This window comes from Microcaecilia unicolor, chromosome 3 (assembly GCF_901765095.1).
Source record: "Microcaecilia unicolor chromosome 3, aMicUni1.1, whole genome shotgun sequence".
In the NCBI taxonomy this organism is placed as follows: domain Eukaryota; kingdom Metazoa; phylum Chordata; class Amphibia; order Gymnophiona; family Siphonopidae; genus Microcaecilia; species Microcaecilia unicolor.
In genome coordinates, this window is record NC_044033.1 from 235,505,481 (window position 1) to 235,577,569 (window position 72,089).

General features: G+C 43.0%; 1 protein-coding gene and 1 long non-coding RNA gene across 2 annotated transcripts; both read right to left on the reverse strand.

Annotated features, from left to right (window-relative positions):
* Positions 1–2,300: 2,300 nt before the first annotated feature.
* On the reverse strand, positions 2,301–59,013 carry LOC115466383 (vomeronasal type-2 receptor 26-like). Its single transcript, XM_030197578.1, has 5 exons — positions 58,855–59,013; positions 53,761–54,549; positions 28,839–29,066; positions 6,443–6,569; positions 2,301–3,196 (listed from the first exon to the last, which is right to left on the reverse strand). The coding sequence occupies exons 1-5, from the start codon at positions 59,011–59,013 to the stop codon at positions 2,301–2,303; spliced, it is 2,199 nt and encodes a 732-aa protein (XP_030053438.1).
* On the reverse strand, positions 8,122–22,941 carry LOC115466385. Its single transcript, XR_003941542.1, has 3 exons — positions 22,598–22,941; positions 11,371–11,375; positions 8,122–8,132 (listed from the first exon to the last, which is right to left on the reverse strand). It is a non-coding gene; the product is annotated as an uncharacterized LOC115466385 (long non-coding RNA).
* Positions 59,014–72,089: the final 13,076 nt, after the last annotated feature.

Sequence of the window (72,089 nt, forward strand, 5' to 3'; positions counted from 1 at the left end):
TAAAAGAGGGCATTGTACAGCATTCTGCCAGCTCTGACCTACTGCTAATCTCAGTACCAGGGAGACTCATTGCCAGTGGGGCACAGCCTCTGATCTGCAGTGAACTGTGAGTAAACGTGCTTATTCCAATAAAGGACGTTTTCGGAGAGATTAGTCTTCAGGTGTAAACTGGTGTGGCAATGTTATGCAGCAGCAACAAGTCCTAGAGGCCTGCATGTATGCAGGTCCCTGGAGCACTTTTAGTGGGTATCACAGTGCACTTCAGGCAGGTGGACCCAGGCCCATTCCCCCCCCCCTACCTGTAACACTTGTGCTGGTAAATGGGAGGCCTCCAAAACCCACTGTACCCACATGTAGATGCCCCCCTTTACCTTTAAGAGCTATGGTAATGGTGTAGAGTTGTGGGCAGTGGGTTTTGGGGGGGATTTAGGGGGCTCAGCACCAAAGGGAAGGGAGCTATGCACCTGGGAGGTAATTTAATGATTATTTCTATTTTTTACAATTGCCCCCTAGGGTGCCAATTGGTGTCCTGGCATGTGAGGGGGACCAGTGCACTACGAATCCTGGCCCCTCCCATGACCCAAAGCCTTGGATTTGTTCATTTTTGAGCTGGGCCGCTTCGGTTTTGAAAAACGAAAACGCCCAGCTCAAAAAACGCCCATATCCAATGCATTTGCCTGGCACAAACCGTATTTTCGAAACTAAAGATAGACGTCCATCCTTTTTGAAAATACGGTTCGGTCCGCCCCTTCACGGACCCGTTCTCGGAGATAAATGCCCATGGAGATAGGCGTTTGCGTTTGATTATGCCCCTCCTCATCATTTTTGAGATGCGGTGACCAGAATTGAACACAGTATTTGAGGTGCTGTCACACTATGGAACAATACAAAAGCATTAAAACATCCTCATTTTTGTTTTCCATTCCTTTCCTAATAATACCTAACATTCTATTTGCTTTCTTAGCTGCCGCCGCACACTGAGCAGAGGTTTTCAACCTATCATTAACGATGACGCCTAGGTCTGAGACTCCTATTGTGGAACCTTGAATTATATAGCTATAGTTTGGGTTCCTCTTTCCCACACGCATCACTTTGCACTTGCTCACATTAAACATCATCTGCCATTTGGATGCCCAGTCTCCCAGTCTTGTAAGGTCCACTTGTAATTTTTCACAATCCTCTTTCGATTTAACAACTTTGAATAAATTTTTGTCATCAGCAAATGTAATTACCTTACTAGTTATTCCCATTTCTAGATCATTTATAAATATAAAAAACAGCTGTTCCAACACAGACCCCTACTCTATTTTTTCTATCTTTTAACTACTTTTTAATCCACAATAGAACACTACCTCCTATCCCATGACACTCCAATTTCCTCTGGAGTCTTTCATGAGGTACTTTGTCAAATGCCTTCTGGAAATCCAGATACACAATATCGATTTGCTCACCTTTATCCACATGTTTGTTCACCCCTTCAAAGAAAAGTAATAGATTGATGAGGCAAGATTTATCTTCACTAAATCCATTTTGGATTTGTCTCATTAATCCATGCATTTGAATATGCTCTGTAATTTTGTTCTTTATAATAGTCTGTACCATTTTGCCCCACACTGATGTCAGGCTCAGAACACCGTCATATCCAGTATGTGTGTACACAACGATAATTTCAAGCAGTGCCACACGCTGCCCGGTTACCATTGGGTTTGCGTAGGAGCCCTTACTGCCACTTCAATGGGTGGTAGTAAGGGCCCCCCCAAAATGACCATGCGGCAAGTTCTTCATTTGTCGCACCGCCATTTCTTTAAAAAAAGAAAGACTTCCCTTTTACCCACTGCAGTAAAAGAGGGTTAAAAACATGCACCAAAGTCAGTGCAGGCCCTCTTTTGCTGCATCTCAGTAAAAGGGACCCTTAACTCTCCATTGCCCAAGATACAAAATAAGTACCTGTATGTATAATGAATAAACTGCTTGGATTGTAACCACAGAAAGGCAGAATATCAAATCCCATCCCCTTTCTAACTAACCCCAAGTGTTACTGCACTGTTTCCCTGATGTGTGGAGGATGGCTCAGAAATCTATTTATTACAATAAAAAGATATCACCAACAACTTTATTATTGACCACTATATCTTCTTAATTTTATATTCAAACTGTGTATAATATCTAATTTTAGCTATAATATAAAATATATGAAATTTAGGATGACCCCAACCAATGATGCAGTTTCTGGTTGGACTTGCCCAACAACTGATAACAATATTTAAATGAATCGATCCTGTACACCAATATTGATAATTCTAGTTTTTTGATAAGCATTTTCTGCTGTTCCTTTTAGGTCTCAGCAGAATAACATAGCACTTAGGGAAAAAGATACAGCCCAGAAGTCCAGCACTGGAGGCCAGAATAGCAAATATCTCCACTGCCACCATGTATTTGCCCTTGGTACTCAGGTATGTTGGGATGAAGGAGACCCAGACACTGCAGAACACCAGCATGCTGAAGGTGATGTACTTGGCCTCATTGAACCTGTCAGGCAGATTTCTTGCTAAGAAAGCTACGATGAAGCTGAGACCAGCCAAAAATCCCAGGTAACCCAAAACACAGTAAAATGCAACTATTGATCCTTCATTACATTCAGTAAGTATAGTTCCAGTTTCTGAATTCTTATTAAGATATGGGAATGGGGGAGCAGTGAACAACCAGACAAGACACAGAACAGTTTGAATAAGGGAACAGGAAATTACTATAGAAAATGAAACCCTGGAACCCATCCATTTCCGGAGCTTACTTCCAGGCTTGGTGGCATGAAAGGCTGTGACCACAGTGATGGTTTTGGCCAATACTGCGGAGAGAGCAATGGAAAAACTGATCCCAAAGGCAGTCTGTCGGAGAAAACAGGTCACTTTGTCAGGATGGCCTATGAAGACCAAGGAGCAGATGAAGCAGAGCATGAGGGAGATGAGGAGAACATAACTAAGTTCTCGGTTGTTCGCTTTCACTATGGGAGTATCTTTGTAATGAATAAAGATCCCCAAGATGGCTGTATTAATGAGAATTAAGAAAATGCAAATGAAAGTCAAAGTTATCCCCAAAGGTTCTTCATAGGTCAGGAAGATTATCACTTTCGGGATGCAGGCATCTTTCTTCTGATTGGGCCATTGGTCCTCTAGGCATTTCATACAAGCATCCATATCTAACAATGAAAAATATTGTCCCAATATCTCACAGATAGCATCAGTTATAGGACATTAGCTTTTCCTTATAATAAGGCTTGTTTCAAAATGACAGACAGTATCAAACATTAAAGAGTAATGAACAATGAGCTTACTGGAAATGTAATCATGTATTATCTTTTAGAAGAGCAAAAGAGGAGCAGACCCACATAGAAAAATGAAATAATATTTATTTAACGGAGATACATAAAAACAGCATACAATTTTCCTCTAACTGCCCAACATGGCCATGTTTCACCCTAAAAAGAGCTGAGACAGGGGGTTAAAAGGGCGCCTTAAGTTGTGTGCACTAATTTGGTTAATTGATTAACAAACCAATCAGTGCTGATATTTGGTAGTTAACAACCAATTAACAGTTAATTAGAATTTATACATACAACTTTCTAGGTGTATTCTACAATATAGGCCCAGATGCATCAACCAAACGTAAAAGAATGTAAAACGTAAAAGTTCTTACCGAATTTGAAAAAACAATGCACTAAAAAAACACCTCAGAAATGTTCGGTGCAGTATTCCAAAGTCGGATGCATTAAAGTATCGTTAATTTGGTCAAATCTCCGCCTGCGGTATAGGGAACGCATGCTCACAATTGCCAAGAAGAATAGCTGATCGGGTAAAAAGTGTGGGCAAATTGTGCCAAGCATGCGCTCAGCACAATCCTCCCGCACTTGTTTGACAGGTCTGGGCTGTCAAAAGCCCAAACCTGTCAAACACCCTGTCAAACTAGAAATACCCTGCCCCGAGGCCCAAGCAACGGGGGCTGGAGGTCCAGTGGTGGGCAACAACAAAATTTACTTTGTAACCTCTGTAAAGTGAATAAAATACTGCACCCACAAAACCAGGGTTATTCATAGAAATAAAAAAAATTGTTAGGTATACAGTCAGAAGAGGAAATACTGGCCGGCAACAAAACCCCCTCCCACTCACCGAGCAAAGGAAGTCTCCAGCCCCCCCCCCCCCAAACCCCTGAAATTGGTCCCTGGTGGTCTAGTGGCCGCCAACAAAACACCCACCCACCCAGCGAGCGGAGGGGGACTGGAGGTCCGGCGGACCTCTAGACCACCCCAACTCCCCCCCCAATGTTGTTCCAGCAAGTGCAGCCCCCCTACCTTAGTTGGAGGAGGGACGCAGCCTGCCTCCCTCCTCTTCTTTGGCTTGACGACATCAAAATCCTGGGATGCGCTGGGCGGGGCTACAGACCATGTAAGGGAATCGCCAAAGAAGAGGAGGGGGGGAGTTGGGGTGGTCTAGAGGTCCGCTGGACCTCCAGCCCCCCTCCGCTCGCTCGGTGGGTGGGTGGGTGTTTTGTTGGGGGGCTGTACTTGCTGGAACAACATTGGGGGGGGATTTGGGGTGGTCTAGAGGTCCGCCGGACCTCCAGTCCCCCTCCGCTCGCTGGGTGGGTGGGTGTTTTGTTGGCGGCCACTAGACCACCAGGGACCAATTTCAGGGGTTTGGGGGGGGGGGGGGGGCTGGATACTTCCTTTGCTCGGTGGGTGGGAGGGGGTTTTGTTGCCGGCCAGTATTTCCTCTTCTGACTGTATACCTAACAATTTTTTTTATTTCTATGTATAACCCTGGTTTTGTGGGTGCAGTGTTTTATTCACTTTACAGAGGTTACAAAGTATTTACGAGTCCACACAGCCACAAGGAGAGGTACAGACCTCTCGTTGTTTTTCCAGCGTTTTTCCTTCATTAAGGCATTCGGAAAAGGTTGGTGCATCTCGGTTCAATGGGGTTTGTACACGAATTGCTCATCTGCATTCCGTTTTCGTTAGCTGCTAGCTTCGTTGGTAAAAGCCCTTTGATGCATGCAACGGATCAAAATTTCCTCGTTGGAGGGTCGTTAAAGGGTCGTTAAAGTTTAGTGCATCTGCCTCATAGTGTGCAGCTAAAAAGGGAGCATGGCCATGGGCATGGAATGGGCAGGCTGTGGGTGTTTCAAAAAACTATGCACACTATTATGGAAAACATCCAAACTGTACCTAAGTTAGATGTAGATATTTAGGCATGGTTTTAGCAGTCCTAAATGGGTGTATCTAAATTTTAGTTGTAACAATGGTATGTGAGCATATTTTATAAACTACACTTAACTTTAGGCATAGTTTATAGAATCACACCCAGTGCATGGTTTTTCAGTGCCAATTTTTAAAGTGCCATTTGAGTTTTGCCCCCTAATGGCCAGATTCTATATTTCATGCCTTAATTTACATGTGGAAATTGAAGCATATTCTATTATATAACCTAACTGGTGAACTAGCTAATCAGCGCTGTCAATTGGATGTTAACAAGCAATTATCAGCACTAATTGACATAAATTAGAATTTCCATGCACTATTGTCAAAGCAAATTCTGTAACGTGATGCACTTGAATTCTAAGTCACATAGTTGAAAATTGGGTGTGGATATAGGTGCGGAATGGGTGAGTCATGGGCATTTCTATAAGATATGTGCATTGTTATAGAATACACCCGTTCAGGATATACACCAGGTTATAGTTAGTGTAACTGACCATTACTAAATTTAGTGGTGTGGACCCTCGCTCAGTATTCTATATACCACATGGAAATTGAAACCTATTCTTAAAATGTAGGTATACTTTAGAGAACACGCCTAGGTGTATTTTTTTTCTGCACAGAATTTTCAGGCACCAAATATAGAATCTATATATAGAGAGAATTTATGTTAAGCCCTTGATACAGTCCTTGTTAGGGCAAAATATGGCGGGTAGAAGAAAATTGTATGCTGTTTTTATGTATCTGCATTGGACAAATATTATTTCATTTTTCTTCGTGGTTATGCTCTTCTTTTGCTGTTCTAGATATTGCAAACCTCTTGCCTGTTTGCTTCTTGAGATTACCTAATAAAAATACTTCCATCAGAAATGGATGCTTTTAAAGGATTCCATACGTCTTATCCAATCAGGGTGTGTGATTAGTTTTGCTAGCAGTGTCCAGCTCATATTTTTGGATTAGGCATAAGGTATTCCACTAGGCCATGTGAAGACCCATTTTACATAGAATATTGAGATTGCAATTTAGACATCCAGATCAGGGTGTGGTCAATTATGGCAATGTTTTGGAAAAAGCAGGAATGGATACATATTTGCTGTCCCATGTTGGGTCTTCAATAAAGGCTGAATATGGGCCTGATAGTGACCAAACAGTGCCCATGAGCGTGGCACATTAAAACATGAATTCACTCACCAGTTTGGTTGGTGATCTCTCCCTCTGGACAGGGGATGCAGTCATAGCAGCAGACAGGCTTTCCTTCCCTGGTTAATTTCCTAAACCCAGCAGGGCAACTCTGGCTGCATCTGGACTCTGGAGGTGTCTGAGTATTGGGACAAAATCGGAATAACTTGACATAATACTGGATTATGACGTTGCAAATGCAGTGTTACTTTTCTGTTTAAACATGAGTCATTTTTTCCATTTAGATTTTGAGCTCATTACCAAGAAATTCTGTAGAATATAGAGATCAGTATGAGCTCTATTTTGATTGGAAATATAAATAATATGAAATATGTTTGGCCTGGAATCAGTCATTTAGGCTGATTGGGGAATGTTTTGAATAATGTTACTGTGCTGGTCATCTTTAAGTTTGAATAAAAGTATGAGAAAATACCTCTGCTTTCTCAAATAACTCTAAAGGTAATCAATAGAAATAGAACAAAGTAAAATATGGAAAAGAAAATAAGATGATACCTTTTTTTATTGAACATAGCAATATATTTTTCATTAGCTTTCGAAGGTAGTCCATCTTCGTCAGATCAGAAATAAGCAAATGTTGATAGATGACAGTATATATAAGTTAAACATCAAAGCATTTCAGTGACAGTCTAACAGGATAAGGGTGTGTTAGATAAGAGACAGGGAGAGCTGGGTGGATGAGGGACAGGGAGATATGCATGGTGATAACAGGGTGATAAAGCAGTACAATTGTATGGTTTATAATGGGCTAGAAAACCCAGATCTTTGTTAAGTCTTGTCTGGTGGGTGTCAAAATATTTAATCATTCTGACTTCAAAGGTCTTACGTTCCTGTATTGTTTTAAAGTTCCCTTTCAGTATTCTTACCATAAAATCATTGGTACAGTGTTCTGGTTTTGTAAAGTGCAGCCCCACAGAGGTGACATCCTGGTTGGTACTGGCATTTTTCATATGATGTCTATGTAAATTAAATCTCTTCTTTAGCATCTGACTTGTTTTTCCAATGTAGCACCTTTCATTGCATTTTTTTACACTGAATGATATATACCACATTGGAAGATGAGCATGTGAAGGATTCTTTAATGTTGAATATTTTTCCTTTGGGTAGCATGTAGAATATGCCCACAGAAGGATGGTTAGGTATGAGTTTCTTTTGTTTAAAACTGTATACCAGTCATTTCCACAACAAAGAAACTCTCAACAGACTGGTATACAGTTTTAAACAAAAGAACACATATTTCATCCCACAGGATGGACAAAACAACAAACTGAACAACTACATAGAAAGTTTCAGACATAGGGTAAAATCAAAACTTTCCAGCAAACAAAAGAAAATTCTGTACAATCTTACTCCACCAGAAAGAGTGGCCATAAGAACTCTACAAAATAACCAATGCATTATCATCAAACCCGCAGACAAAGGAGGCTCAGTGGTGATTATGGACACACAAAAATACATCGAAGAAGGACACAGACAGCTCTCAGATAGCACATACTACAGGAAACTACATGAGGACCCCACACAGGATTATGCAAAACAGCTGAAAGACCTTATCCCAAAACAAGTACAGCCGCATTTAAAGAAACTCATACCTAACCATCCTTCTGTGGACATATTCTACATGCTACCCAAAATCAACAAACCTGAAAATCCTGGTAGACCAATCATATCTGGTATTAGCACACTCACGGAGGAAATATCTGGACTTATAGAGGGGATTCTGAAACCTTTCTTGCACAAGACAAACAGCTTCATACAAGACACCATAGATTTTCTGAATAAATTGAAAAACATCAAGCAGTTACCACCAGGTATGCTTCTGGTCAAAATGGATGTAGAATCACTATACAGCAACATTCCCCATGCAGATCGCATAGCTGCATGTGAGAAACTCCTAAAAACATCCACACTGGACCATCAATACTCACCAGACACTATCACAGAATTAATCAAATTTATTCTAACTCACAACTATTTCCGCTTTAACAATGATATCTATCTACAAATCATGGGCACTGCGATGGGCACCATGACAGCATGCTCAATATGCCAACCTCTTTATGGTTGAGCTGGAAGAGACATTTCTGAATACATACCAGACCAAACCCCTAAAATACTACCGTTACATCGATGACATTTTTATGATTTGGACTGAGGGGGAAGAAACTCTGAAACAATTTTACAGTTCCTTCAATACATACCATCCTACAATCAGATTCAAAATTGACTACTCCCCAGAAAAAGTCAATATTTTGGACACCACAGTCTCAATCAGCGATAGCTATATAGAAACATCCATATACAAGAAACCCACAGACAAATGCAGCTACCTCCACAACTCCAGCTTCCACCCTTCACATACTAAAAGATCCATTCTCCGAGGACAAGCAGGCTACTTGTTCTCACATGTGGGTCAACATCTGCGTCGGCCCACGAACTGGCATTTTGAAAGCAAAATATTTAAAAAATTTTGCCAGCATCTTCTGGTGCGCTTGGATCGCACACCATGCATGCTCGGACTGATTTCCCTCCCGTCGCGCAAGCACGTCTCCTCAGTTTCTTTTTTCCTCAGTGAGGTGCCACAGATTTCTCCTGTGCTCCTCGCTTGGACCGGGACAAGAGTCTTCGTTTTTTAGGCGTCTCCTTCTTTGTTTTGTAAAAAAAAAAAAAAAAAAAGAGTTCCTTCCTTTGTTTTTTGGTTTTAGTCTTTTTTCCCCTAATTTTAAGTTTTATTTCTTTTTCGACGTGGCCGGCCTTTAGGATGCGCGATCGAGATTCTCCCTTTTTTGTGCTCTCTTCTTTTTGGCACAATCGCGTCGTTTGATTTTGCCGAAGCCATTTTCCCTTCCATGTCATCGAAGACACCCAGCGGCTTCAAACGTTGTACCCGGTGCAACCGGTCCATGTCAGGTACCGATACTCACTTGTGGTGTATCCAGTGCCTTGGGTCCAACCATAGCCCAGCTGCTTTTAGTCTATGTCTTCATATGAAGAAATGGACTCAAGTGTCTAGAGAAGCCCAAAGAGAAAAACTTTGTGGGGCTCGGTCTGGTCCTTTGACATCAACATCGGTACCGAGGTCGGCGGTGGTGACATTGAGGGAAGCATCGACATCAGGAGGAGAGGTAATGGCTGCTGAGAGACCAACTCGCGCTGGGAACAGTGAGGCATCGAGTGGGTCTCCACCAGCCTCAAGGCCTTCTGTTATGCAGGCCCCCTGGGAAAGACCTTCGTCGGACCTGGCACCAACGAGATGTGAGGATTCCATGTCCTCCTCATCAGTACCGAGGAGTCTCATTGACGGGCGTCGAGCAAAGGCTCAGAAGCACTGTCATCATTCTCTTTCGACACACAATGCTGGGAGCTCTGGGGTGTCGAGGGACTCGACATCCTAGAAGCGTCAGCGCCGACAGGACCACTCCCTCTCTATAAGGAGGTGCCGATGCGTCGGTCTCCTTGCAGCCCGGTACCTGCTCCCAAACCTCAGCAGATTCTACCACCGGTTGTTCCACCCACCCTGCAGCCATCTCCGATGGTGGCTCTCGACGAGCACATCCGGGCCTTGCTTCCAGAGCTTCTGGAAGGACTGCTGTGCCAGTCTGCTTCAAGGTCGGGTGTGCTTTCGCCTTCCATCTGCTGCAGCGATGTCTGGCCCTTAACCTGTGGTGAGGTCCCCGGCCTCGGTGCCACCTGCGGCATCGGTGTCAACTGCCACCCAGTTTGTCTCCCCTTCAACATCGGTGGAGGAAGCTTCTCCGCAGTCCAGGCGGGCGTCGGCCTCTCGACATCACCATCAAGGGCATCGTTCCTCGGCGTCAAGGCAGGCTCAGTCTCGGAGTGCCCTGAGGGAGGTTTAATCCGATACTGAAGAGGAGCGTTTGTGGGAGTCAGAGGAAGATCCCAGGTACTCTTCTTCTGACAAGTCCTATGGGATTCCCTCTGAACCTTCCCCTCCACCAGAAAGGAGACTGTCTCCACCGGAGAGTCTGTCCTTTACATCTTTTGTCCCGAAAATGGCTACGGCTATTCCTTTCCCTATGGAGGTTGATGATGAGCCCAGGGCTGAGATGCTCGAGGTCCTGGATTATCCTTCTCCACCTAGAGAGGCTGTGATGGCTCCTCTATATAAGGTACTGAAGGAAGTCCTTATGCGAAAGTGGTCGTCCCCTCTGTCTGGCCCTGTGGTCCCGAAGAAAGCTGAGTCCCAGTATCGGATCCACGGTGAACCTGGATTGATGAGGTCTCAGTTACCCGCCATGGTGGTGGACTCCACCCTCAAGAGAGCCAGGAGTACTAGAGACTATGCCTCAGCACCCCCAGGCGGAGAAGCTAGGACTTTGGACTCTTTTGGGAGGAATACATATCAGGCCCTATGCTCGCCTCCAGAATTCAGTCATACTAGCTCTTCACGAGCGTCCACGTGTGGAACTCGGTGAAGCAACTGTCAAGCTTGGTTGATGCCGTCCCTCTGGAGCAGGCCGAGCCTTTTCACTAGGTGGTCAGGCAGCACAAGCAGGTACTTGCAGAGCAACTCTCCGCCCTTCTAAAGGCCAATGAGGTCAAACCTGTTCTACCAGGGGAAGAAGGGCTGGGATTCTATTCCAGGTACTTTCTTGTGCAAAAGAAAACAGGAGGGATGCGTCCCATCCTAGACCTAAGGGCCCTGAACAAATTCCTAGTCCGAGAAAAGTTCAAGATGGTTTTCCTGGGCACCCTTCTTCACATGATTCAGGAAAACGATTGGCTATGTACTCTGGACTTAAAGGATGCTTACACACACGTCTTGAAACTTCCAGCTCACAGGAGGTATCTTTGATTTCAGTTGGTAACACAACCCTTTCAGTACTGTGTACTGCCTTTTGGTCTAGCGTCTGCGCCCAGAGTGTTTACAAAGTACCTTGCTGTAGTCGCAGCATCACTACACAGACTGGAAGTGCATGTGTTTCCTTATCTCAATGATTGGCTGGTGAAGAACACCTCGAAGGAAGGTGCTTGGGAGTCCATGCGAATGACTATTCAGGTGCTGGAGCTACTGGGGTATGTAGTGTTTTTAATTGACCTCTTTTAGACCCCTTCTGGACTTTTCCAAATGGGGAGGGGAACATCTTAAGTTCATCCAGAAGATTCTTTATAGTTTCCCTCCAATCCCAGGGTGGTTGGTTCTGGGGAGGCATCAGAAGGCGTAATTCAAAACTGATCCCCATGACCTCTGCTTTCTGTCTCTCTGGGTCTAGGTGTATTCTGGGCCATTTATGTTCCCACATATAGTCTATTAGAATCTATCAGTATTTTGTGCACAAAATGAGTGTCTGGTGTGGGTTTAGTTTAGTTTGTAAAATAAGTGACAGGTAAGGAATACTTGAAAATGAAGACAGAGATAGGTTTCAGATAGAAGGCATTTATTCTTACCAAAGTTTCAAATTAACACAGACATCGGATGGATTCTGGGTTCAATGGCACAGCGCTCTGCCGTCTGAGATGCGTTGGGGACGACTCCGAACTTAAGCCAAAATCACCCTTCTTTTATACTCTCATCTCTCTATTGAAGTCTATGGCAGCACCTATTTTGGGACCTGTTTTTTTCAAATATTTCTCAATTTCTGTGGTTAAACTGTCGTGTCCTGCCATCTGTTGTTCTGTACCCAACTCTTTCCGTTCCAGCTATTGCAAGTTATTTCGCAATTTCCTCTTTTGTCAACATGTTTTTCTCTTCTGCCAGAACATCTTATTCTTAGCATATCAGTTTCACTTCCCCTTTTTCTATTATCTTATGATCTAAGTTTCATCTTATAGAAAGACAAACTCCATTTTAATAAGTGCTACATTCAATTTGTACCTGATTTTGTTCTATAAGGCCATTAGTAGGTTATCAGGCCTAGGCAGTGCTTTTCAGCTGTACAAAGCTATGTAGTTTGGCCTGCCACTATTCCAGTGGATAGATCTTAGGGTAGAACACATATTAACTTGCAGGAAAAGCAAGTCCATGCTCAGCCAGTCATAGATTTTTAAACCTAGCTGGTATTTTTACAGCCTGAGTCCTAAAATCTGGCCTTCCACCCTTTCGGTGGGCATCCAGTGAGGGCCTCTTGCTGTAGTATAATTATACATTCCCCACTTGTCACCCCCTCTGGAGAGGGGTGACACAAAGCTCGTCAAGCTTGTCATCATCCATTCCAGAAGGTGGTAAGCTATCAAACGAGAGGGGGAGTTTTGGTCTTACAAATTGTTAGAAGGTATGGTGCAAGATAGGAAACTTCATTCTCAGGTGATATATTATTTGGGCATATGGAATTCCCTTTATATTACTCAATCCCTTGGGCCTTAATCTTGATGTTACCCCTCTTGAGGCTAACTCAAACCTGTAGTGAGAGAGGTTTTATGAATGGGACAAATCCATGAGTTCATCTGCAAAATCTCATGAAGTATAGGTATGTAGGTAATAGCAATTTCAGGTGGATCATACTAATAAACACTTTCAGGTCTTGCTATGACTTCTATTGCATCTGTTGCATAGTACATGGGGAGATAATCTAATGTATCTATCTCAGTGGTCCTCGGAAGGAACAGTGGTTTTGATTAAGCATTGTTATGGTGGCTCAACAAATATATGGTTAGTACTCAGATTGCAGGCTGTTTTAGGTTGTAGGTATTCAGAATCCTTAAACAAGTATGAGGTTGTCATATCCAGCAAAAAGGGTCAATCCTAGGAAAATTTATATTAACAAAGGTCATGCATGGATATTGACATATGCATAATGACCTGGAAGTATGGGAAGCATTTTATATATCCGTTACCCCACTTGGAGCTTAGTCAAACCTACAGAAAGACATGCAGCTTAAGTAAGCCTATACCAAAGTTAAACAATTGCATAACAGGTTGATACAAGCAGGGTTTACACCTGCATTACATAAACAGAAATAACGGGGAAACTCTTAGAAAAACAATTAGAACAATAAAGGAAATAATAGGAAAATAAAAATAAAACCTTTTCAATATATATAGACAGGATTGCTGCTAAACTGGAAAATAAAACAAAATATGAATCTATAATGTCCATAAACAGCAACAGTTAATCTCAAATGAAGTATCAGTTCTGAACTCTCTTTCATCGATCATGGTTGAGGCGGTGGAAGCGCTGAAGAATCTGGACGGAGATCTGGAAGATCTAACAGGGCTGGATTTTCATGGTTGGCCTGCTGAAGGAAGTGGCTGGTCTTGAGATGGTTAGGCTGGTAACATCAGGTTCTGCGACTGAGTAAACACGTATATCTTTCACATGGACCCAAGACTTGTGGTCCAGTAGTTTGCAAGGTGTAAAGATCATTGCCACAACCTTAGGGGATCTAACATCATTTGGGCCTGGATAGATCTTGAAGACGTATTTATGGTGTACAAACTTGGATCTTTCCATGTCTTTATTCTAGGCATATACCATCAAGTCCATCAAGAGTCAGAGGCTGGCAAAGGAATAAGCAAAATAACTGTATGCCTGAATGATACATTGCTATATCTTGGTGGGCATAATCAGTGTGAATTGAATAAGCAAAAATAATATATAAATGTCAAGAGAAATGAAAGACAATGTAAACATGGAGAAATCAGTGCTAATTAAGTGCAAAAACAAAAGGGAAACCATAAGGGTTAAATAATGAAAAGCCAATTTTCATAAATAGCAATAGTATATATAAAATTATATCTCCTGTTTGGTAGGGGTCAATTGCAACCCTCTTAATACTAGAAATTGGGATGTGCATAATATATCCCCACTTCTGGCTTGCATAACGTGCGAGACAGATTGGTAATTTTAACGAACACATGATCAAAATAACAATGGTTAAGTATATGGAACAAAAAAAGTACAAAAACTAACAATAAAAATTTAGAGATGATGGTAAATGTTCAAGTTATTGATGTATGGAGGGCAATGTGTTGCCATCTATCGCCAATAGATATGGAATCTTCACCTGCGATGACTAACATTCACCAAGGGTTGAGCCCTCAGCTGCAGGAGGCCAGCAGGACTTACGAGCTAGACGATTCAGAAAGAAGGGTAGAGGCCAAAGCTTCTTGCAACTCCAGTAAGTGGAGAGCCTATCTCTTTCGCTCATGGACCAATCGATGTATCTGTTGAAACCCACATTCAATAATGTCTCGTATCTCACACCGGGTAATGTTGGGGTCTGTGCATCTGTCCTTTAATGTAGCGATTCTTTGCTGCAACATAGCCTTCAGATCAGACACATTATCGGGTAGCTCTTGTTTGCTAGCAGTCGTCTCCTCGTTGAGGGACGTCAGCATCAGAGAGGAGGGCCGTGAGGTGTATCCCTACTATGGTGTGTCCCCAAAACAAAAAAGTATCGAAAATGAAAAATTAAAAAAAATGAAAAAATGAAAAAAAAAAACACTCTGAAGGGTGTAAGATAAAAATAGGCTTAATAAAAAAAAAATAAAAATAAAACCAAATATGATACATCTGAATTGCAGCAAGGCATATTCAGAAGGCAATGCCAGAAAAAGGTTCCTTGAAAAAGACAAATGAAAAAAAACATTCAAAAGTTATTGACCTTCACATAGAGTTTAAGTAACCCTTTTTCAATCAGACAAAGAAGTAGGAAGAAGCATATCGCTTCAAGACAAAATCACCACGTGGCAAGAGTTAGTTGAAGCAAGGTGTTAGTTAAATACACAAAGCATACTGTTTTAAATAGAAAGGAATCAGAAAGTTGAATGCATAATTTTCCTTATTTATGACTGAAAGCTTCACCAATTCTCAATTCAAGAATACTACAAAATCTATGATCAGCGCAAAATGTTCCCCCAAATGGCCAGTTCAAGGGAATATTTCTCGCATTTATTCCATATAACGAATAATGGTTATTAAATATTTCTTCTTTCTTAGACAAGGAAATAATGAAAAGCTTTCAGATATCACACATACCATAGAGAGATTTCAAAAACAAAGGCTTTATATTCATGGGAAAAAAATTAAAGAAGTGAATGTCACATCAATCTAAACAGCGCAACGGTTAAAGCAGTAAACATTTTAAAAATGAGCAATACATAGCTTTTATTTAAAAGGGATCCCGTATAAAGTAAAATGGCATAAATAAGTCAGTTCAGGTATATATAAAAAAAACATAAAATGAATATCCTCTGGGGATCGCTCATCCCTGCAGTTGATAAGAACTCCCCAGGGAAGGTATGCATAGAAACAAATAAATAACTTGCTGACTCAGTTAGGTCATTTGTATGGTACCATAAATATACACTTGCTATTAAACCTAGAGGAATATAAAATAAAGACATGTTACCTGTAATGGAAACAGAAACATCAAACCAACACATATACAGAGAAATGGTTACCGGATACTAAATGAGGAGCCGAGTAGTTTTGAGTAACTGAGAGCAACAAAATCAAATCGTGTTCGGATTACGCCTAGTCATTATGGGGTGGGTAATATTGATCCCTAAATCTTTGGTCACTGCGGACGGTGTTGATCCGGGTTCCATAAAGGGAATGACTGCCGTTCAGGGGGATTTTGACGGATCTGCGATTTTCTAAATCTATATGGCTGTGTCTGAAGACATTCAGCAGCATAATGACCGTATTGTTGGCAGCGATAACAGAGCACATCAGGATAGCGATCAGGGCTAGGCCAGGAACGATAGTCTCGTTGTCGCCTAGTATCTCCAAGAGGGCCCCTTGGGGGACCTCGCTGGGGTTGAGAGCGACGACCTCTTTCTTCAGGGTAATCAATTCTACGGTCTGGGCGGTAGGGCCGTGGGCCCTGATTTCGGGTGTTATTGTCATAGCGTTGATCAGCATACATAACAATAACAGGGGGAGAAGTGTTAGGAGTATTGGTATTGGTGTCAGAGCTCTTAGAGGCTCTTTTCTCTTTGAGATCTTCAGTCTGTAGCACCTCCAAGTTAGTGTGTACTGTCTTACGATGTTGGGCTTCATGTTGCTTGCTTTTAATAAGTCGTCTGCAATGATGAAGGATGTGTTCACGAATTTTAGGCCATTTTTCTAATTGGAGACCCACGGTGTTCTCTAACTTAAGTTTAATTTCTGAAGGTAAGGTTCCCTTCAGTAAATGGTAGAATACTGGGAGGGCATTATCAGAGTCAAATTTTTCCTCTGTTTCTTCCTTATAGAGGTCTTGGAGTCTGAGTAAATAGGCCTCAATAGGCTCTGAATCCATTTCCCATCTTTGGGAAGTGATAACCGAAAAGTCTTTAAGGGTCGGATACATGGTCCGGATTTCCTGGAATACTTTGGTCTGAATTTCTGTCAAAGGGTTGCCATCATACTGAGTATCGGTGGCAAATTTTGCATAGCCCGATTGAGTGAATATGTCAGTGATACTAGCGTGTGGGGTTCTGCCCAGGAGCGCTTTCATATCACCTACTGATAGAGTAGTCCCCAGGGTTATGTCCTGTAATTTCTTTAACCAGCGGTTACCTCCCTGTGCAATATCCGGGAGCTGTAGTATGAGGCTATTCAATTCAACAGCTGAAAGTGGGGTGTATTCCGTATGAGGGACACCACCTGACATTTTATTCAGCAGGGGAAAAAGTTTCACTGATTTAAGGAGATCAATCGAGGTGGTTGGGGGAAACTGATTCTCATACTTTTTCCAAACCTGAAGACCTTGGATTAGATAAAGGGTTGTTTTCTGATCCCAATGGGGGTCGGGGTGGTCATAAATTAGATCTCTTACAAGTGAAAGCTTGTCAGAACGTAAGGATCCTTCACGTGGGAAGAGAGCGGACTGGGGCTGGAGCGCCTCAGACCATCCTGCGAGATTATCAACCCATGGGTGAACGTAATGCCATGAATTCTCATGCAAAGCCACATATTGGGCAGGTGTGCTAGGCGGACTAGATAAGATAGGGTCTGTACTGATATTCAAACTTGTAGGGTGTGGGGAATTGTCAATAACCGCAAGGCAGCGGCTAGATCCTTCATCAGTAAGATAACTGTGAGGATGGCGCTGTCTAGTATGATGAGAAATAACATCATGTTGTTGAGGAAACTCAGATTTTGGTGCAACAGATACCACGGTGTCCGGGGTATCAGGGTGCGGTTGCGTTGTCAGGGACTTGTGTAAGGAACGAAGTCCTTCTGAAACAAACGCGAGGCCATCTCCCATACTAGCCAATGTGTGATCGTATTGTTCTTCCGAGGGGACTGGGGTATTAGGTAACGTGAAACGAGGTGAATCGTCTGCAAGGGAAGGGATTACTTCACTATCTGAAAAAGAGGAGAAATGGAACATCGGAGGAGGCTCGTTTCGAATATCCTCTATGTCCGATTTTGTGGGGAGTTGTTGTTTTAAAACTTCCCATGCTTCGTCTAATGGGGAGAGTCTAACCTTCGGTCGCTCCTTATTAGCTGGTTTGGCTGGGAGTACCAAGGGACGCATTGGCCGTGCACCTAACGTGTCCCATCTAGGAGGAATAGAACACTGAGGTTCTAGAATGGGCATTGAAGGGTTCACTGGAGCAGGGGGTGGTTTAATGAAACCCCGATCATAGAGTTCCTGACAAATAGCCCGTGTCTGTGTAGCAGGACTACATGGAATGAAACCCATCTGTCGTAATTGAGACAGGATAGACTGTAGGGATTCAGCTGGCAAGGGACCAGTTTGGACAGAAGAGTCCAAAGGTAGTGGTGGAGGTGATGTCTGAGTTGTGTGTCCCATATGTGGGTAGGTAGTCGTTTGGGTGGTCATGTGTGAAGTCAACCCGGATCCTAGGCTAGGGTAGGTGGAGGTCTGGGCAGCTACGTCAATTTGACTGATAGCAGGGTACTGGACGGTGGCCGGAACTGATGGGTTCGGGACACAAGGATATTGCTCAATAATGGGAGGGGGTATCTCCATCTCATAGCCTCCAAGAGTACGATATACATGAGGCGGTGGTGGGGTTAGCGTCTGGGTTGTTGCTTGCATCGTTGGAGCAGAGGTAACAGTGGGTAATTGGGCCGAAATCAGGGCTACTGGTTGGGCCACTGGGATTGTTGAAGGGGTTAAAGGCGTCTGAGTTTGTACTGACCCCTGAGATATTGGAATTGAGTTTTTTTGTGATGAGGGAAGAGATAGATCAACAACACCGGCGATGTGCACGGTAGTAGGTGGGTCAAATATCATAGGAGCAGGAGATACTGCAGGCAGCGGGGGTGTCACTGTCTGAGATCCCTGAGAAATCTGTAGCTGAGGATTTGTGTCAGGTTTATCACAATATCCTGGGGGTATTGGGGTATATCCCACTGCACATGGTAACAACTTGGTAGTACTTGCAGCAGTAGCAGCATCATAAGGTGGTGGAGCTGTAGGTGCTACAGGATCTTGATAGGGGGCTTGATCGGTATCTGACTTACCCAGAGCTCTATCGTGCTGGTTTCGTGCAATAAGTATGAATTTGTTAATGGCAGCTAAATGTTTATCCCTAGATTTTCCCGTTTTGTTGGACTCATTGTAGCAGACCAAGGCTTGGAGTTTGCCCTGATCAAATGAGCCCCTTGATGGCCATTCCAGTCCTTGATCCTTAGCGGACCAAGCGGTATGCCAGGTTTGACATAACCGGGTAAGTTCTTTTCTATCAGCGGGAAAGAAATTAAGGACTCTTTCCAAGGGAGTAGGGGACGAGGAAGTGGGCATAGTGGGATCAGAAATAGGGGGAAGACAATTCACATAGGAACTCATAGAAGAGTGTATTCAATATAATGCAATATCTACAAGTGAGATGGTTCAAATCAAAATGCTGAGGTCTATAACAGGGGCAACTAAACAAAACCATGCACGGGAAAATTATCTAAACAAAAGAACATGCATCATGCGTATAACAAAAACACTTATACTCACGCGTCTTCAAGAGCGTCCCATTGGCGGAACCTAAAACATAAATTACTAATTGGCGGAAAGCTCAATGCTTTTGCCGCAGGTTATATTAACAAAGAAATGATAGCCATGAACATGAGAATAGTGCAGGAGTCAGTTGTGTCACTTACTATATATAACCTACTCTAAAAATACTGCCCTCCAGAGTATGCTTCTATAGAAATTGACCATGGGATAACACTCGCCATGAATTTTGACATGGGATAACACTCGCCATGTGATGGGACTACACTCGCCTGGGATCGCACATGGGATAACACTCGCCATGAATTTGGATATGGGATAACACTCGCCATATTGAAAACCCCAAAAGTGGGGGAAGCAAAAACTCCAAAAAAAGATTTTAGCGAACAGCGAAAATAAGTTCTCTAAAATTAAAGGGCAGCGATCTAATTGGTTTTCGCCGGTTAGAAATATGGGAATACACTCGCCATATATGGGAATACACTCGCCATTTTGTCGCTAACCCCCAATAGATGCTTAAATATTCGTCTAGAAGAGAACAAAAATTTAGGGCCCCAGTCAACCTGTCTAAATTTGCAACTAAAGGATTTTAGACGTCTCTGTATATCCCCAGCGCGCATCTGTACCGGTAACTTCTATATGGGCAATAGTCCAATTCAGTGAATGCAGGCCATTCCAAAAATAGAATGGGGTTCTGCTTAAAATCTAATAATTGCGATACCGTCATCCACCTTCGATGGATGTAAGCCCCAGGCATCGATATCAAACCCAATAGTTATAGCGTGACACTGGTATATAAGAAAGTATAGTATGTTCCAGGGAAAAGCCCCTGAAAATTACTATAGAAGTGGTAGAAAAATAGAGAGAAAGACGAAATATTCCAAGGCAAAACAAAACAAATGTAAGCTCTTCGGGGAAGGCACAGTCACAAAAAAGTCATTAGTTGGAACACATTAGCCAGAACTAAAAATGCCAAAGACATCACTTGTCATGCAGCAATGGAAAATAGAATTTTCCATCCAACAAGCCAGTGAAAGGAAACACCGATTTCAACAAAAGGCAAGAAAATGTATATTAACAAAGACATATTAAATATAAGAGAAGCATATAAATCAATAAATTTTGAAACAGGACACCAGAATCGTGGTGTAAAGATGACAAGCTCATACCCATAAATATACACTCAGAAAAGGGACATAGTAAATAAAATAAACCCGAATGCAATGGCAGGAAGCTTTTGTGGCTAAACAGGTGAAAGGGGAAAAAGAACAAATTAAAACATGTGATTCTTACATCAAGAACTTCCAATGATACGGCATAAAACATACATACTAGTCAGTGACTGAAATGATATGTCTAAATGATGACAAACAGAACAGCTGCAGCATTAGAAGGAAAGAGAAGGTTGGGTTATAAAGAACCAACAGGAAATAACTGAAGAAGTTAAGCAACGCTGTATTCTCCTGGTACGCAGCCATCATCTTCTCAACCGGAAAGGTAAAACATATTTTATATGCATATCTGTTAAGGTAAAAGCAAAGAAATGCTGCTATATAGTACATAATAGTTCTACTATCATATAAGTTATACAAGGGGTTATCTAACTGTTAATGTAACAATAATCCATTGTAATTTCATGTGACTTTCTGTGTTGCATCCTAGTTCATATCAAACTTGTTATAAAGACTTACACAATTTAACTCTTTATAGAACCATATTATTTAAAAGCGATTGTCATTCTCAGGACGTGGAAATATTCATCCGGAAACATTATAACATAAGTCATTACTGCAAGTGTTTAAAATAAGCCAGTGCAGGCTGTATGCACTCGGAGGACGAAAACCACAACGCAAACGAGGAAGTGCAGTATTTCCTGTAGATAACGTTATAATATAGTCAGGCTCACCGATGATTAAAAAGTATTAAAAAGCATCCTGAAAAAAACTAACACGATAGTAGGGTGCTGGGGCGGTAACTTATATTTCTTTCATTAAAACAGAGCACAAGAAACCAGAACTATATGAGTATCGGAAATGCAAAGTATATGAGAATCTTATCTAGAGAGTGAATAAGATCCCCCACATATCTAGCGCAGTATAACACAAACAGTAAAATGTCCATATATAGTACAAGCAATAGAAGCTGATGGGCAGGGACAGCATAACCCCTAGCTTATAACGGGAGCAAGATATAATCTATATAGCGTCTAAACAGCAAACTGTAAAGGTATGTTTCCTAATTATGTCACAATAAATACCCATTTCAAACTACAAATTCAGGAAAACCTCAGCAATTATATATGAAATTATACACCGCTTGGGAGAAAGAAACATCGGCTGGCATTGTCAACAACAGGAAACCTTAATATAAAAGTGAATTCAGAACCGATTACACAAGCTAGAAATGACCAAAAGCAAATTTCAAATAGGAAAATAAATGACAAACCTTAAGCATTATTAATTAAAAGTATGAAATTGTCCCAAAACAAATTGTAAATTGAAAAGGTGTGATAAAAGCTTCTAGGACAAGTACAAATGCAAAATTACAACTGTAAAAGGAGAAGAGAAAGCATTAATCAGACCGGAAGATGGCCGTATAGTTTGACAGCCAGCCATAAGTTATAGTATAAAGCACTGATAATACATGAAGGAGAAGAGCATGCTTCTGAAGTCCAGATAGCTTGGAGAATAAATCACAGAGCCGGGGCACAGGAGAATGCTGTATAATTGACAAGAAACCTTTTGCAAGGAGAAAGTATAGGTGGAAGTGAGATAAGTTTAACAGTCTTACAGCCAAAGCTGTGACAGGAGTGAGGGGGTACAGAAAAAGTGACAAATTCACTCTGAGAAGCAGTAACAACGGCAGCTTACTGTCAGGATCGGTGCAGGACTTTTAGGACTTTTAGCAAAGACAAAATACAAAGGTAGAAGACTTAGAGCGTAGTAATAGTTGCATATATAGTGAGTATGACAGAAAGGTGTCGAAAGTGGCAGAGACGGGATTAATGCAGAGAAAAGTAAACCCGGAAGTGTAGCTAAAAGTGGCTACGGGGAAACTATGCACTTATATTCAAAGTCAGATAAATTATCTGTGGTTTCCTGTAGTTTCCGGTAGCTATAGAATTATTTAGAGTCAGATCAAGACTAGCAATCATTTGGAAAAAGCACATAAGTTATTGTTCTGTCAGTTTCCAGCTATACGGCCCTTGTACTGAAATGCTTTTACAGCTCTGAATATGGTTCCTTAATAAGGCTGTGTTATAAAAACAGTTTTAGTTACTAATAGAAACTTGCATGTTCCTGTTTGACAGAAAGGGTGTTGCAAAGCAGGTTAGAAAAGCAAATTAAAACGTGTCATTCTTTCATCATAAACTTCAAGTTTACAGTATATAACATATTGAATCAAGCAGTCCAAATACAATGCTTAATGATGACGAACAGAACAGGCTTAGCATTTGAGGGAAGGGGGGGTGAAAAGTTACCGTTCTATCCATAGGCAGAAAACACATATCTGTGAATAAGATTCCGTTTCAGCATGGCTAGGAAGTCAGCACAGTCTGAGGAAACATTGTGGTTAAGATATATACGGGTTTACAGAAAATTGTTAAAAGGATTTAATGTTGATGCAGATGTTAAAGGAAAAGGAAAATAAAAACCAGAAGGGAAGTGTGCTTCCTGTGCTTAATTTGAGTTTAGTGCTCACTGCAAGCATCGGACATTACGGCTACTGAAAATAGGACTAAACAGCACATAAAAACTTTATGCTGGTATAATTAATCAGGATAGGATTTTATCAAATCAAACATATAGAAGTTCTTAGAAACTATTATGTAAGGAAGCAGGGAGTTAATGTGTGAGGAAGTATGACAAATCTAACTACGTTGCTATTTTACTTGCTCAGATAGACCGCCGTAATCATTCTGTGTTCATATAAAAGCTGTCAATTCTACACTTGATACGGCAACTCCTTCAAAGCAAAAAAATTTTTAATGTCTTCTACTGTGTCTTTAAAATAACGGCAATCTAAATTTCATTACTACCAGTATATCACTTGATTCTGTAAAGTAAGGGTTAATTTTTAGTTTCCGGACTAAGGCTTCCTAGACGATTACAACTGAATTTATGTGCTAAGAAGTATTTTGTTTTGGCATTCTCTTAATCATGTCACATAAAGACAATGGTAAAAATCAAATACCGGAGTGAAAACCACCCTCTTTTGACTGGACCATAACAGAACAAAAACCTAAGGGGGGGCCACGCATGCAAGTACGGATTATTAGGTAAATGTTCCCTTAATTAATCCTATAAGTAAAAGTAATTAGAAAAACCATTATACAGATGTAGTTTAACTGTAATGGCAGGAAACCAAATCATATTACAAAAGGATGTACCGCAATAGTAACAAAAGGGTTTTAGAGCAAAGCTGTAAAAAGACAGAATCTGAAATGTAAGGGTTTCTGTAACAGAGAGGAAATAGAGAGAGAAAGGAAGCTAAGCGAGCCATGTGTGGTCACACAGAAAAGTCAAGGTTAAAAATGCAGAACCACATTGTGGGTTGCGATAAGATCTACCAGTCTGTGTTTTGCAGCATAAAAAATTATAGAGGGAAAACGAAACCCGTCTCTAAGTTCAACTGTTCAAAGTGTCAGAAAACGGGGGAAAGGAAGAAGAAAAGATAATACAGCAATTCACAGAGACAGTGCGGGACAATTTCTTACAAGGTAGAAGCAGAATCGGAGGTTTAAGTGCAGCGCTGAGAAAAAGAGCGCCGGTCTTTTTAGAGGGAGATCACAGCAGTGTATAGGCAGGAAAAGGGGCTGTCAGTAGTTAAGTGCAGAAAAGACACAGACCGGAATGATTTCAGAGAACTGCAGTGAGAAAGAACAGAGATCAGAGTAAGTACAAAGATAGCCAGAATAGGCAAGTGAGACGAAAAGGAGGGAGGCAATAAAAACCGGGCAATTGGGGAGGGCAATCAGGACAGAGAGATATCCTAGTTGAGAGCGCAGGACATACAGGAGGGCAGAGGGAGTGTACTGTCCAAGAACTGCAGTGAGCAGTGAATGAAGGCTCGGACAGAGGTAGGAAAGGAACCAAAAGGATGGACAGAAGAGAGGGGCAGAAAAAGAACAGAGAAGAAACTGGAAAGACAGGAAAGAAATTTTTGAACACATAGATGTATCCCCTCTGGGTTCAAAAATTAGCGTTCGAGGGTCAATATACCCTCTGGCGTACAAATGGGGGGGAGGAAGGTCAGCGAGTACGCTCAGCGACCGGGGCTCACCACTGTTTTTAATTGACCTCTTTTAGACCCCTTCTGGACTTTTCCAAATGGGGAGGGGAACATCTTAAGTTCATCCAGAAGATTCTTTATAGTTTCCCTCCAATCCCAGGGTGGTTGGTTCTGGGGAGGCATCAGAAGGCGTAATTCAAAACTGATCCCCATGACCTCTGCTTTCTGTCTCTCTGGGTCTAGGTGTATTCTGGGCCATTTATGTTCCCACATATAGTCTATTAGAATCTATCAGTATTTTGTGCACAAAATGAGTGTCTGGTGTGGGTTTAGTTTAGTTTGTAAAATAAGTGACAGGTAAGGAATACTTGAAAATGAAGACAGAGATAGGTTTCAGATAGAAGGCATTTATTCTTACCAAAGTTTCAAATTAACACAGACATCGGATGGATTCTGGGTTCAATGGCACAGCGCTCTGCCGTCTGAGATGCGTTGGGGACGACTCCGAACTTAAGCCAAAATCACCCTTCTTTTATACTCTCATCTCTCTATTGAAGTCTATGGCAGCACCTATTTTGGGACCTGTTTTTTTCAAATATTTCTCAATTTCTGTGGTTAAACTGTCGTGTCCTGCCATCTGTTGTTCTGTACCCAACTCTTTCCGTTCCAGCTATTGCAAGTTATTTCGCAATTTCCTCTTTTGTCAACATGTTTTTCTCTTCTGCCAGAACATCTTATTCTTAGCATATCAGTTTCACTTCCCCTTTTTCTATTATCTTATGATCTAAGTTTCATCTTATAGAAAGACAAACTCCATTTTAATAAGTGCTACATTCAATTTGTACCTGATTTTGTTCTATAAGGCCATTAGTAGGTTATCAGGCCTAGGCAGTGCTTTTCAGCTGTACAAAGCTATGTAGTTTGGCCTGCCACTATTCCAGTGGATAGATCTTAGGGTAGAACACATATTAACTTGCAGGAAAAGCAAGTCCATGCTCAGCCAGTCATAGATTTTTAAACCTAGCTGGTATTTTTACAGCCTGAGTCCTAAAATCTGGCCTTCCACCCTTTCGGTGGGCATCCAGTGAGGGCCTCTTGCTGTAGTATAATTATACAGTAGTAAATTACTCCAAGTCCCATCTCACCCCAGTTCAAAAATTGGAATTCATTGGAGCTCTGCTGGACACAAAGACAGGTATGGGATTGGAAGGCTTGTTGATGACATCAGACAGGGAGTATTTGAGCATCTTGGGAGAAAGGGGAAGCCGTCCGCCATTTTTTGCCAGAGAGAGTTGGAGACGGTGTGAGGTGTTACGAGCTTGGAGAAGTGGAAATGAAGAGAAATTCCCCTGAAGCAGCTATGTGTTAGCGAAACAGGGTTTTCCCTGTTGGGACTTTGAAGAAGAATTTTGGGTACAGGGCTGGACTTTATTTGAACTATGAAGACATCGTCAGTTAAGATAAGTACCCACTCCAAGTGATGTGTTTTTGAGATTTATGGTCTCCATTATCAGCGTTTGTTGAGGCACTGTGGCAATGTTTCTGTGAATTTGATATAGTGGAGTTTTTTTTGTGAAGACATATGATTGAAGTGGTTCCCTCATTAAATAAAAGGCGTGTCCTTTAAAAACGAGGAGGTTCCTGATTTTTCTGAAGTCTTTTTTTCTCCACTTTTTTCATTATCATTGGCCACGGTTGCCCTCAAACACATTGTAAGTAAGGTAGAATTTTGAAAGATTTTTGATTTCAATTACCCCAATATTGACTGGGTAAATGTAACATCTGGGCACACTAGGGAGGTAAAATTCCTTGATGAAATCAAGGACAGCTTTATGGAGCAGCTGGTATAGGAGCCGATGAGAGAAGAAAATATTCTAGAACTAGTCTTTATTGGAGCGCATGATCTGGTGCGGGAGGTAATGGTGCTGGGGCCGCTTGATAACAGTGATCATAATATGATCGGATTTGATATTAGCTTTGAAGTAAATATACATAGGAAATCAAATACGTTAGCATTTAACTTTAAAAAAGGAGACTATGATAAAATGAGAAGAAGAGTGAAAAAAAAACTTAGAGGAGCGGCTGCGAGGGTCAAAAATTTACATCAGGCGTGGATGCTGTTCAAAACCACCATCCTGGAAGCCTAGGCCAAATATATTCCACGTATTAAAAAAGGAGGACGGAAGACCAAATGACAGCCGGCGTGGTTAAAAAGTGAAGTGAAGGAAGCTATTAGAGCCAAAAGAAAATCCTACAGAAAATGGAAGAAGGAACCGACTGAAAATAATAAGAAACAGCATAAGGAATGTCAAGTCAAAGCATAAAGGAATCCTGTGCAGAAGGAATGGATCCTCAGGAGCTTAGTCAAGATCGGGAGGCGGGGCTGGTGGTTGGGAGGCGGGGATAGTGCTGGGCAGACTTATACGGTCTGTGCCAGAGCCAGTGGTGGGAAGCGGGACTGGTGGTTGGGAGGCAGGGATAGTGCTGGGCAGACTTATACGGTCTGTGCCAGAGCCGGTGGTGGGAGGCGGGGCTGGTGGTTGGGAGGCGGGGATAGTGCTGGGCAGACTTATACGGTCTGTGCCCTGAAGAACACAGGTACAAATCAAAGTAGGGTATACACAAAATTAGCACATATGAGTTATCTTGTTGGGCAGACTGGATGGACTGTGCAGGTCTTTTTCTGCCGTCATCTACTATGTTACTATGTTACTATGACCCTAAAAGGGTCCCAGAAAAAAAACAGATGGACATCAGAGCAGCCCCCAGTCCGTCAAACAGACTGCAGGAACCACCCTAGAGCCAAGGTAAGACCCTGAAAGGGGCAAACTTCATATTTTAAATTATAAATACCCCATTTACACTAGATAACTAAAAGTGAGCAAATAGAGCCAACAATTGCTCAAATTGGCCATGCTATTGCTTAATAGTGTGCCCAATTGCTCAATAATGAGCACTGTTGTTCTTTAACACGTGATATTATTGAACAGGCACACATACCTTGAATTCTATATATGGCAACTACAGTTGCACATGCAAATCAGCATGCATAGCCAACTTGTATATGCAACTTAATTGATTAATGAGGCAATCAGCACCAATAATTGGTGCTGATTGCTAACAATCAATTATTGGCCTTAATTGGAAGTTGGGCATATATCACATTCTATAATGATGTGCATGTAACTCCAGAAGCATGTAATTTCAAGGGGGGTGCTTAGGAGAGTTTCAGGGTTTTCATATCAGTTTCAAACCTAGTTATAGAATAAGCCCAATTCACACCCTGTTATAGAATAGCTCAATTCACATCTAATTTAGGATCTGGCATCGACAACTAGTTTCAGCAGGTGTAAATGCAAGCGCCTTAAATTTGACACTTAAGTGACAATTTAGGCACTTAAGCGCAATTCTATAAAGTGTGGAGAGAAAGGGCACATTATTTGAGCAATACTGTGCACTATTTGAATAACAGTGCAGACTAATATACAATAGGGTACACTATTGATGACATTGAATCAGAAATATTTAAAAAAAAAAACCTTGAATGACTATCAATCTAGTAAACAATACAGGAGTCTAAAAAAATGGAAATTTAAAGAAAACACCTGTATAAACAACAACAATAAAATCTAGCAAACCACAAAGGAGACTAAAAAAATGAACATTTTTGATCTGCATATCCTTACTAAGTTGTAGGTGTGTAAATTTAGTTGAATTTGAACCTGAAAGGTTAGGCTGCTAAGCTTAGTTGACAAAAGGGGCCCTAGGTTCCAATATTTGGGTACTTTTTTTTTTTAATCAGCCTTTCAACATTGTTATATGTTTTACAGCAACATACATAATACTTTGGATTCTATAAAGTTGAGCAGTGTAAAATAGTCAAATAAAACCAGGAGGAAAGAAACTACAAAATACAAGGGAAGTAAAGAAGAAAAAGAAAAAAAAGAGCATTAAAATAAAATGAAAATCAATATAGAGTAAAAATTAAATTAAATTTAGTAAATTAAGTAGACCACATCTCCAATCCTGGACCCCAGGGAAGGTAACAAAGGGAGTGGATAGTTTAAGCAGGTGGCTTAAATTGACCCAATAATTTTTCAGAATCGAGGGTTAGTGGGAGGGCAGATGAGACAAATGGACCAGAGGGATAGAAAGGAGGGAGGCAAAGAGAGAATGGAGAAGATGAGAAGGGTTGTAGGAAGAAATGAGAGTGTGAGGTAAGAAGGGGTGCAAAAAGGAAGGGCCTTAAATGCCAGAGCAAGGAGTTTAAATTGAATTGAAATCTGACCTTGGTGAATGTGCTGTCCCACGTCATCACCTTTTCATAGATAGTAAATTCCTGCTCTGGTGGAGCATAAGGGTTATAACTTCCAACAATTTCATTAATCTGTGTCCCATCAGGTAGGAACACTGAGCTTAAAATATCATAATCAATGGCGAGATCACCATTCTCATCAAAAAAGATTTCCTCACCCAGAGCGTTCTTAAAATGGAGGTTCTTCAGATAATGATGAAGCTAATGAAAAAGAGAACAACATTTTTTAGTGAAGCTCACTGCAGGGATACACTTCTAACTTCAAGCACGTGCAAACTGCTCCTGATTGAACAGACATGTTTTAATTTTGAAGCAACGTTAGGGTGGAGCTTATTTTTGAAAAGGGTCCCTTGTCATGGAATGGCCGCCAAGGTGTCACTACCATTGGCAGTGTTTACGATATATGTGTAGGGCTAGATTTTATTTATGCCACCTAAAAAATCAGCGCTGAAGAAAATACGCTTAGTAGTATTCTATAAAGTGTGCCAACTTTGTCTAAAGTTCAGCATGTTTTTAGACTATGCCTAATGCCTGACCCTGTGACTAAATGTACACCTAACTTAGGTGCAGAGCAGGTATATTCTATAATACTGCATATAAGTTTTAGGAATATCCATGACCCAACCTTTATCATCCTCCTTTTGAGATCCACATGGAAGAATGTATGAATATTACTTTATAAAATATGCTTAGCAAGTCTGCACATAAATTCTAATTATTGCCTACTAGTTTCATTAATTGCTTGATAGGGTCCATTTATTGGTGCTGAACGATTGTTAATTGAGTTATGTGTACAACTCAACCGCAAAAATTGTGCATGTAAATTTACTTACCATAAATAGAATCTGGGGGGGTAATATGTACTGTTTTATTTCAATAAACATTTACCCTGCTGTTTACTAAGCCGTGTTAGCAGCTGCCAATCGCTAATGCTGACACAGCCCATTCACTTTGAATGGGCTATGTCAGCATTGCCATGCTGCAGCCATTAGTGTGGCTTAATAAACAAGGGGGTTAATTTAAATAAAAGGCTTATGTTTAATGTTTCCAATTGCTATGCTGTTTATCATAAGCAGTTCCAAGAGCTTAACATAAAAACATGAAATCCATTATAAAATCATTGAAATGAATGCAGTAAAATCATTAGAACAGTTCTCATTCATACAAAATAAGCAGGAGATCACAATGAATTAAGAAGGTGCTGAGTCCCTAGTCTACCCGTCACCCCATGCCATTATCTAATTCAAAATAATGAGTTTTCAGATGGATTTTAAAATAAGCAAATGATAGTTCTGACTAGATATATGATAGAAAAGCATTCCAGAGCACTGAAGCTAAAAAGGCTGAGTTCCTCATCGATTCATAATGTGGTAACTCAGTCAGCTGTGAACAGATTGGCTTTGCCTACGTTTCTTCTTTTACTTTCATTTCTCTATCCTACAATTATAAAAGTGTAATTTTTGCTGTAATAATTTAATGTAATTTTTCTGCCAGTCAGGAAGTGCAATATATCAAGTTGAAGAAATCATAAACCATAAAAATACTTCTACACCTCTAATGTTTTGTGATGCTTCCTCTTTGCAGGTGTTTTTGCTACTGTTTTACTGGTACTGGGTCTGAGGAAAGGACAGAAGTTTAACAGCCAAGTGATCATTCACACTCTTCCAATACCTGCTCTATATTTGGAGGTGGGGGAGGGTTCTTCTTTACCACTTAGCATTCACATTTTGAAAACCTCTTCAGCAAATATACTGTCAATATCTGATACTTCTGATAGATTTTCCTGAAACAATGATCCATCAGTATATGTATCTCTCAAAAGCTGCTCCATGACCTTCTCAGCAGACAGTAGAGGTTGCCCCCAGCTCCACTCTGTTGGCTTTACATGTTGCTGGACTCCTGTTCTCTCACCCTGTGTTGCCTCTGGCTTCCTTCACATCTATGTGAAGAAAGGAGCAAAAATCTAGTCTTTCATAGGTGCACTAGAAGCTGCAGATGTTCCTACTCCATTCTTTACAACAATCTCACTTAGACTTCTAGTAAGCTTCTGCAGAAGTAGACTATTCTCTTGGTTCCTCCCTGTAATGCTATTGCTTGACCTAGATTATAAGGACATAAGACTTAGCCTACTGGGTCAGAACAAGGGTGTATCTAGCCCAGTATTCTGTTTCCAACAGAGGTCAGTTCAGCTTATAAGTACCTGGCAGAATCCCCCAAAAATGGGAAGATTCCATGCTACTTACTCCTATGGATAAGCAGTGGCCTTGCGTGAACTAAACACAGTGCTTTTTTTGTGCCGGTACGCAATGGTACGGCGTACCGGCACCTTTTTTTGCCCCCCCCCCCCCCCCCCCGCGACACTCAGGGCGAGTCCTGCACTTAGTTTTTTTTTTTAAGACTCAGAACGCGCGAACGATGCAGCCGGCAGCGATTGAAAGAGGCTGTCTGGGCTGGCGTCTGCGTCGGAGCTTCCCTCACCCTCTGCGAGTCCCGTGAAACAGGAAGTTGTAACAACGAAGGCGGGACTCGCAGAGGGTGAGGGAAGCTCCGACGCAGACGCCAGCCCAGACAGCCTCTTTCAATCGCTGCCGGCTGCATCGTTCGCGCGTTCTGAGTCTTTAAAAAAAAAAACTAAGTGCAGGACTCGCCCGGAGTGTCGCGGGGGGGGGGGGGAGGAATGATTGGGGAGAGAGGGAAAGAGGGAAACCAACAGAGGGAAGGATTGGGGAAAGAGGGAAACCAACAGAGGGAAGGATTGGGGAAAGAGGGAAACCAACAGAGGGAAGGATTGGGGAGAGAGGGAAAGAGGGAAACCAACAGAGGGAAGGATTGGGGAGAGAGGGAAAGAGGGAAACCAACAGAGGGAAGGATTGGGGAGAGAGAGAAAGAGGGAAACCAACAGAGGGAAGGATTGGGGAGAGAGAGAAAGAGGGAAGGATTGGGGAGAGAGAGAAAAAGGGAAGGATTGGGGAGAGAGAGAAAGAGGGAAACCAACAAAGGGAAGGATTGGGGAGAGAGAGAAAGAGGGAAGGATTGGGGAGAGAGAGAAAGAGGGAAACCAACAGAGGGAAGGATTGGGGAGAGAGAGAAAGAGGGAAACCAACAGAGGGAAGGATTGGGGAGAGAGGGAAAGAGGGAACCAACAGAGGGAAGGATTGGGGAGAGAGGGAAACCAACAGAGGGAAGGATTGGGGAAAGAGGGAAACCAACAGAGGGAAGGATTGGGGAGAGAGGGAAAGAGGGAAACCAACAGAGGGAAGGATTGGGGAGAGAGAGAAAGAGGGAAACCAACAGAGGGAAGGATTGGGGAGAGAGGGAAAGAGGGAAACCAACAGAGGGAAGGATTGGGGAGAGAGGGAAACCAACAGAGGGAAGGATTGGGGAGAGAGAGGAAAACCAACAGAGGGAAGGATGGGGAGAGAGAGGGAAAAACAGATGGAAGGATTGGGGAGAGAGGGGAAAAACAGATGGAAGGATTGGGGAGAGGGGAAAACAGATGGAAGGATGGGGAGAGAGGGAAAACAGATGGAAGGATGGGGAGAGAGAGGGAAAACAGATGGAAGGATTGGGGAGAGAGGGAAAACAGATGGAAGGATGGGGAGAGAGAGGGAAAACAGATGGAAGGATGGGAGAGAGAGGGGGGAAAAACAGATGGAAGGATGGGGAGAGAGAGGGGGAAAAACAGATGGAAGGATGGGGAGAGAGAGGGGGAAAAACAGATGGAAGGATGGGGAGAGAGAGAGGGAAAACGGAAGGATGGGGAGAGAAAGAGGGAAGACGCTGGATGGAAGAATGCAGAAAGAAATAGGGGAGACACTGGAAGGATGGGGAGAGAAAGCAGAGCTGCTGGATGGAAAAGGGGAATAGAGAAAGACTGGAGAATAAGAGGAAGGGGCATGGGGAGAACAAGGGTGAGGAAAAGATGAAAAGCCACAGGTAGATGAAGGAAATTAAAGAATGGATAGTAAGAATGAATTAAATCTGGACAGAGAGAGAGCCTGAAAAATATTGAAGAAAGCAAAGTAAAAGGAGACAAAAATGACAAATGGCACAGAAGAGTTAAGCGAAAACAAAGGAAAGCAGAATCACAGACTGGGACCAATATGGAAAGAAAAACAGTCACCAGACAACAAAGGTAGAAAAAAAATCATTTTATTTTCATTTTAGTGTTTGTAATATGTCCAATTTGAGAATTTACATTGGCTGTCTTATTTTGCACTGGGTATACTGGAGCTGTAAGAGCTTACAGAGATTATTTATCATGAAAAAAAATCATGTTATTTTTTTCTCCTATAGTACTATAATATTTTCAATGATGTCTGTTTATATGCGCCATGGCTGGTATAGGGTGTGTGGTTAATGTGGGTGTGGCTATCATAGGGGTGGAGCCATATGTGGTGACCCCGCCCATAATGAGTACCGGCACCTTTTTTTCTACAAAAAAAGCACTGACTAAACGAAATAACTAACGAGATCAACCAGAGCTTCCAGATCATGCACTCATGGGCGGACTCCTTCCGGTTAAAGCTCAACGCAGAAAAAACCCAATGCCTAGTTCTCACCTCCCAATACAATACAAACAGTTACTCCACTATAACCACACCTCACTGCACACTTCCTATCTCAGAAAACCTGAAAATTCTTGGAGTCACCATTGATCGAAACCTCACACTCGATACCCATGTGAAGAACACAACGAAAAAAATGTTCCAATCGATGTGGAAACTCAAAAGAATTAAACCTTTTTTCCCAAGAAACATCTTTCGCACCCTGGTACAGTCACTAGTAATAAGCCACTTGGACTACTGAAACGCTCTGTACACAGGCTGTAAAGAACAGACCATTAAAAAACTCCAAACAACCCAAAACACGGCAGCCAGACTCATCTTTGGAAAACCTACAGTAAATATGAAAGTGCGAAGCCCCTAAGAGAGAAACTACATTGGCTTCCGCTCAAGGAACGAATTGAGTTCAAGATCTGCACAACCGTGCACAAAATCATTCACGCAGATGCTCCACTCTATATGCTAAACCTAGTGGACCTACCACCCAGAAACGCCAAAAGATCGGCCCGCAAATTCCTCAATCTGAATTTCTCCAGCTGCAAAGGAGTGAAATACAAACAGGCTTATGCTACGACCTTTGCATACAAAAGCACACAGTTTTGGAATGCATTACCCAAGGCCCTGAAACCCATGAACAATCTAACCAGCTTCCGCAAAGCTCTGAAAACACACCTCTTTAACAAAGCTTACAAAAGTCACCCTCAATGATAAAAATCATCCCCAAACCACCCAAGCACACCTAAAACACTTCTCACACAACCCACCCAATATCTGCCCATCTAAATCCTCTTTTACCTCTACTTATGATCAACTATATTTAAATCATGTACTGACTGTATCATAACCTTACTCTGTAAGCCACATTGAGCCTGCAAAAAGGTGGGATAATGTGGGGTACAAATGTAAAAAATAAATAATAACAGTTTATGGACTTTCCCTCCAGGAGTTTATTTAGACCTTTTTTAAACACAGCTACATTAACTCTGGTTTGTCCAACCTCTCCCATCCCTTGGGCTGTGTATAAGCCAGTGGCGTAGCAAGGGCGGAGCGGTGGGGGCGGTCCGCCCCTGGTGTCATCGAGTGGGGGGGTGCTCCACTCCCGCTGCTCCGCCTTTAAATTTTTTTTTTTCGAAGCGCCGGAGAGTGGCAGGCAGCGCGACTCGCGTCTGCTGCCCTGCTAGTAAAGAAGATTTCGCTGACTTCATCGCCCTTCCCACATTGAGTCCCGCCCGCCCTCGCGGTAATAGGAAGTTGCCTCAGAGGGGGGCGGGACTCAATGTGGGAAGGGCGACAACGTCAGCGAGATCTTCTTTACTAGCAGGGCAGACGCGAGGCGCGCTGCCTGCCACTTTCCGGCACTTTGAAAAAATTTTTTTAAAGCAGGACAGGGTAGGAGAACGGATCTCAGGTCGGGTCGGGGAGGGGGACTCAGAGGGGAGAAGGGGATTGGGGAGGGGTGGGGGCGCTCAGAGGGGTGCTTAAAGGGGATTAGGGAGGGTGGGAGAGCATCAAGGAGGGGAGAAGGTGATTAGGGAGGGGTGGGGGAGCTCAGAGCGGTGCTTAAAGGGGGTTATGGAGGGTGAGGGAGCTCAGAGAGGGGAGAAGGGGATTGGGGAAGGGTGGGGGAGCTCAGAGGGGTGCTTAAAGGGGGTTAGGGAGGGTGGGGGAGCTCAGAGAGGGGAGAAGGGGATGGGGGAAGGGTGGGGGAGCTCAGAGGGGTGCTTAAAGGGGATTAGGGAGGGTGGGGGAAAGAGGAGAGAAGGGGATTGGAGGAGCTCAGAGGGGTGCTTAAAGGGGATTAGGGAGGGTGGGGAGCTCAGAGGGGAGAAGGGGATTGGGGAGGGGTGGGGGACCTCAGAGGGGTGCTTAAAGGGGGTTAGGGAGGGTGGGTGAGCTCAGAGAGGGGAGAAGGGATTGGGGAAGGGTGGGGGAGCTCTGAGGGGTGCTTAAAGGGGGTTAGGGAGGGTGGGGGAGCTCAGAGGGGTGCTTAAAGGGGATTAGGGAGGGTGGGGAGCTCAGAGATGGGAGAAGGGGATTGGGGAGGGGTGGGGGAGGTAAGAGGGGTGCCTAAAGGGGATTAGGGAGGGTGGGAGAGCATCAGGGAGGGGAGAAGGGGATTGGGGAGGGGGGGGAGCTCAGAGGGGTGCTTAAAGGGGATTAGAGAGGGTGGGGGAGCTCAGATGGGTGCTCAGAAAGGGGAGAAGGGGATTGGAAGGGAGGGGAGTGCTCAGATGGGAGAAGGGGTCTGAAGCTAGAACTGGGGTCTGACAAGGGGGCAGGAGGGAAAATGGGTCCATGCCTGGGGCAGGTGGGAGAATGGGTCTGGGGCTGAAAGGGGGGGATGCAAGGCATGTGGTGGATGAAGGGGACTGGAACTGGGGGCTAAAAAGAGGGGGCAGAGAGAGAGGGGACAGATCCTGGATGGAAGGGGGGCACGTGAGGGAGGGCAGACTCTGGACGGATGGGAGAGGGAGGGCAGACGGATTGAAGGGGCAGAGAGAAAGGGGAGATGGTGGATGGAAGGGGCAGAGATAGAGGCCAGATGTTGATGGAAGGGGGAGAGAGAGATGGCAGACTGGGGCAGATGGTGCATGGAAGGGGCAGAAGTGGATGGAAGGGAGAGAGGGCAGACAGTGGATGGAAGGAGCTGTAACGTCCCTTACCTGTGCCGCTCTTCCCGCAGCGATGCCTCGCTCCGCGAGCAGGAGAGAGCGGGGTATCGCAGGCTGTGGGTGGCGCGTCAGGGGGATCTTGCCTGCCTCTTGGACTGTGCCGGCTCACCGCTATGGGTCAGTGGCGGCTGGAGAGCGCCGGCCATCTTGGCAGCGCCAGCGCTCATGAGATGGAGAGTCTCTTCCGGGCGCAGGGCCCGAGAGCATGGGGGACTCCCCTCCTGGGTCCGGATTGGCTGGTCGCGGCTGGACTCCGCCCTCTCTCTGTGGCCAGCCTATCCAGAGTCCTTGGGCTGGTTGAAGGCTCCATCCCCCGGACAGCTGAAGGTTGTCTCCCTGATGGAGGGGGCTATTTAAGAACAGACACTGGCAGAACACTTTGCTTCGGCTTCTGCTTGTGTGGTTTCCTGAGAACTGTGTTGTTGGACTGCTTACCTGCCTAGAACCTCTGTTTGGACCTGGACTTTGCCTTTTGCCTGCCGCCTGCCTTGAACCTCCATTTGGACCTGGACTTTGCCTTTTGCCAGCCGCCTGCCTTGAACCTCCATTTGGACCTGGACTTTGCCTTTTGCCAGCCGCCTGCCTAGAACCTCTGTTTGGACCTGGACTTTGCCTTTTGCCTGCCGTCTGCCTAGAACCTCTGTTTGGACCTGGACTTTGCCTTTTGCCTGCCGCCTGCCTAGAACCTCTGTTTGGACCGGGACTTTGCCTTTTGCCAGCCGCCTGCCTTGAACCTCCATTTGGACCTGGACTTTGCCTTTTGCCTGCCGCCTGCCTTGAACCTCTGTTTGGACCTGGACTTTGCCTTTTGCCAGCCGCCTGCCTAGAACCTCTGTTTGGACCTGGACTTTGCCTTTTGCCTGCCGCCTGCCTAGAACCTCTGTTTGGACCGGGACTTTGCCTTTTGCCAGCCGCCTGCCTAGAACCCTTGCCTGGACCTGGACCTTGTTTTCGAGGCGACCCTAGTACTCTGCCTGGCTTAGGACTGTGCCTTTGGTTCCCTCTTGCCTTATTCCTGTGTTTGGTTCTGGACTGGTCATCCGTCTGCTGTCCACCCTGCGTCCAGTCCTGCCTTCCATAGGAGTTCCTGTCCTGATTCTCCAGGTAAGATCAGGGTTGTCTGGCCGCCAGACGTTGTTTGGCACAGGGGCTCACAGATCGTGGTACAGGCCTGACAGGAGCAGAGAGAGAGGGCAGACACTGGATGGCAGAGAGAGAGCGAAGACAGATGCTGGATAGAAGGAAGACAGTGAAAAGATGAGGAAAGCAGAAACCAGAGACAACAAACTGTAAATATATATTTTTATTTTTTTGCTTTAGGATAAAGTAGTATTATAGCTGTGTTAATAAATGTTTATAATAGAACATGTAAATAAGGTAATCTTTTTATTGGACTAATTTTAATACATTTTACTTTTGGAGAACAAACCCCCCTTCCTCAGGTCAGGATAGGACACTATAACAGTACTATACTGAATTGACCTGAGGAAGGAGGTTTTGGCCTCTGAAAGCTAAATGTATTAGTCCAATAAAATGATATTATTAGTTTTATTTCTATTTGTTAATTTGTAAAGTGGTGATTGGTATTTGTTAGTTTTTTCAAATTTACATCTGCTGTCTTTATATTTTGCAAAGTACTAGAGGACCTTTTCTGTTTCTGTGGTGTTGCATTGTATGCAGAGTCTGGCATAGGGGGTTCAGTTTAATTTTTGTCTAAATAGAAAGTTTATGATTACTTATTCTATAGTGGATTAGGGTGTATCTATTTGTGAAAAAGACATGGCTTTCAGTTGGCATTGACTGTGCAGGATCGACAATCTGTACTAATCTGTCTGTTTTCGTTTTACAATAGTTGAATTGATGTTCTAGTGCTCACTGTAGTGTTTAAGATGCTTTCCTTTTCCTTGTGTGACTCGTAGAAATGACTGCTTATGGTATGGTAGAATTGCTCTATAGGTCCTGAGTGTTTTGTATTCTCGGTATGCCTAGTACTGGATTTCGGGGGGGGGGGGGGGGTGTTAAAAAATGACCGGCCCCGGGTGTCAACTACCCTAGCTACGCCACTGGTATAAGCTGAAAATAAATGCAATGAATACAGATTTGATTCAAAGTAGCATTTTTTCATCTGGTTTGTTAAAAAATATATAAAGTGCAAATGCCCTAATTAGTTGCACATTAACTTTCTTCCAAACAATAACTGCACATGCCTAATAAATTTACAAGTATAAAGAAGAGATTTACCACTGGGCATACCGCTGGTAAAATCCTTTTCCTCAGAATAAGCTCAATTTACCAGTACCTTCTCTCACATTCCTCTCAATCAGTTTCTAACCTAGTCAGTCACTTTGATAGCCCAATCCAAGGGTACTTAGTTTCAGTGGTGTACCAAGGGGGGGGGGGGCGGTGGGGGCGGTCCGCCACGGATGCACACCGCTGGGGGGTTGCCGCGGCGCGCGCCTGCTCAGAGTTGGCTGACTTAGTGCGTTCGCTGCAGCCTGCAGCTCCTTCTCTGCCCTGGAACAGGTTACTTCCTGTTCCGGGTCAGAGGGAGCTGCAGGCTGCAGCGAACTCAGCCAACTCTGAGCAGGCTCGCACTGCGGCACCCCCCACAGCAGCGTGCACCTGGGGGGGGTTCTTTCGCCGGGGGGGGGGGGGGGTCCGCGCTGCATCGGGGGGGGGGGGTGCTGCACCCGGAGGGCGGGGCGCCGCCCCGGGTGTCCGCCCCCCTAGGAACGCCACTGCTTAGTTTATTTAGTATTCATTTTTGTAGAACTGTGTCAAAGGCTTTGCTAAAATCTAAATATACTGTATCTAGTGCTCTCCCTCAATCCAACTGTCTGGTCACTCAGTCAAAGAAATTAATTAGATTTGTCTAACAAAACCTGCTTCTACTAAAACCTTTTTGCCTCCGGTTCTGTAATCCATTGGATTCCAAAAACGTTACTATTCTTTTTAAAGAGCATTTCCATTAATTTACTTACTACAAAAAGTCAGACTTACTGGCCAGTAGTTCTCAACCTCTTCCTTAGTTCCACATCTGTTCTTTTTAAGTCCTCCAGGAGCACTCCCGTCTCTACAGAAGCATTGAAAAGGTCAGTCAGTGGAGTTACAAGAACTTCTCTAAGTTCCTTCAGTACCCTCGGATATATACCTTCCGGCCCCATCACTTTGTCCACCTTGGTTTAGCCAGCTCCTCACAAATACAGTCCTCTGAAAGTCATTCATGGACTACCACCCCTCCATTCCTATTTGTGTTTGTCTTCTGTAATTGAGCCTGGAAAAGGTGGGGAAATGTGGGATACGAATGTAACTAATAATAGTAATAATAATAATCTTGCTCCCAGTCAGAACAGAAATGTTTATTAAGCAAGTCTACCTTATCTTTATCAGCTTCTCCATATTCCTCCTTTTCACCTTTGAGTCTCACAATGCCACTTTCCACCTATCACTAATATATCTTAAAAAAAAAAGTACTGTCCCATCCCCCCTCTTCATTTTACCATATTGGCTGTTTTTACCCATTTGTATTTTGTTTTCCTGACTACTCCACCATCTTCTCTTAGCTTTTCCAGATACTGTTGCCAGTTTTCCTCTTTCTGCAATCTCTTGAGGTTTATAAAGACTAACCTCTTTATTACCTTGTCAGCTACTACCTTTGAGAACTCTTACTTTTATTAACTTTCCTTACAAAAAGGTTGGTAGCCCTTACAATAGCTGTTACAATAGATCCTTTCAATTTTAACCACTGCTTTCCAACTTCGTCAGATATTCCAATCCAGCAACAATTCATTGAGGTAATCCCCCATCTGAACAAAGCTATGTTATTGATGTCTAGAATCTTCACTTTTGATGAACCCTCTCCACACCTATTTTAATATTATACCAAAGCAGCGCATTGGGATATATAAAGTCCTTTGTTGCAGTTCTCGTAAGTGACTCACATTCAAGCCTGAAAAAAATGACAAAGTAAGCATTTATCTCTCAAAGCCTTTGTCTGAAAGCAAAAACTGCTGTCTGATCTTCACGGTATTCATGTTCTAATTTGGGTGATATTGTAGAATACTGCTCTCGTGTTTCACTGGCACTATAATGCTGGGACTCAGTGTGCCCACTCCAGCTCAAAATCCTTAGTAAACTGAGACCTAGGATATTAGGAATAACTTTTCCAAAAAATATAATTAAGTTTGACTCCTTCAAATTTGTCAGGGAGACCTCATGAGCAATTATAAGGTTTCACACAAATTTTAATTATGCTGCATTTGTCATTCTATGTTATATTATATTATACTAGTAAAAAAGGCCCGTTTCTCAAACCAATGAAACGGGTGCTGGCAAGGTTATCATCTAATGGCGATTATGTTTTTAAGGGAACTGTTAGGAAGAATGTGCTGTGATGATAAAGAATAATTGGGAAGGGTGTATAATGAGTAATATGGTCCAGGGGTATGACGTGTGGATTTTTGTTTTAATCTTTGTGTTTTGTTTTAATTTTTATTTATAGTATATTTCCAAAAAGCTAAAGAGTACGCAGAAATTTAAAATTTTTATTAGAAATACTAGTAAAAAAGGCCCATTTCTGACACAAATGAAACGGGCGCTAGCAAGGTTTTCCTTGGAGTGTGTATGTTTGGGAGAGTATGTGTGAGATTGACTGTGTGTGAGAGAGCGAGAGAGAGTGAATGTGTGTGTGTTTGTGTGTTTTTTTTGTGTGTGTGTTTGTTTTGTGGCGGGAGGGTGAAGGTTGGAAGGGGCGTTTGAATGAGTGTCTGTGTGTGTTAATGATAAGAGTTGTTTTTTTAGGAACTCCCTTGGGGGGAACTCCCTTGGGGGTGGGGGGAAGCACGGATGGAGAAGTTGGAGGGGGTAGTGTTGGGCTTGTATGTCTCTTTGTGTCAGAGGAAGAGAGACAGTGTGTATGAGTGTTAGAATGTGTGTCTGACAAATAGAGTGAATGTTTTTTTTATTGTCCTGGGTGTCAGTGATATAGGCATTGAGAGTGGGGGGGGGGGGGGGTTGTACTTAAATTAAGCTGTAGCTTGTTCTTTATAGGGGAGTCAGTGTTTATGGTGGTGCAGGTGTTTGCATTTTATTTTTCCTATCGCAGGTATGTGTGGAGATAGAGATTGTGTGTGTGTGTGAGAGAGAGAGCGTGTGACTATGTCAGAGTTTGTCACAGAGTGTATGAGAGAAATATTGTTTGTGTGGGAGTGACTGACTATGTATGTGAGAGAGGTGGAGTTGTTTGAGAGACACATGTAGGTTGTTTTTTTTTTTTGAGAAGTGTACCTTGTTCAAAAGTTGTTGTGGCAGCATTGAAGTGCTTCTTTTTTTTTTTATTCTTTGTTGCTTTTCGCTGATTGTAGCAGAGTCCAGCCGGCTCCCCTTCTGCTTTCCCCTTCTGTTTCAGCTGTGGTCCCGCCCTCATTTCCTCTTTATGCAAGGGCGGGACGCTGATAGAGTAGGGGAAAGCTGAAGGGGAGCCGGCTGGACTCTGCTTCTGTCAGGTTAGTGAACTGCTTTTAATGCTATGGTTGGGCAGCAGGAAACAAAGGAGGGCTGTTGATGTAGAAGAGGGAGCTTGACGGGAGGAGGGTTAGTATGGGGGTGTTTAACGGTGACGGGTGGGTAGGGGCTTGGGTGATGCGTCTGGGGGAGGGGCTTGGGTGGACCGTGTACTTGGAGGGAGAACTGAGTTTCTGGGATTTTTGTAATTCTGTTTGCCGGGGGAGGGGGGGGCGGTGTGTTGCTCGGTGGGTTTTGTTTTGGGATTTCCGTTTTTTTGCCTCCTGTGGGTCCATTTGGGGGGGGGGGGTCCTGTGTGTGTTTTCAGTCCTACGTTCAGGGAGGCTGTCTGGCTCGCTCCCGTTCTCCCTCCGTCGTGGTGTTTGTGGCTGCCTGCCTCCATCCCTACCTGTCAGGTTCAGGCTGGCTCGCTCCCTCCCTATAGTGTTTGCAAATGACATCAACATCGTTCGTGTAGGCAATGTTAGGTGGCTGGTTGAGATTGTGGGTTGCGCTGTCAAACTCGTGGTGCGTGTGATCCGATTCGTTTAGTGTCAGTGCTCCGCCCTCGACGTCATCATGTTGTGACGCGAGGGCGGGGCAGACAAACTGCGATCTTTCAACTACAACTTTAGAACGTTGGAAAGAAATTTCTGAGGCTTCATTAGAACGTTGGAGGTGCGTTTTATATAGAGAGATAATGCTTGTTTACATTTGCAAGCTTTCTTTATAAACCATAGACGGTCGGTAGCCAACTGTTTTGGGGAGGCTAAAGGGGGCGAAGCTTACCTCCGTCTCCGTGGAAGTGACATCATGTCGCTGCCATGGGCAGAGCTTACCTCCGTACTCTCCATGGAAGCGACATCACATCGCTGCCATGGAAGTAAAAAAGATAAAACATGCACGGAGGGTGGGAGGGCGGGCTGGGGGTCACAAAAAATGGAAGTCCACGATTGGGCTGGGGAGGCTTAGCCTCCCCAAGCCTCTTATACGGGGTGCCTATGTTATAAACAATATTTTTAGTGAAAACTTTGTTACATTGAGGGAAAAGCTTTCCTTGTTCAGGACCATCTATGGCTTTTACAATTGCATTAGAAGAGTTTCGAACTCTTGAAAATGCTACATACAGTTGCCCATGTGTAAACACTGGTTCTGGGAGGAAAATGCCAACTTTTTCAAATGTTTGTCCTTGTGACTTGTTAATTGCCATTGCAAAAGCCAATTTCACATGAAATTGTTTTTGACGTAATGTAAATGGAAGGTCAGTGTTAGATGGTGTTAGTTCAATACATGGGATAAAAACAGTACTCCCTGCAGTTGACCCAGTGATTACTTGACTAATAATGAGGTTAGTTTTCAAGTCTTTCACTATTAAGCGAGTTCCGTTACATAAACCTCGCTTGGTATTTATTTTTATTTTAGTTACATTTGTACCCTGCGCTTTCCCACTCATGGCAGGCTCAATGCGGCTTACATGGGGAATGGAGGGTTAAGTGACTTGCCCAGAGTAACAAGGAGCTGCCTGTGCCTGAAGTGGGAATTGAACTCAGTTCCTCAGTTCCTGAGTAGGATAATTATGGCTCCAATTTTTAAATGCAGTTTATGGCAAGCCATGCCAGTTGGAGTTTGTTCATGAAGGAATTCTACAGGATATAACTGATGTTCCTCATCATTGGAGTCATGAATGGAGTCCGAACTTAAATAAGTAATTGTCTCACCTTCTAAAATATTTAAAACAGCCTCATTTATCTTATCAACATGTGCATTTTGGGGGCAAAGAATAGCCTTTTTAGCAACGTTATAAACAGTATCTGTGGTAATTTTTTCTCCAAAAACGGCATTAACTATATCGCCATCACAAACATGCTTCTGTGGGATTTCAATAAAATCTTTGAAACCGTCTGGACATGGAAAATTTCCGTCTGCTAAAGTAATAAGCCAGTTGTTGGAATCTGGGTCTAGAGCGGACATTGTTGTTTAATTTTAGTATTTCAATTTTTTTTCATAGTTTATTTAACTTAATGCTGGCTTCAATAATGTGAGCTTGATCACCGTGTGGTACCACTGGTAGAGTTTGTCGAAAATCTCCATCAAGGAAAAGAACTTTCCCGCCAAATGGTTTCTGATTGTTCATGATGTCTTTGAGGATTCTACCTACAGCAGTAAGTGCCATACTGGGTGCCATAGAGGGGCATAATCGAACGTCGCCGGCCAAATAGGTCGCCAGCGATGTATTGTGGTGGAGGCACTACAGCTGGCCCGAACCGTATCATCGAAAAAGATGGCCGGCCATTTTTTTTCAATAATACGGTTTAGGACGGCCAAATGGCTTGGATTTCGCCGGGTTTGAGATGGCCGGGTTTGTTTTTCAACGATAATGGAAAAAAATACTGGCGATCTCCAACCCGGCGAAATCCTAGCCATTTGGTCATGGGAGGAGCCAGCATTTGTAGCGCACTGATCTCCCTGACATGCCAGGACACCAACTGGGCACCCTAGACATGTGGGTACAGTGGGTTTTGGAGGGCTCCCATTACCAGCACAAGTGTTACAGGTAGGGGGGATGGGTCTGGGTCCGCCTGCCTTAAGTACACTGCGGTACCCACTAAAAGTGCTCCAGGGACAGGACTTGTTGCTGCTGTATAAGCTTGCCACACCAGTTGACACCTGAAGACTAATCTCTTTGAAAAAGTCCTTTATTTGAATAAGCACGTTTACTCACAGTTAACTGCAGATCAGAGGTTGTGCCCCACTGGCAAAGAGTCTTCCTGGTACTGAGATTAGCAGTAGGTTAGAGCTGGCAGAATGGTGTACAATGCCCTCTTTCAGCAACATTCAAGGTAATAACTAAGTTCTCTAACGTGGGTAACACATGAAAGGGATCTAAAACTGGCTTATAAATATGGCCACTACCTCATGGGCTAAGAGAAGTAAAACAGGGCACACTCTGACCCAGTTAGCAGGGGGAAAAGCACCATGGGAGTACAGCCCAGTACCCTACACCCACCACAATGCATTGCTGATGTGACTTTGCAGTGCACCTAACAGAAAAGGTGTCACACTCACCCGAGAGCCACATCACAACTAGGGAAAGGCTGTCGGAGGATAGAACACAATCTGCTGTCATGGAGGTGGGTACGGCATTTGAGGCTGGCATACAGGCTGGCAAAAAAGATTTGTAATTTTATTTTTTTAGTGTGGGAGGGGGTTGGTGATCACTGGGGGACTACGGGGAGGTCATCCCCCATTCCCTCCGGTGGTCATCTGGTCAGTTGGGGCACCTTTTTTAGGCTTGGTCATGAAAATAAAAGGACCAAGTAAACCCAGCGAAATACTGCTTATCGCCGGGTTTTTTTTTTCCATTATCGGCGAAAGCCGGCCATCTGGTAGCTACGCCCATGCCCGCCCATGTCCCGCCTTCGCTTAGCCAGCGACACGCCCCTTTGAACTTTCACCGGTGAGGCGACGGGAAAGCGGTGATGCTGTCAAAAACGCAGCTTTTGATTATACCGATTTCACCGCTTTTCCGAGATCGACGGCCATCTCCCGATATATGTCGGGAAATGGCCGGCGATCACTTTCGATTATAAGCTGGATAGTTGACTCATTCCAAACAAGGATTTTAGCATCTCTAATGATGGAAGCATCATTTGATGTTAATCTGATACTTGATGTTGATGTTTCCAGTAGAGGAACAGGTAACTTAAACTGTGAATGATGTTTGTCCTCCTGGAAGGAGATTTGCAGCAATTCCTGTAGAAGCAACAGGTAGTGCAATTCCTCCATCTCCTTGGATGGAGTTCAGGATAGTATTATACGTATACGTTTTTCCACTTCCAGCAGGACCGTCTAGGAAGAAGCACGTGTGGGTTATGTTTTTTGTATTACAGGCAGAAAGAATAGTATGAAATGCTTCCCTTTGCTCATTATTTAGTTTTTCTACCATTTATTCAGCTTTCTGCTTTTCATCTCCAACATTGAAGGCAAGTTTAGGATCTTCTATTCTGTTGGATGACTGTTGGTAAACCAAAGTGTTCAAGTTTTTTGCCATGTGTAGTCAGAACGGCTTGGATTTTCTGAAGGCACAATTGTTCACAAATCGAGCAATCACCTTTGCAACCATGGATGTGTTGAAAATCTTGTGTCATATTAAGTTTGTATTTTTGGAGAATTTGGAAAGCATTTGATGGTACGGCAAAAACACAAATGTATGCAAAAAGGTGTCTGATTTGCTGTGGCATGCTGTATGTGAGTGTATCGTCTAAGGTGTTCTCCACAGAGCTTCATCGTCAATAAGCCCCATTTTCTTGGCTGCATCTTGAAATGTATTATAAAGAACACATGCAACTGTTTTTAAGTCTTCAAAGGACTTAGCCCCTGGTTTGTGTAGCAGAATTAGCCTTAAACAGTAACGCTCAGGGTCCGCTGAAAAATGAACTGCATACATTCTCTCAATTGTTTTGTCATGTCCTGCTTTTCTACGTTTCCACTTTCGTTCTCTTTTGTCGAAAGTATAGTACATAGGAATATCTATATACAAAATAGTCTTTGGAGGATTGTCTTCTGCATTAAGTTTGTCGCTGTTAAAGTGGTGTCCCTGGTTCTGGCTCTTTGTACTGCAGCCTCAACTTCGTTAGGGTGAAAAACAATGCTTTGTTGATCTGGTAAGTGTACTTCCAATCTCTGGATAGTATGTGATTGGTGATGCAAAACCGTTTAATCGCCATGCAGCTTCAGGAGCACTAACATATCTAGAGTGAGTAAACGTTTTAATTTCATCATGTTGTAAAGTTTGGTGCTCTGTATTAACTACATTGGCACAATCGTGTCCTTTGTAGACATATTTAAAGAGGTACTTAACACTTTTAATAGATGCCCATACTTCCACATTTATATGGGAATTGTACTTTAAAAGTAAGTAAGGGTTATAAGGGACTACCCAACTGTCATTAATGAATTTTTCATTTAAGAGTGTACCGACACCGTTATCCCTTCTGCGGTATTTAGGATATCCGTCACAGTTCTCAATAGTTTCATTTTGGAATGGTTTTGGAAACTGTTTAGAGCACTTCCCATAAATCATGCAGGGATAATTTAAGTTATGGTCACTGCATGGGCCATGTATCATATGTTTACCAACTGTTGCATGGAGACATGGAAAGTTCTTTATTTCTGGAATTTCAGCACATACGATTTTGTCAATTATTTCCTTTCTTTTCAGCTTGTGTTCCTCTTTCATGATAATTAATATATGAGCGTGAGGTAAACCACGCTTTTGACATTCAATGACATGAATTTTTGCAAGACAGACACCAAGTATATGTTTTTTGCATATATCGTGTAGTAACTCTTTTAGTTTTAAATGAAACACCCTTGCCAATAAGTCAGGTCGAAACTCTGGTGCCTGACCTTTTTTTAGATTTTGAGTAATTTCTTCTCATCTTGGGTTGCAGGTCATAGTAATGAACAGATCTGGAGGAGTGACCTAGTGGTTAGGGTGGTGGACTTTGCTCCTGAGGAACTGAGTTCGGTTCCCACTTCAGGCACAGGCAGCTCCTTGTGACTCTGGGCAAGTCACTTAACCCTCCATTGCCCCTTGTAAGCCGCATTGAGCCTGCCATGAGTGGGAAAGTGTGGGGTACAAATATTAAAAAAAATATTTGTGAACTATTGCCATTGCATCCTGAAAACTTTGATGCATATTTCTTGGGCTGCCAGCAAATGATGATGGTATAATAAATGCCTGGCTAGGTGTAAATCCTCTATTTGCAGCTTCACTTGCAAGGTGGTCCATTAACCCAGAGTATTTTTCAACTCTTAACAGATTTTGATTTTGTCAAATTTAATTAAGTCTGTTTGCCTCTGTTTTAATATATGCATCCACAAAATATTGTTGGTTAGTTTTCCTGCACTAAGAAAAGGATTGAATTTGTCTCTTATTGCCAAACGGTACCCATAGTACTGCATTTGCATAACTCTTAGTCTTGGGCTGTTTGATTTGTGAGACGGAGGTGCATTATACATTTTGGTTGTTTAGACAAAGGAATATGTTTCCCCCAGCTCTGATCTCCATATGGAAAGAGTAATGGATATACCATTGCTTCTAGATTGGGGTCCAACACACTGATTATCTCAGTTTTGTTTTCTTCATTTGGCTTGTTTCAGCAATGTATTATCAGATCTCTATGTAAGGGAGGTTCCCCATCTGTATTTTGAAAAATGAAAGCCACCTCATTGGCTCTAGGGGCATTGTATCATCTTGAATCGTTTTTGCGGTCTTGAACAATGGCCATTGAAACTGTTGGAGGTTCTATTCTTCTTCATTGTGCTTCACATATGCATTCATTTTCTACTTCATACAGCATCTTGCAAGCATCTGCAAATGGATTTTCCGGTGCCATAAAATCACTTAATTGTCTCAGTAATGTATGGTTGATGTGTGCATTTGTTGAGATTCGTAGTCTCTGAATGGCTGCTTCATCAGGATCAAGAATATATAATTGAGCCAATTGTCTTTGATTGTCATTTTGAGGACATAGTGCTGCTGTTCTATGGTAAACAGTACCATTAATTCGAAAACAATAAGGGCCATATCCGGGTGGTGGTGCAATGTTAGCTCCCATGGAGGCAAAAGCTAAGGAACTATTAATGCACCTAATGTTTTGTAATTCATTGTACCTAATCCCTGGAAGTTGTACTTTGCCCTTACTACAACATTGTGTAAATAGGTTATCAGAAGGTGTTTCATTGTGAAAATGTTTGGCATTGCAAAATATACAGACTGCGTTCATTGGACCATAACTATAGTATTGAGTTTCTTTCTCATTGATACAGTCTCTTATTGCAATTCCTGTGGTTGGAGTTCTGCACTGTGCTGTCACTGTATCCATTCTTCTTGCTTTATTTTGTGCTGTGCCACATGGTTTTTTCTTTTGTTTCAGATTTCCAATTGTTTCGCGTTTGAAATCTGTTATATTTTGTATAGTCGTTCTTCGTTGCCTGTCTGTCATTTCTGCAAGTTCTTTCCATCCTAAATCTTTTCATCTTTGTCTTGTTGTTTGTCTCTGTTTCTCTGTCATTTGTTTAATTCTTTCATGTTCTAAATATGTTCTCCTTTTTCTATTTGTTGCTCTTTCTTCTTCTGTCATTTCTTCAAATCTTTTGCGTTGTATAGCAGTGTGCCTTGTTCTGTATGTTTGTCTCTGTTCGTCCGTCATTTCAGCAATTCTGTGCCTTTCTGAAACGGTGTTTCTTTGTCGGTTACTTACACTTTCCTCATCAGTCAACTTTTGTATCGTGGACCTTTTTCTTGCAGTGGCTTTTTGACTTTCATGTGCTTTTTCGTCTTCACTCAGAGCTGCACGCCTTTTTCGTTGTGCTTCAGCTCTTTTTCTTTTAACTTCAGCCTGCTCCTCAGCAGTTAGTGTTCTTTTTCTAGTCATGTGATGTTCACCACATTGGAATGTGTCTCTGATTGTTGTTTGTGAGCTACAGTATGTTGGACTGTGCCTCTGCTTCTCCTTGGTGCCCTGCCTTCCCCTCCATGTGCTGCAATTCTTCCCTACGCTCTCATCCTCTCCGATGCAATCCATGTGCAGCGATTCTCCTATGCTGTTCCCTCCCCTTCCCTCCCCTCCTTCTCCAGCGATTGTGGCCTCTATATGATGTGCACCGATTCTACTACTATTATGTATCATTTCTATAGTGCTACTAGACGTACACAGCGCTGTACACTTGAACATGAAGAGACAGTCCCTGCTCGACAGAGCTTACAATCTCCTATGTTCTACCCTCCCCTTGCCTCCCATGCCATCCATATCCTGCAATTCGCCTGTGTGCGAGTGTGTGTGTGTGTGTGTGAGAGAGACAGAGAGAGAGAGAGAGAGTGAGAGAGAGAGTGAGACAGAGAGAGAGTGAGTGTGTGTGAGAGAGTGAGTGTGAGAGAGACAGAGAGTGAGTGTGTGTGAGACAGAAAGACAGTGAGTGTGACACAGTAAGAGAGAATGTATCTGTGAGAGAGAGAGTGAGTGTGTCTGAGACAGAGTGTGTGTGTAAGAGAGAGAGAGAGAGAGAATGTGTGTGTAAGAGAGAGAGTGTGTGTGAGAGAGTGTGTGAGAAAGAGAGAGAGAGTGAGTGTGAGAGAGTGAGTGTGTGTGTGTGAGCAAGACAGAGTGTGTGTGTGAGAGAGACAGAGAGAGAGAGAGTGTGTGTGTGTGAGGGGGAGAGAGAGACAGAGTGTGTGTGTGTGTGTGTGTGTAAGAGAGAGAGAGAGACAGAGTGTGTGTATGTGTGTCAGAGCGAGAGTGAGTGTGTGTCTGAGAGAGAGACTGAGTATGAGAGAGAGAGTGTGTGAGAGAAAGAAAGTGTGTGTGTGAGAGAGAGACAGAGTGTGTGTGTGTGTGTGTGTGTGTGTGTGTATGTATGTGAGACAGAGAGAGAGTGTGTGTGACAGAGAGAGATTGTGTGTGTGAGAGACAATGTGTTAGAGGGAGAGAGTGTGTTTGCGAGAGAGATAGTGTGTGAGATAGAGAGTGTGTGTGTGAGAGTGTGTATGTGTTATTGAGAAAGAGAGTGTGTGTGTGAGAGACAGACTTTGTGTGAGTGTGTGAGAGACACACACAGACAGACTCTGTGTGTGTGTGTCTGTGTGAGAGAGAGAGAGAGAGAGAGAGAGAGAGAGAGTGTGACAGTGATTGCACTGTCTGTGTGTTTTGTATCCTTTTCTTTTTTAGACATTATCCAGTTTTTCTGTTATATATAAATTTATGTGCTGTGTCGTCCGCTGGGTACCTCGTGGTTCCATGTCTGCCTAATGTCAGCTCAGCTTGCCTCCAGCTTTCCCTTCCCTCTCACTGTTCTGCCCTCTGACATCATAATGTCTTTTTGCAAGTGCAGGACAGTGAGGGGGAATGTAGCGTTGTAGGCTGCTGTCCTTCGCCTCTCAGTCTTGTGCCATTGCTTACTGCGTTCGCCCGCTTCCCGCTACCCTGCTGCCTAAATTGTACCTCGGGGTTCCATCGCTGTCTGCCTGTCTGTTTTCGTAACATCCCCTAACATCAGTTCAGCTTGCCTCCAGCTTTCCCTTCCCTCTCACTGTTCCGCCCTCTGACGTCATTATGTTTTGAGGCGAGGGCGGGGCAGTGAGGGGGAATGGAACGCTGGAGATTGGCTGATGACATTTGATGTTACGAACCCAGGCAGCCAGACAGTGATGGAACGTTGGAGGTGCAAATTATTATATAGGATTATATTATATTATATAATGCTACATCTCATAATTACATAAGTATACGTATTGCCATACTGCAACAAACTGAAGGTCCATGAAGCCCAGCATCCTGTTTCCAACAAAGGCCAATCCAGGCCACAAGTGCCTTGCAAGATCCCAAAAGAATACAGGAAATAAGCAGTGGAGTTTCCTCAAGTCCATTGTAATAATGGTCTGTGGACTTTTCCTTTAGGAAGCCATCCAAAAAAATTGTAAACCCCGCTAAGATAACTGCTTTTACTACATTCTCTGGCAACGCATTCCAGAGTTTAATTACACGTTGAGTGAAGAAATATATTCTACAAGTCATTTTAAATGTACTAATTTGTAGCTTCATTGCATGCCCCCTAGTCTCAAGGAAAGAGTAAACAAACGATTCATGTCTACCCATTCCACTCTATTCATTATTATTTTATGGACCTCTAACATATCTCACCTCAGCCATCTCTTCTCAAAGCTGAAGAACCCTAGCCACTTTAGCCTTTCCTAATAGGGAAGCCGTTCCATCCCCTTTATCATTTTCGTCACCCTTCTCTATACCTTTTGAAATATAATGACCAAAATTGAAAACAAAATTCAAGGTGTGGTCACACCATAGAGCAATACAAAGGCATTATAACATCCTTAATTTTTGTTTTTTCCTTTCCTAATAATACCTTACATTCTATTTGCTTTCTTATCCGCTGCCGCACACTGAGCAGATGGTTTCACCTTATTAGCAATGATGACGTTTAGATCCATTTCTTGGTCGGTGACTCCTAATGTGGAACCTTGCGTTACATAACTATAATTAGGGTTCCTCTTTCCCACATACATCTCTTTGTACTTGCTCACATTAAACTTCATCTGCCATTTAGATGCCTAGTCTCACAGTATCTTAAGGTCCTCTTGTAATTTTTCACAATCCTCTTGTGATTTAACAACACTGAATAATTTTGTGTTGTCAGCAAATTTAATTATCTCACTAGTTACTCCTATCTCTGAATCATTTATAACTATGTTAAAAAGCAGCGGTCCCAGCACAGACCCCTGGGGAACCCCGCTATCTAGCCTTCTCCATTGAGAATACTGACCATTTAACCCTACTCTCTGTTTTCTATGTTTTAACCAGTTTTTAATCCACACTGTTTACTAAGTGACAATAGCAGCTGGCAGTGCAGTGATGCCAAAATAGCCCATTCACTTTGGCCACGTTGGCATTGCCGAGCTGTAGCTTCTAATGCAGCTTAGTAAACGGGGGTAACGTTGCAACTATAGTTGCTTTATTATTATGAGGTGCTGTTCACAATTATTTTATAATTATTATAATTTTATGGCTATAGATATGCTCTGTTACTAATTCTTTCTGTACTCATATTCACTCATTCAACTAAAATGTTAAGATTGTGGTTCATATCTTAATTAAGAATTTATTTCACTTGCATTCCATCTAATAGAGGTCAGTGTCAGATGGCTGTTTTTCCCTTGGTCTCATCAACTCATGGTTTATACATTGCTTGTTGCTTCTTTGCATATTGCTATGTTTTTATGAATATTATTTCATATTCTTAATTGTTAAGGTATGCTTCCTTATCATATCCCAACTGAGTGGAGGTATCCTTAATAATATTTTATATTAATGGCTGTCACCTTCATTTCATTGAATGTTAAAGGACTGAACAACCCAATAAAAAGGAAAAAAGAATCCTTAACTCACTGTCTAAATTGTCACCAGATTTTATACACTTTCAGGAAGATCCAAGATGGCCGCTTGAACTGACTGTTATAAATATTTGAAATTAATAAATATATTTAAAATGCACTTTCAGGAAACACATTTAAATGTGGCCAAATCTGCTGAGCTACAAACCAAATGGTCCCTACTAACAATTTTCTCTTCAGCAGATGGCACAAAAGTAGTGTAGCCACCTTGATTAGGAAAAGAACAGACATATAATTGATATCTCATGACAGTGATAGTACTGGATGCTGGGTTAAAGTGAAAGTCACTATCTGGGGCAACCCCTTTGATCATATTGAGGATATAAGCTCTACTACTACTACTTATCATTTCTATAATGCCACTAGACGTACACAGCGCTGGACACTTAAGCTCTAAATTCTGATAGCCCTGATTTCTTTCAAATTGTTGCTGATGTAATATCTAATGAAAGTGACTAGGGGGAGATTTTAATTTAATTCAAAATCCTGAAATCGAAAGAAAAACCATATATCCTATCAAAAAATCCAAGGCTTGGTCAGTTCTGCATGAAGTAATGATACAGCTACATTCCTCACTACACAATTCATGTTCCAGAATAGATTATTTTTTGATATCCAGCTCCCTTTTAGATAAAACACGCCACTCCAGTACTGAAAGTATCACACTATCAGATCATCCACACATAGTCCTTCTACTTAACATCACTGAGCATGCAAAACATAAGATAAACTGGTGATTTAATGCCACCTTATTAGACTGTTCAAATTTCCAAGACTATATCTCTATTCTATTCTATTCAAAGTATTTATGTCCTGCTAATATCAATGCAGAATCTATGTGGGTTACATAATATCAAAAACGCACATTTCGAAGCAAGAAAGCCCTTCAAAATTATTCATTCAAATAGTTATTAAAAAGATAAGTCTTTGAACCTTTATCTAATAGTATATAGCCAGAAATCACCCAAATTTAATTTGTACAGGTATAGAATTGCAAAAATTTACTAGCCTGAAAAATAAAAGAACCATGCCTTTATCTTTGCAATTAACTGCATGTCCATGATGTTTGACATGCAGCATCTGTGTGAGTATACAGACTTCACTGCATCCTGCTTCCTTTTCACACTGTGCAATCATATAGCATCTCTTCTTTCTGACAATAACATTCTTCAAACATAGGGTATTACCTTCCATGGCAAAGAATCAAAAAAACTCTCATTTTCTCCACTCCATATTGTGGTATTTCCAGATCTAGAAGTGTTCATGTCATGCAATGCATGTGCCAAGCTGTACACAGCATTGTATACATTATAGCTGTCAGAAGATTTTATGACATCACAGTGTAAGATGTAGGCAGATGTTTCATCACTGCTGCAGGATCTTTGGATGCTCTTGGGGCACTGGTTGTTGCACAGGTCCTTCCACCACATCTCTGTCAATGAATCATTAGGAAACATGGCAGGATTCACCTCACGGACAAATTTGTGAAAATTTGGAATAATTTTCTTTGCCACAGTGAAAGAGAAGGTGTTTTTTCTATCAACATAGTTTGAGAGAAAGAAAAATTCCAATTCAGCTATGATGATCCAGACCTTTCCAGGTGCTTCCGAAACGGATGCATGACCTACAGCCTCTGTATAGTCTTTACTACAATACAAAATAATCACTTTAGCTGAAGATGTATGGATGATCTCAGAAATATTACCCACATTTTGAGAGAGCAGAGATCTGGACTGACTGAAGGTTTCTATGAATTCAATGCAACCTCCACTTTGCTCAATCCCTTCTCTCAGGATCTGCACAGCCCTCATGCTGTTTTCATCACTGGATGCAACGATACCGACCCAGGTCCAGCCAAAATGCTTCAATAGTTTGACTATCCCAGCACAGAGGTGCAACTCACTGGGTACAGTTCGGTAGAAATAAGGAAACTCAACCGTGTCGCTCATGACAAGATTCCCTGAGGTGTAACTGATCTGCTGAAAATAAAAGATGGAATTTATGAGTACCTTTATTATGAAACCATCATATTTTATTCATATATCAAATACTTAGAACCTAATTATATTGTAAAGAGCAGAGCAGAAAAAAGGCGTGATGATAAAGCCAGCTAGTATAGTAACATATTAATGATGGCAGAAAAAGGGCTGAATGGTCCATCCAGTCTGCCCAGCAAGCACACTCGTTATCAGCTCCTGATTATACAAAAAATGAATGTGATATAAAATACTTGATCATTATCTCTCTTGGCATTTCTGTGACACAGACCACAGAAGTCAGCCTAACCCTGTCCTTGGAGTCCAACTACTGAAGTTGCTGTCAAGGCCCACTTCTGCCCATAGGTGCCTGGTATAATAGGCTTGGGGAGGCTAAGCCTCCCCAGCCCAACCGCTGCCCCCACCCTGCGAGCTGCAGCATTCCCCGCTCCCCAGTCGCCAATCATCTGCCGTCTCTGCCCTCAGCTGCCTGATAGCCCTCGTTCCCTTCCTGTCCTCGCCCTACCTTTAAATATTGTAATTTTCCTCGAGCGGGCGGCACCAGCATTGCAAGCAGTAGCAGGCTCCAGCCTTCCCTCACATGGCTCCGCCCTCTTCTGACATATTTCCTGTTTCCGCGAGGGCAGAACCATGAGAGGGAAGGCTGGGTCCTGCTGTTGTTTGCAATGCCGGCGCCGCCCGCTCGAGGAAAATTACAATATTTTAAGGTAGGGCGAGGGCAGGATAGACACATCAGTTCCTGGCAAAAAAAAACGGGATAAAGAGTCTGAAGCCGGCAAACAATGGACGTCATTAAATCCTTCCGAAGTCTCAAATGCAACAAAAGTAGCATTCATGACACTGGAAGGCTTGGTACCGCTACAGATAGGAAAATGGAATTTCGCTATTTGAAACACGTAGAAAATGAAAACTAGAAACGCATATGTTAATTTTTTAAAAAAGATGTCATTTATTTCTGTTTGGCGTTAACTTGCAGGGGGTCAGTTGAGTTTCTAGGAATGATAACCATCGTTTCTCAGTCTGCTGTAGCCTTTTGATTTGTTAATTAATGGCGTTTTTACATGCTTTTAACACACGCACATATATATACAAAAAAACTGTTTACCCAGCTGCACTGATTTATTGAAAAGCTAGGTCATCCTGAAACCTTAACGCTATTAAATGTCCAGCAACTTTGCCCTGAAAGTGCTTTTAGTCCTCACAGAGGAAGAGAATAATCCAGTTTAATAGTGAACCCAGATGGAAAGGTGCACTTGGAGGCAGTCTCTCTCAAGGAGTGCTACTCCCTTTCTCACCAGGTAAGCATGTCACTTGGGCAGAGGCTACCAGACCTAGTTGTCAACCTCCTAAACTCATCCTGCTTGCAAAAGAGGAGTTATTCCTCGCGCTTGTTATCAAACTAAAACTGCCCCTCGCCCCCCCCCCCCCTTGCTGGAAGTTAGTGGAGTCTTCTGCCCCTGTTTGGGGGAGATATGGAAACCCCACAGGGAATGAGGGCTATCAGCTGAGGGCAGACGTGAGATGATTGACGACGAGGGGATTGGGGGATCGGGGGGGTGCTGGAAGAAGGCAGGAAATGGTTGACATGGGCTGCTGGATGGAGGGGAGGGGAGAGGAGGGTTGCTGGACATGGTGGATAGAGGGCAGGGGAAGAGGAGGGTTGCTGGACATGGGAGGATGGAGGGGAGTGCAGGGGAGAGAAGAGTTGCTGGACATGGGTGGATGGAGGGGAGAGGAGGGTTGCTGGACATGGGTGGATGGAGGGAAGAGGAGGGTTGCTGGACATGGGTGGATGGCGGGGAGGGGAGAGGAGGGTTGCTGGAAATGGGTGGATGGAGGAGAGAGGAGGGTTGTTGGACATGGATGGAGGGGAGGGAAGAGTGAGGAAGGAGATGAGATGAGGGAAAAGGAAGAGAGAAAAACTGCACATGGAGGAAGAAAATAGGCAGAAGCTGGATCCACTGGACAGTCGAGTCTGTGGAGGACCCAGCTTTTACTTACGGATGTAGGGCAAGCAATGAAGAAGAAAGGCGGAAAGTAAAGAAATAAATGGAAAGGAAGCCCTGGAAACTGAGTTAAGAGGACAGATAGCAGCAGAATCGGATACTGGGCCAGCATGATCAGAAAAACAAAGCCACCAGACAACAAAGGTAGAAAAGATCATTTTATTTTCATTATAGTGTTTGGAATATGTGCACTTTGAGAATTAGGTGCTCAACATTAAAAGTTTATATTTATTTACTTATTTATGGCATTTTATCCCACATTAAACATGAATTAGGGTGTTTTGTGGCTCTACATGTATCATGATATTATGATCCCTTGTTTTATATTGTTGACGGTCTGCATTTTCCGTATGGGTGGTATATTGGTGTATTAGGTTCTGCCCAGTGTAATATTTATGGTACAGTAAGGTTCTGAGTGTGTTTTTGCACAAAGTTGTGCATAGTGTTTTGCAGTTGAGCGATTGTGGTTAGTATATGCTTTGAGCAACCACTTTATTCTTTGACATATGATACATATCTAATATCTAAATTTAATAAAAGGTATTGTGACTTATTTTTATTTATTTTTTCTGTGTGTTATCAGACAATTATGGATTAAAGCTCCACCCCCAACCCCGCTCCCCAACCCCGCCCCCTTTAGCCTCCCCAAACAGTTGGGCCACCGACCGCCTATGCTCCTGCCTATCCATATCTGTCTTGTCATTTGCAAGACATCAACAGTAAAGTCTGTCTGGTTCTGTCCTCATATTCCAAATTACTGGAATTTCTGTCAAAGCCCTCTCCAGCCTATCTTAAACTGGTTTGTCATAAACGGGATACAAACTATACAAGCTTGCCCACTGGCCTTAGTTATTCACAGCCAGAGTTGTCATCTAAGCACCACGCAACATACAAACACACATACAGCTATTTAAGTTATGAATTTTATACTGATCATTTTCTAATTAAATATGCTCTGTGTTCATCCCATGCCTTTTTGAATTCTGTCACCATTTTTTTCTTCACCACCTCCTTCGGTCTAACATTCCAGGCATCAACCACCATCTCTGTGAAAAATTATTTTTCTGACATTAATCCTAAGTCTACCACCGCGCAACCTTAATTCATGTCCTAGTTTTACTATTTTCCCTTCTCTGGGACATGGCTGATAAAAGGGAACTTTCCCCCATGTGATCTCTGTTGCTTCTACTGATGAAATTCTGAACTAAAAGCCCCACCCTGGGATCTTTCTCCAGACCCTCAAACTCCACAGATGCTTTGTTTATTAATTTCTTCACAAGGCAGGAGCAATCCATTGCTATTCTCTCCTTCAGACTCAGTAGATCAAGATTGCCGTACAATTTAAGGGTGGATGGTTGTTTTACATATAGGTTGGCTAACTCCTGCTGTGAACCATAAAACAGGGTTGTTGAGATGTGCACCTGTATTTTATAAATAGTGCAGCAGGAGACACACTTCATAAAAGCAGGGCTATCTCTATTCACCCTCAATCTATACCTGAACAGGGACAGCTACATAGGAAAGACTCTGGGTTGGCCAAGGCAGTTCACTATGACTGCGGTTGCCATCAAAGAGGTGAGGATTGACCCCCAGAGGAGGGGGCTGGCGAAGAAGGGGAGCAGGAGTCATGGGAGAGAGGGAAGGAGCTGAAATCATAAGAAGGTGAGGCTTTTGATCCGTGGCAGGAAGGATAGGGAAGGATTAAAAAAGCTGCTTTGAGTCCTGGCCTGACACACTGGTTGAGAACTGCTGAGTTAGAGCAATTCACATTGTTTCCAGGAAGTAGAATCATGCAACCTGATACTTTTGGTTTGTTTCATTTAGGAAAATATATTTGTTACAAATTAAACTGCTGCTTAAATAAAACCCTACCAGTTTGTTTATTATACAACAAAATTATTACTCGCAACAAAGTTCCCTCTCAGACTTCTTATTGTACTGAGAATGAATAAGTTTATACTTATGAATTCAAATTATACATCATATATATTAATCACATTGGCCTTAAAGTTTGAAGCAGAGGCAACAGAGGCTAAAGTTGTAATAACTGAAGAGGGAAACAGGATGTCTCAGCCTATTGCTCTGATGACTGAATATTTTACCCATTGTTTACTTTCATGTAGTTCATTTTACAAACTTTTATCTCTGATTCATCATTTAAATTCTACAGTTTATCACAGTTAAGGGTGAGAGGTTAATAATTTGGTTTCATATTGCTAAAGGTTTAAGGAAGGCTTATAGAAGAGTGAATGAAGTGAAATCAAAGATGCTCTCTGACCTGTGGATAGTGGTATATCCTGGAGAGGATGGAAAACTGGCTCGAATATTCAGCTGGAAGACCTTCAATAACAGCAGCCAGTAGTCCAGATGTTTTGCAGTTGTAATTTAGGATCCCAGTGTCCATTCCTGAAAATATATTCATGGCAGCTCTATACATTAGTAATACATTGTTATAAGAGTTATAAATGTGGAATCCCAGTGTAAGGTTGGGTAAGAGCGCCGAACTGTTGTTAATCTCCTCCACCGCAGACACAAAGGCCAGGAAGTTGTAATAATTCAATAGTACAGTACTTTAAGGACAATAAATGTCATTTAATATAAAATTAGCATCAAACTATAAGATACAGAAACACATATATTAGTATTAGACAAGTTTAAAATAGGTTTAGGATAAGGGTTTGAAGTATTGTTTGTGACAAGCTTTATATATTGGTCTGATAACAAAGACCAAAGCGTGCAATCTCTATGTTCACCACAACTTAATTGTATTTCTTTCCTCTTTTTCCTTTCTTCCATATTTTTTTTATATTCTGCAGCATGAATTAGGCCACAGCAAGTAAATGCATATCTTTCCCTCATTCACTAGACTCTACCATCTCTCTTTCTCTGCCTATACATATGCATCTGAACCAACAATATGGAGTGGAATTTTCGATAGTTCATATAAGTCAGACTTTGGATGTTTTGAGCTAAACGTTCCAAATCTGAGTAGGAAAGAACCTATTTTTGAAAAAAGAATAACATCTACCTTTTTTTTTTTTATTCTATTTTGAGCAAGGTTTTGTGCTTCATACATTTATCTTTGTAGGCAATTTTCAAAAAAAAAATGCACAAGTTAAAAATGCACAAAATCAGGACGGGTGACGTCACGCTGTAAGATGGCGGCATGAATAAACAGCTCTGCATGCCCAGCGAGAAAAAGCTTATCATTTAGCATTATTGGCGATCCGATTTCCCCAGGTCAACTTTATATAGCTGTCGGAAACATCGGTGAGGGCAGCAATGGCCGGGAAAGAGTCCTCCGGGCCCCGCAAAGCTTTAAAAGCCTTCTCTTACCAACCGCAGTTGGAGGGAGGTAAGATGGCGGCCGGGCCGAGATCTGCACAGGCCATGAGCGCTGCACGGGAGGCTATAAGGAGTGAGTTGGTGGGAGAGGGGGACATTACGGTGAACGATTTCCATGCCCTCCTCATGGAGATTCGAGAGGAAGTGAAAGGCGGGCGAGAAGACATTACAAAGCTAGCCGCAGATCTTCGTGGTGAAATAGCAGATATGGGTCGGCGTGTGGCAGAAGTTGATGACCGTGTAGATGAACAGCAAGAGGCTATATGCACGATGGAATAAGCCTTTAAAGAACATCAGGAAATCTGTAATGCACTACTAGACCGAGTAGAGGACCTAGAGAATCGAGGCAGACACTCGAACATTCGGATCCGGGGTATCCCTGAACAAGCAGAATATATGGACTGTGAAAAGGTTGTTCAACAAGTGGCCAGCATGCTACTGTCGGAAGAACATCATGAGGTGGCTCCGGATGATATAAAAATAGACCGGGCTCACAGAGTGCTGTCGCTCACTCGCACAAATGCACCCCGAGATATCATAGCCTGCCTCTCTGAATACAAGATCAAGGAGGCCATTATGAGAAAAGCCCGAAAGGCTGACGCTTTTAAGTGGGATATGCTACTGATCGAGATATACCAGGATTTGGCGCCCATGACCTTGAAGCGCCGTGCGGATTTAAAGAATTTCACAAGATACATACGTGATCAACATATTCCCTATAGATGGCAATACCCATTTGCACTAACTTACAATATGGAAGGAAAATGGCATTGAATTCGAACTGTGGAAGAAGTAAGGGCTACTTGGCCAGAAGTGGAAGCATCGCTGGAAAGAGCGGAAAATACCGCAGAAGCTGCAACTCGACTGACACGTCAGGGCTGGACACGAGTGACCAGAGGCAAGGGGCGCCTTACCAGGCAACAACTTGGTCAGCCACAGCACTCTACAACTAAAGATGGACCCTGAATAACAGTTTTGGCAAGTGTTGTGATGAATCAGTTAGAGAAATATGTTAGGTTAAACTTTTGCAGAAGTTGGTTTGGGGAAGTTATAATTGCATTTACAAAAAATTACCATAATAATAGGTGGGCATGCAGGTGGTCACCGTTCTCTCAACTAATGGGTGGGAGAAGGTTATCCCACTGGATGCATAGGGGATGGGGGAGGGGTGAGGGGATCTGGGGTAACTCAAGAGGGAATGGGTTATAATGCTTTAGGGTGGGGTACTCAATGTCTGCAAGGATTATATGCAATGTTTATATGGTTAGGCCAATACCTGCATTGATAAAACTTATGATATTGAATGCCCGTGGCCTAAACTCTTCACAAAAACGGAAGAGTTTTTTTTAAAGAGGCCAATATGGTAGGAGCAGACATTATACTGGTACAAGAAACGCATCTATTGGAGAGACATGAGTATCTGCTGGGTAATATGCGATATCCGGTGCAATACATGGCATCCAATAGATTGCAGAGAAAGACAGCAGGTGTGGGGATATTGTTGAAACAAGGATTAGCCTGGGATACTATTGAGGTGAAAAGGGATACAGGGGGGTGCTATGTGTTGCTGGTGGGCAAGCTGGAGGGTCAATTATATACTGTAGTGAATATTTATGCCCCTAACCAGGCACAGGGTGAGTTTTTTGAACGGGTTAGCTCTCAATTATTAAAGGTTATACAAGGGGAGGTCTTATTGGGGGGAGATTTTAATACTACTATGGACCCCAGGATGGATAACACAGGGGCGGCAGCGGGCTATGCACAGACAGAGTGAGACCGATTAATACATTTCCTGAACATCTGGGGATTGGTCGATATCTGGCGGGTCCTACATGGTATAGAAAGAGATTACACTTGCTATTCAGCTCCTCATAACACACACTCAAGAATCGATATGTGGATGGGCAGTGCAGGACTAATGTTACAGGTTATATCCACAGAAATAGAGACACGCACATGGTCTGACCATGCACCAGTGGTTCTTTCTTTGCGAGGGAGATGGGTGGTAGATGGGAGACGAACTTGGCAGTTTCCGGATAGTATATTAAATGACCCTAAACAGGTGAAAGTAATTGAAGGGGAATTAAAAGAATTTCTTAGCATTAATGATACACCTGATATAACACCTGGGATATTGTGGGAAACCCTAAAGGCCGTGATACGGGGCAAAATGATATCCCTACAAACGTACTTACATAAAGATATTAAGAAACAGGAAATAGAACTGAGAGCTACAATAAAGCGTTTAGATAATATGGTGAAACAGCAGCAGGCTACACCGAGTCAACAAGAGGATCTACACAAAGCTAGGGTGCAGTTGGCTGCTTTGGAGAATAGGAGCATCCAAGAACAGCTGCAAAGGGCACAGCAAGAGTACTATGAGTTCAATAATAAGGCCAGTAAATTATTGGCATACAAATTAAAACAATTATCTAACCGCAACAATATTAATAGCATAAAAGATGATGAGGGTCAGGTTTGGGATCAGTTGGAGGATGTTCAAAGAGAATTTGTGAATTACTATAAACGGTAATACCAGCCGGAGACCCTCTCCTTAGAGGGACCAATACACTCACTGTTGGAGGCGGTAGATTTCCCCACTTTGACGGAGGCAGAACGGACTTGCTGTTGGCCCCTGTGGAGAAGGAGGAAATTGATATGGTTATACGGGGATTGCCGGGAGGGAAGACACCGGGGTTAGATGGTTTTGGCAATCGGTTTTATAAATGCTTTCGAACTATTCTATCACCGGTGCTCCCTCCAGGTGTTTAATAGTATCACGAGCGCTGCCACGCTCCCATACTCCTGGAGGTTGGCGAACGTGGTGCTTTTACTTAAACCTCATAAGAATCCTCAGAATTGTGGGTCTTACCATCCAATCTCCCTGTTAGGGACTGATTATAAAATTCTCACCACCATCCTGGCAGCACGGTTGCAAAAAGTGCTCCCTCGCATGGTTCATGAGGATCAGGCAGGTTTCATCGCAAATAGGCAGCCTTTTGATAACACTAGAAAAGCACAATATATATTGGATAGAATACAGCGGGTAGGACAGCCGGCGGTTTTCCTCTCACTGGATGCAGAAAAAGCAGAAAAAAACATTCGATAGAGTGCTGTGGCCCTTTCTTTTTAAATTGCTGAAAAGTGCAGGATTTAGCGGGCAGTTTATGCATTGGGTCATCGCGCTCTATCGTCAGCCGCTGGCTCAATTAAAAATTAATGGTATGAGCACTGCACCTTTTGAGCTGTTTCGGGGCACACGACAGGGGTGTGCGTTGTCCCCCTTGCTGTTTGTTCTGTCTATGGAGCCGTTGGCGAGGCTGATTCGGCAGGAGCTACGGATCCAAGGTATAAACATAGGAAGCCAAGAAACTAAAATTATGCTCTACGCGGACGATGTCCTTCTAACTTTAGCAATCCTGGTGAATCTCTGCATGCAGTGATGGATATTCTCAAACGATATGAGGAGGTAGCGGGATTAAAAATTAATATACAGAAGTCAGAACTTCTATCTATACAGTTCCCAGTAGGTTTGCAGGAGAGCTTGCAGCCACTATTCCCATTTAAGTGGGCATCAAAGGCTATACGATACTTAGGGGTAAATTTAACCCCGAATACGGAGGACTTGTTTCAGGAAAATTTTGTTCCTAAAGCACAAGCATTATTTACGGAATTGGAGAGATGGGGAGGGCTGGGCATGTCTTGGATGGGTAGAATAGCAGCAGTGAAAATGTCCGTACTTCCCAAGCTTCTCTACTTGTTTATGGCAATTCCAATCCATATCCCCCAAACTTTTTTTCAGATGCTCCATCGGAAAGTTTTCGCCTTTATTTGGCAGAAGAGACCCCCGCGTGTTGCTAGGAAAGTACTGTATCAATCCAGAAAGAAAGGGGGTATGGGGGTGCCAAATTTTTGGCTATATTATAGGGCAGCACTGTTCCAAATGCTGGCTATAGGACAGAAGGGAATAACCAGACCGTGGTCACATGCGGCACAGTGGGGTCTGAAAGGGGTCCCCTTATGGGCGGCTCCATGGCTCCATCAACCATTATTAAGGACCTTATAAAGGGTGTGCAAGGCCAAATGGGTGTAGCTTTGAGAGAGTGGGTTAGCTGTAGGACAGCCTGGTTCTCAGGACGGAAGTATCATTTGAATACCCCCATAATATTTGCACTGGATTTCCCAGCGGGTCGGGAGGAACGAGTGTATGGGCAGTGGTCTGCAGCATCATTACGAGTACTGGGACAATTCTGGGAGGAGGGACAATGCTATACCTTTGACACTTTGAAGGAGGAATATGGACTGTTGGACAGGGATAAATTTCACTATATGCAGGTCTGAGATTTTATACAGCGGAAAGCTAAGGATGAACTGTTATTACCAATTACTGAACTAGAAACGGCAATGGACTCTGGGGAAGGGAAAGGTGGAATCTCCAGAATATGTAAAGTGCTGTTACACCACTTACTACTACTACTACTACTATTTAGCATTTCTATAGCGCTACAAGGCATACGCAGCGCTGCACAAACATAGAAGAAAGACAGTCCCTGCTCAAAGAGCTTACAATCTAATAGACAAAAAATAAATAAAGTAAGCAAATCAAATCAATTAATGTGAACGGGAAGGAAGAGAGGAGGGTAGGTGGAGGCGAGTGGTTACAAGTGGTTACGAGTCAAAAGCAATGTTAAAGAGGTGGGCTTTCAGTCTAGATTTAAAGGTGGCCAAGGATGGGGCAATACGTAGGGGCTCAGGAAGTTTATTCCAGGCGTAGGGTGCAGCGAGACAGAAGGCGCGAAGTCTGGAGTTGGCAGTAGTGGAGAAGGGAACAGATAAGAAGGATTTATCCATGGAGCGGAGTGCACGGGAAGGGGTGTAGGGAAGGACGAGTGTGGAGAGATACTGGGGAGCAGCAGAGTGAGTACATTTATAGGTTAGTAGAAGAAGTTTGAACAGGATGCAAAAACGGATAGGGAGCCAGTGAAGGGTCTTGAGGAGAGGGGTAGTATGAGTAAAGTGACCCTGGCAGAAGATGAGACCGGCAGCAGAGTTTTGAACCGACTGGAGAGGGGAGAGGTGACTAAGTGGGAGGCCAGCAAGAAGCAGATTGCAGTAGTCTAAACGAGAGGTGACAAGGGTGTGGATGAGGGTGTTGGTAGAGTGCTCGGAAAGAAAGGGGCGGATTTTACGGATGTTGTAAAGAAAGAAACGACAGATCTTGGCAATCTGCTGGATATGAGCAGAGAAGGAGAGAGAAGAGTCAAAGATGACCCCAAGGTTTCGAGCTGAGGAGACAGGGAGAATGAGAGAACCATCAACAGAAATAGAAAACAGGGGGAGCGGGGAGGTGGGTTTGGGGGGGGAAATGAGAAGCTCGGTTTTGGTCATATTTAATTTCAGGTGGCATTGAGACATCCAGACAGCAATGTCAGACAAACACGCTGAAACTTTGGTTTGGATGCAAGGTGAGATATCAGGGGTAGAAAGGTAGATTTGGGAGTCATCAGCATAGAGATGGTAGGAAAAGCCATGGGATGAGATTAATGAACCAAGGGAAGAAGTGTAGATAGAAAAGAGGAGGGGACCAAGAACAGAATCCTGAGGTACGCCGACAGGCAGAGGGATAGAAGTAGAAGAGGATCCACCAGAGTGAACACTAAAGGTGCGGAGGGAGAGGTAGGAAGAGAACCAGGAAAGGACAGAGCCCTGGAATCCAAGTGAGGACAGGGTATCGAGAAGTATGCTGTGATCGACAGTGTCAAAAGCAGCGGAAAGATCAAGAAGAATGAGGATGGAATATTGACCTCTGGATTTAGCCAGTAATAGGTCATTGGAGACTTTAGTAAGCGCAGTTTCTGTTGAGTGGAGAGGGCGAAAACCAGATTGTAGTGGGTCAAGAATAGCATGTGAGGAGAGAAAATCAAGGCAGCGGCGGTGAACAGCACGCTCAAGTAATTTGGAGAGAAAAGGAAGGAGGGAGATGGGTCGGTAATTAGAGGGACAAGTAGGGTCGAGTGAAGGCTTCTTAAGGAGAGGTGTGACCACAGCATGTTTAAAGGCAGCAGGGACAGTCGCAGTGGAAAGTGAGAGGTTGAGAATGTGACAGATAAAAGGAATAAGAGCAGGAGAGATGGCATTAAGAAGGTGGGTGGGAATGGGATCAGAGGAACAGGTGGTACATTTTGAGGAAGAAAGGAGAAGTGTAGTTTCCTCAATAGTAACTTCAGGAAAGGAGGAAAGGGAATGATGGGAAGGAGAGAGAGAGGGGAACGGACTAGTGGAGGGAGAGGTGGTGAGGTAGAGAAAGCAAGGTTTATCTTTTGAACCTTGTTGTGAAAGAATTCAGCAAGGGTCTGAGGAGATAATGAAGGGGGAGTTGGGGGAGGGGGCACCTTGAGGAGAGAGTTCAATGTGTTGAAGAGAAGTCGAGGATTAGAGCCAAGAGAGTTGGTCAGTTGGATATAATAATCCTGTTTGGCACGTAAAAGAGCAGATTGGAAGGAGGTCAGCATGAACTTAAAGTGTAAGAAATCAGCAAGGGCCCGAGATTTCCGCCAGAGGCGTTCGGCGGAGCGGGTACAGGAACGTAGGTAGCGGATATTAGAAGTCAACCAAGGTTGGGGTTTTGTACGCCTTACAGGGTGGGTCATCAAAGGTGCAAGAGTGTCTAAGGCAGAGGATAGAGTATTGTTGTAAGAAGAAACAGCCTCGTTGACAGACGTGGATGGTGCCACAGTAGAGAGGAGGTTTGAAACATGGGAGGATAGAGATGAAGGGTCAATATCGTGAAGATTCCTAGATAAATTAGATAAGATTGGACGGGACTGGGAGGGAGGAGATTTAAGTGTGAAAGTTATAAGATGGTGATCAGAGGAGGGAAGATCAGAGGCAAGGAAACTAGAGGGTGAACAGTTGGAGGAGAAGATGAGATCAAGACAGTGACCATTTTGATGAGTGGTGGAGGTGGAGCATAGTTGGAGATTAAAGGAGGATGTTAAAGCGAGTAACTGACACCTTATATTGAAAAATGGGAGGCTCTGCTAGCGGTACAATATACACGGGAAAAATGGATAAAGATATTTAATACACTATTGACCTTTACAGTCTCGACGCCACTGGTGGAAAATGGGTACAAGATGCTATACCAGTGGTACCTCACACCGTATAGGTTGTCACGTATATTTAAAACAGGGCAGTCGACATGCTGGCGGGGATGTGGGGCACAGGGTACATTGTGGCATATATGGTGGGAATGCCCGGCTATCCATAAGTTGTGGGCAAATCTTATAGCCCAAATACAAAGTAAATTGGGAAATCAGGTTACAATGTCCCTAGGTCTATGCCTGCTTAATATCCCTGAAGCAGGCATACGTAAGGCGCAACACTGTCTGCTCATATATATAGTTACAGCGGCTCGGACCTTAATTGCGAGGCTGTGGAAACAAGTAATGACCCCTACAGTGGAGCTGGCGAAAGTAGACTTTTGTTGTATGATGGATAAATTGACAGCTTCAAGAAGAGGGACGATGGTCAGATTCCTTAAAACATGGCATACATACATGGAGTGGAGAGGTTTGGTGATGTAATTCACAATCGGGTCCAAACCTCTGGAACTGTTGCAGAATGAGTTGAGTTACTCCAGGGGGTGGGGAGGGAGGGCGGGTTGGGTAAGGAAGGGAGGGGGGACCTAGGTTAGGATATATATTTTTTGTAACTAACAGAAGATGATGGCTTCTTGTATTATATGGCTGGAATGTTTTCTGTATTCTGTTAAGTGAAATTCAATAAACATACTGTTTTAAAAAAATGCACAAAAATCATGCCATTGGGATGTAGGAGGGGCATCATTTTTAGCAGAGTGGTCATCCAGATATCGCAGGAGAGCAATGGGGCACTGCAGTGGACGTCATATAAATACTCCCAAGTATACATCTTACCATTGCTCCTTAACTTGTCTGCTGAGCCCTATAAAACCCACCCAAAACCCACTACTCCCAACTGTTCACCACTACAATAGCCCAATAGCCTATATGTGGGTACAGTGTGTGTCTGGTGAGTTTTGAAGGGCTCACAGTTTCTACCACAAGTGTAACAGGTAGTTGGAGGTATGGGCCTGGGTCCATCTGTCTCCAGTGTAGTTCATCTACCACCACACTACTCCGGGGACCTGTATGCTGGTCTGATGGACCTGGCTATAACATCTGAGGGTGTCTTAGAGGCTGGTGAGTACTATTTTTATTTACATTTTTTGGTGGTGGGAGGGGGTTGGTGACTACTGGGGGAGTAAGTGGATCATCCCTGAGAACCAACATTATGGAGCTGCATTTTCGATACGTCATATAAGTCAGACTTTGGATGTTTTGAGCTAAACGTTCCAAATCTGAATAGGAAAGAACCTATTTTTGAAAAAAAGAAAACATCTACCTTTTTTTCTAAAATACTATTTTGAACAGGGTTTTGTGCTTCACATGTTTATCTTTGTAGCTAATTTTTTTTTTAAATGCACAAGTTAAAAATGTACAAAATCATGCCATTGGGATGTAGGAGGGGCTAGCATTTTTAGCAGAGTGGTCATCCAGACATCGCAGGAGAGCAATGGGGCACTGCAGTGGACATCATATAAATACTCCCAAGTATACATCTTACCATTGCTCCTTAACTTGTCTGCTGAGCCCTATAAAACCCACCCAAAACCCACTACTCCCAACTGTTCACCACTACAATAGCCCAATAGCCTATATGTGGGTACAGTGTGTGTCTGGTGAGTTTTGAAGGGCTCACAGTTTCTACCACAAGTGTAACAGGTAGTTGGAGGTATGGGCCTGGGTCCATCTGTCTCCAGTGTAGTTCATCTACCACCACACTACTCCGGGGACCTGTATGCTGGTCTGATGGACCTGGCTATAACATCTGAGGGTGTCATAGAGGCTGGTGAGTACTATTTTTATTTACATTTATGGTGGTGGGAGGGGGTTGGTGACTACTGGGGGAGTAAAGGGATCATCCCTGAGTCCCTCCAGTGGTCATCTGGTCACTTAGGGCAACTGATGAGGTCAGACGGGGAAGAAAGAAAGGAGTAAGAACAAGGAGAAAGAGGAGGTGAGGTGGGAGAAGACCACTACACCTCAATGAAGTTGACTATTTTAAAATTTCATACAAAGGTTTGTAATACAATTCATTTGTATGTGTAGCTACAGTTGACTTTTGTGGAAAATAGCAGACAGCTCACAGGAAAACCCTCAGGTTACTACTACTACTATTTAACATTTCTAAAGTGCTACCAGGGTTGCGCAGCGCTGTACAATTAACAAAGAAGGACAGTCCCTGCTCAAAGGAGCTTACAATCTAAAGGACAAAAAGTGCAGTCAATCTAAATTGAGGCAGTCTAGGTTTCCTGGATAGAGGTAGGTACAATGGTTAGGTGCCGAAAGTGACATTGAAGAGGTGGGCTTTGAGCAAGGATTTGAAGATGGGTAGGGAGGGGGCTTGGCGTATGGGCTCAGGGAATTTATTCCACGCATAGTGTGAGGCGAGGCAGAAAGGGCGGAGTCTGGAGTTGGCGGTGGTGGAGAAGGGTACTGAGAGGAAGGATTTGTCCTGTGAGTGGAGGTTATGGGTAGGAGAGTAAGGGGAGATGAGGGTAGAGAGGTAGTGAGGGGCTGCAGATTGAGTGCATTTGTAGGTTAGTAGGAGAAACTTGAACTGTATGCGGTACCTGATCAGAAGCCAGTGAAGTGACTTGAGGAGAGGGGTGATATGAGCATATTGGTCTAGGCGGAAGATAAGACGCGTAACAGAGTTCTGAACGGATTGAAGAGGGGATAGATGGTTAAGTGGGAGGCCAGTGAGGAGTAGGTTGCAGTAGTTAAGGCGAGAGGTAATGAGAGAGCGGATGAGAGTTTGGATGGTGTGCTCAGAAAGGAAAGGGCGAATTTTGCTGATGTTATAGAGAAAGGTTACTACATCAGTACCTGAATACTATGTTCATATGAATAAATTTCCTAAATCTTAATGCACATATTGTGGGTTTTTAGGTTTCATGGGCTATTCACGTAAACACTTCACTTGTTATGTGCTGTGAAGCATCAGATTTAATCATCTGTGTTTAAAGCATTGCACTGAGCTTCAGCATAAAATGTGCTAATGCATGTGCAGAACTGTACTCTTGATACATTAAACTAATGACAAGCAAACTACTGCTGCATTAGAAATGTGCAATGATGGAAAAATAGCACATACCACAAATTGCTGCATCAGGCATGTTTATTTCCCTTCGTGTATCACCATTTTTACAGATAACAGTAGGCAAAGAGGGAATCAAAATGCTGTGGTGATCTGGGTTGCTGTGGCTACTATGTTGCTCAGGATCAGATGGAAGGGTGGCTACCTCAGTTGAAGTAAAGTTTCTGCACTAAAGGAGAGTTCGATGGAGGTAATTCATACCAAAGTGAGCAAACATGAAGCATAGTCTGAATAATAAATCACACACAAAGGGTCTGAAGGAGCTAAAGACACACTCAACAGAAGAGAAAAGCACAAGGAAGATATAATACTTACATGCTTTGAATAAGATACAAACCAGTAGTAGTATTTTCAAAAGAATAAAAAGCTCAATTTTAAAAGGATGTCAAAGGAATTAAGAAGGGGAGAACCTAAAAAAAAGTTGTTGTTTTTCCTGGAGAGTATGGTGTATATTTAAAGTAGTTTAATAGTAAACAGTCACAAAATGCAAGCATGCTTTGGAAAGACGTGGGGCGTTCACTTTTCTGAAGATGTCTGAAAATTTTTCATTCTGTTCATTGGAAGAAATAGACACAGGGAAAAGTAAATTTTTACCTGCCCTAAAGGTATGAGGGATTGAGAGAGATAACACCGTGTCCAGTTGTGTATTTTCACAATGATATTATGGGAAAAATATTTACCGATAAAAAGATGAAATTCTTAGCAGGTCCTTTTTCCCCAGGGTACCTTTCAACGGGAAAATACTCATACTTAATGTGAGAGAATTGGTAAATTGTAATCAGGTTATATTTGCAGTTCATGCCAATGACTAACCAAAAAAAACCCCAAACAAAACAAGTCAAGCGTGTCTCATATAGGAAATAAGCCATGATGCTACTTACAAGGTATATCCATCAAATAAGGGAACAGTTGTGAAGGATGGATGACGAAGTGGGTGAAAGGTTTCTGTAGTTACAAGTCCCCCAATCATGATGTCTCCATCCCTATGGTAGCCTGGTCGTAGCTCTGCTGATAGGTAGTTTCCAAGTGTGCACTGACACTCAGCCGTCTTCCATAGGATGTTACAGAGCATCAATACAATCAGAACCAGATGAGTTTCCATTTTTAATGCTGTGAAACAGCTTCTATTGTGATTATGCTCACTCTTCCTGCTCCAAATGTAATAGCTGGGCATGGTGTGGCATACTGTATGGTTCTTGACAGTGCTATCTAACTGAATATTTGAATGATGGGCAGAAAACATTAAGTATTAAACTGCAGTGAAGCAGAACTATGCATTTACACACAAGAAGGATGAAGAATGACAGTAAAATTGTAATCCTTATGGTGAGGTGACCACTCTATTTCTAGCTGAGCTCCAATACCTATGAGGACATCATGTGGTCCCTGTTGGGCTCTGCTGCTCAGAGGTTCAGCCTTAAGGGATATCTGCTACTGACAGCTTCACTTTCCATGAAATATAGGTTGTTTCTGCTAAATATAACCTTATGGATCCTTTGGTTTAATTAGCTAAAAAAGACAAATATTAATTTGATTGGGATGCTTTTGTGGATCACAGTATAACACAACATTGTAATATAGGTGATTATAGCAGAAAAAGATGAAAAAGCCCATCCACTCTGCACATTTACTGTGTCCATCAGTGGCGTAGCCAGAAGTCAATTTTTGGGTGGGCCAACAGGTTGGATGGGTGGGCACTAGACAGTGGTGTGCTGGTAAATGTTTAACAACAGGCTCTCTCCCCGGTCCACCTCTGTGCCCGTCCACCTCCCCTCAAAATTGCAGAGCTGGCTATAGCCGGGGAGAGAGCCTGGGGGGGGGGCAATGCATTACTGTCTCCAGGAAAAAAAAATTAAATGATCCCAAGTTCCAATTTAATTCATGTTTAATGTGGGATAAAATGCCATAAATAAGTAAATAAATATA

Excerpts from the sequence above, each read along its gene's own strand:
- LOC115466383 (XM_030197578.1), bottom strand. The coding sequence starts at position 59,013 with ATGTATAGAGCTGCCATGAATATATTTTCAGGAATGGACACTGGGATC. Across the intron at positions 54,550-58,854 it reads GGATATACCACTATCCACAG|ATCAGTTACACCTCAGGGAA; the intron begins GTCAGAGAGCAT and ends TATTTTCAGCAG. Across the intron at positions 3,197-6,442 it reads AGAGATCACCAACCAAACTG|ATATGGATGCTTGTATGAAA; the intron begins GTGAGTGAATTC and ends TTTCATTGTTAG.